Source organism: Pelodiscus sinensis, chromosome 28 (genome assembly GCF_052426305.1).
Source record: "Pelodiscus sinensis isolate ZL-2025 chromosome 28, ASM5242630v1, whole genome shotgun sequence".
NCBI classification, from domain to species: Eukaryota; Metazoa; Chordata; order Testudines; family Trionychidae; genus Pelodiscus; species Pelodiscus sinensis.
Window position 1 is genome coordinate 17,771,635 of NC_143079.1, and position 69,280 is coordinate 17,840,914.

The 69,280-nt window shown below is 57.2% G+C and overlaps 1 protein-coding gene and 2 long non-coding RNA genes across 3 annotated transcripts in view; 2 read left to right on the forward strand and 1 right to left on the reverse strand.

Annotated features, from left to right (window-relative positions):
* LOC142820454 (uncharacterized) overlaps window positions 1-10,828 on the forward strand; it is a 12,134-nt gene extending 1,306 nt beyond the window's left edge. The window contains exons 2-3 of the long non-coding RNA XR_016348018.1: window positions 869-965; window positions 10,705-10,828. This is a non-coding gene — a long non-coding RNA (uncharacterized LOC142820454). The remainder of the gene's footprint in view (window positions 1-868; window positions 966-10,704) is intronic.
* A 5,054-nt stretch (window positions 10,829-15,882) lies between these two features.
* Window positions 15,883-18,785, forward strand: LOC149521332 (uncharacterized). Its single transcript, XR_016348024.1, has 3 exons — window positions 15,883-16,141; window positions 18,085-18,171; window positions 18,566-18,785. It is a non-coding gene; the product is annotated as an uncharacterized LOC149521332 (long non-coding RNA).
* A 10,063-nt stretch (window positions 18,786-28,848) lies between these two features.
* On the reverse strand, window positions 28,849-38,521 carry LOC142824064 (E3 ubiquitin-protein ligase TRIM10-like). The gene is made up of 3 exons (XM_089773853.1): window positions 38,151-38,521; window positions 31,384-31,431; window positions 28,849-29,124 (listed from the first exon to the last, which is right to left on the reverse strand). The coding sequence occupies exons 1-3, from the start codon at window positions 38,281-38,283 to the stop codon at window positions 28,973-28,975; spliced, it is 333 nt and encodes a 110-aa protein (XP_089629979.1). The 5' UTR covers window positions 38,284-38,521; the 3' UTR covers window positions 28,849-28,972.
* Between the last annotated feature and the right edge of the window lie 30,759 nt (window positions 38,522-69,280).

A 69,280-nucleotide genomic window follows, 5' to 3' on the forward strand; every position in this document is an offset into this window, starting at 1 on the left:
ACCATACTGTTGCTGAGAAATCCGGCCCCTCCCATGCCTGTACAGGCATGTCAGCCGCTCTGTTTGCTGCCTCAAGATCTGCTCCTGGGTCTTGGTTTCACGTTCCATGCACGTTATCCTCTCCTCATGCTCCGTGCATCTTCTGCAGCATCGTTCTCCTCTGCCCATTTAACCTCACCCTGCCCATGCGGGTGGGTTGCATTTGCTCATGGAATGTCATTCCGTTATGTTTTCGCCTTCAGATCTGTTCTAGCTGAACAGTTGGATGAGCCAGGGGAGTGGGCCTCAAGCTCACTGTTGCATCCTCTCCAAGAAAACAAGGGAAGGGCAGACGCTAGAGAAGACACATTGCAGAATGCAGAAGCTAATCTCTGAGCATAAAAGAACATTTGTCCGACACAACAGGCGTGTGTTAGTTACAAGGCAAAAGGCGTCCTTTAAGCAGGCTCCATGCAGCAGATACAGCACAGAGGTCTTAAGGGAGCTGCTGGACTTGATTTGGTGGTAGGCATGGTAGGGAACAGTTTGGGGCTCGCTCTACTAACTCTGCTTTGAAAACACGGTGGTTGCAGCTCCCATAGCTAGGCAAGGGCCTATGTGTGCAAAGGGGCCCAGAGTGGCATGGAGACAGGGAGGGAGTCTCGTGGCCACCACATGTTCAGGCGCAGGAAAGAGTCTGTTCCCCAGAGCTGAGCCCTGTGAAAGCCCCAAAGCTCGGCTCTCTCACCAACAGGTGGAAGATATCACCTCCCCCACCGAGTCTGTCTAGGGAGACCGAGAATTGTCTTGCAGCTTGGGTGGGAAAACGCCCCCTACAAACATAGTCACCGCTCCAAAATAAACCCACTAACTCATTTCTGTTGTACAGGAAAAAACTCCAGGCCCATGTGGCGACTCTGAGGGAAAGGAGAGCGAAGCTGCTGGGGTTAAAGGAGACCAGTGAGCAGAGAAGCCAGCAGTACCTGGTAGGTGTCTGTTGTTTTTCCCTGGCTGGGAGACGTAGTTGAGACTTAGGATTGTTTATTGTTAGATTTCTCTGTGGCCTTGGTGAAGGTGGGTTTATGTGAGTTTCTCCGTTCTCACGGGATAGTGTGTGCGTGTTGCAAATATTCTCTCCCTTGAAAAAATGGAAGCTGCATTTGAATGAATGAATGAATTTCTATTCACTGTGACGTTCATAAACAACTTCTCCCAAAACACAAGGGTTGTTTCCCAGGAGACTAGGACACAGGCCCTTATGGGATATTGGGAGCAAAGGGTAAAAAAGTCCCCCCCTTGTGATGAAAACATACAGTCAAGTATCCGGCTGTGAAGGATTCAAGGTTTTGAACCCCAGTCAGGGGAGCTGACACCCTTGACAACCCCCTAAGCAAGGTGTTCATGTGTGTGTGTGTGGGGGGAGGGGAGGCAGCGCCACGTTCCTGGAAGGGGACAGTCCCATATTTAAAAGCTGTTCCCAGTGTTCTGACTTTGTCCCATATTCCCCCGGAGCGGCCAGCACTCAGCAGGGTTTTGGGGGTTGGAAACCTGCAGCTTGCGGGACACCAGCAGCACACGAGCCAATTTTCTGTGGCCCCTTCCCACCGCAGAGCAGGGAGCTTGTGCTGCAGCTTCCGGCTGGGAAGGGGAAGGGGTGGGAAAGGTGCATGCGAGTCCCTGGGGCTGCCCCTGCCCAGCCTGGGGATGCAATTCCTGGGAGCCAAGGGAAAGCCCCAGCGTGTGCCTCCTCTGTGCATGACTCCCCCCTCTCCCCCGAGGAGGGAAAGCCCTGGTACACGCCTCCTCTGGAGACCCCCCCCCACCACCACACCATGCCACTCCAGTTCTCCGCACACCACAGACCTGGGGGAGAGGAGCAGCCACTGCACTTCCAGAACCCCCAGAAGTGGCGCGTGGCTGGACTCCCATCCACCTCACGGGATGCCGCCACTATCTCCATTGTCACTGGAGGTGGGCAGTGGGACTCCTTGGGGTGGGGGAAATCAGAGGGGGGCCTCCCAAACAGCTCATGAACGACTGTTCGCACCCTCGCAATTTGACCAGTTGGTCACGATTGACGGGTTGGTGACCATCGCCATAGCGACTGGGGGTCAGGCTGGGCTGGGAGTTTGCACAGGAAGCTGGAGGCTGCAGCCCTGTGGGTGTTCAGATTGGGGTGGGGGTGTCAGAGCATCCAGCATCAGGGGCTCTCTCCTGCTAAACGGCTCTGCTCAGCCAGGACAGGGCTCCCAGCCAGCCATAGGCAAATCCCCTTCCATTGCCCTGATGCCAGGGTGAGGGGCACAGCCTGTCTGAAAGGGAAGTGTCGGGCCCTGTCACTTGTGGTCTGGGTCCCTCACCCACAATCCCCATGAGGCAGGGGAGGAGCCCAGGGTGCACAGTCCTGAAATGCAGAGTTTGTGTCCTCGTCTCCCTGTGGCACCCACGGGTGTTTGTTAGCTGGGCCTTAGCCCCGCCCCTTCACCATGAGGCCACGCCCCCTGCTCCTTCTCATCCCCCCTGGGGCCCAGTCCCTCCAACTGCCCTGACTGGCCTGCCCTGGGCTGGGGACACAGGCTAGGGACTGCTCTTGGGTGCTCCAATGCCTTTTGCGGCGGGGAAGGATCCCTCTTTGTTTTACTTTGGGGGAGACTTTCCAGTTTCCTGGAGTACGATTTCCCTCGTGGGTTTGTTTTTTTCTTCCCTTCCCATCCCACTTCTTTTTTTCCCCATTTCTGCTTCCTGGCCAATCAGTTTCAAAAAGAAAAGAATTTGCAAGGAGAACAGGGGGAGAAATTGTGATTTAAAAGAAAACAAGCCAGATGCTGTGTCTCCGAGGCAGCACTCAAGGCAGCAGGCGTGGGACAGAGCATCTCTAGGCCCAGAGACCGGGGCATGGGTCTGTTCCCAGGCACTTACCCACACGGCTCAGCACGATCACAGCCAAGGCCAGAGAGACGCACCCGGTGCCCAGCGCCACTAGGCAGTGTCGGTACCTGAGGGGAGCAGGCGGGGGAGCTGGAACAGAGGGCTTCAGAGCACAGGGTCAGGAGCTGCCGCAGCGGGATCAGAGCTATGTCACCACTAGTACTGGAGGCAGATCCACAGCTGGTGCCAACCCACCCCACAGAGCTCACAAGCAGCAGGTCAGTGGCACAGAGACTGGTTTTCTGCACTTAAAGGCTCCTCGCCCAATCGCAGGCGGTGTCAGTCAGCTGCAGCCCGACTGCCAACCCTGGGACCAGATCCAGCTGCTGGGAGTTACCTGAAGTGCTGCACTGATGTGAGAGAATTTATCCTGATTCACACCCCTTGGAAATCCATCCCTGTCAGAGTGCAGGGCACGAGCAAAGTCCGTTCTCATAACAGTGGTGGCCGCACACACCAGCTGGGATCAGGACCCTGTGGTGCCGGGCGCTGCACAGACGCAGCGAGAGACAGTCCCTGCCCCAGCTGGGACACAGAGCCCAAGGTTGGCAGGGGAGGGCCTTGCAGCCAGTACCTTGGTTCTCAGCTGCAGACGAGCTACCCCGCTGGGGGCAGGGGTCCAACCCCATGCCCCTGTCCTTGTGCTGCATCGTCCCCAAGCAGAGCGACAGTCGAGCTGTCTAGGACAGAGGGGGTGGGACAGGGCGGTGATCCTGCTACAGCGGAAGCATCTGCCCTCATACTGCAAAGCACTTGGCTGTCGCACAGAGACAATCAGATACCCAGGTAGGTGGGTGCACATGGGGATGGAGGGATAATTAGATCCTGTCACACACTGGAGCTGGCTAAAAGGAAGTGGGATTCCAACCTCCCTTCCTCCCTTTCACTTGGCTGGGACGGGAGGGGGGGGGGGGATGGGATGCAGGAGGGGATGCAGGGTGCTGGCTCCTGGAGGCAGTTCAGGGCTAGGACAGGTGCTTGGGGTACAGGAGGGGGTTCAGGATACAGGAGGGCAAACTGCTGGTTCAGAGAGGGGATTCAGGGCAGGGGTTCAGGGCGCTGACAAAGTTTTGATCAGAGTAACGAACATTTCAATGTTTGCCCAATTTGGGGCAAAACCAAATGTTGAAATATTGGAATTACCAGTTGATTTGTTTTCTATCAAAGACACACAGCAGTGAGAGAGAGAGGGAGGTGCACCAAGGGAGACCTAGTGAGAGACTCTGTGAAAGAGAGTTTTGTCCTTGAGGCTACGTCTTCACTGCATTCTTATTTTGGAATAAGCTATTCCGGAGGAGATATTCCAAAATATCTTATTTCAAAATAGCGTGTCTACACTACAGGGAAGCCTCACAATTAGTCCAAGGCAGGCTTCTCTAATGTGGATGCACTGTCTCGATTTAGACCCCCCCAGGAGGCACTGGGGAATAATTACTTTGAATGGCCCTGGGGAGGAGTTATTTTGAATTAGCAGCAGTGGAGCATCCACACTACCGCTATTCCGAAATAGCTATTTTGGAATCAACGTTATTCTTTATGGAATGAAGTTTACAGACATCAGAATAAGCTGTCTGTTATGTCAAATGTATTTTGATAACGGAATTGCTATGTAGATGCTATATAGGAAGCCTAATCCGAACTACCTAGTCCGTGCCGCATGTAGCCGCGGGCACGGAGTCCGAACTAGCTGGCATTTAAAAATAGCGGCGCCTGGCAAGATGCAAATGAAGCCCGGGAAATTCAAATCCCGGGCTTCATTTGCAACTTCGGTTGCCTACATTAACCACCCTAGTTCGAACTAGGGTGGTAGTGTAGACATACCCTCTGTACCTGGGAGCAAGTCACAGAATTACACTGAGCCTTAGTTTCCCAAATGTAAAATGGAGTTCATGCCTCCTTTCTCTGTACTGTTTGTAACTTTTTTGGGGCAGGGCTTGTCTCTCTATGGCTGTGTCTACATTGGCACCCTTTTCCAGAAAAGGGATGCTAATGAGACCAGTCGGAATTGCAAATGCCCCGGGGATTTAAATTTCCCCCCCGGCATTTGCATGAACATGGCTGCCGCTTTTTTCCGGCTCGGGGCTTTGCCGGAGAAAAGCGCCAGTCTAGACAGGTATTTTCGGAAAATAAACCCTTTTCCGGAAGATCCCTTATTCCTACTTAAAATCAGGAATAAGGGATCTTCCGGAAAAGGATTTATTTTCCGAAAGATACCTGTCTAGACAGCACTATGCAAATTCCATATCTGATTTTGATTGAATTTCAAAATAGGCTATTTCCAAATTTGGTGCATCGACACAGCACCAGATTTCAAAATAACACGCTATTTTGAGACATCTCTTAACCCTCATGGAATGAGTGTGACTGGGATGCCGAAATAGCACGCCTGTTGTCTGAAAAATATTTTGAAATAATGGGCAGCTTGTTATGATGTGTGGTAGCTATTTCAGGATACCTCCAGTGTCCCAAAATAGCTGTACAGTGTAGACCTACTCTTATTCCTCGTGAAATGACGGTCACAGGAGTCGGAGTTGTAAGCAGTCCTCTGGCTGCATGTTATTTCAGCATTATCATATATATAGTAGCCCAGTGTCTGAGAGTCTATAACACTGTAGCGTTACAAACTCGCCTCTGGAGGGTGTTCCAGACTGGTTATAGTAGCTGTAGCGTTACAAACTCGCCTCTGGGGGGTGTTCCAGACTGGTTATAGTAGCTGTAGCGTTACAGACTCACCTGTGGGGGGTGTTCCAGACTGGTTATAGTAGCTGTAGCGTTACAGACTCGCCTCTGGGGGGTGTTCCAGACTGGTTATAGTAGCTGTAGCGTTACAGACTCACCTCTAGGGGGTGTTCCAGACTGGTTATAGTAGCTGTAGCGTTACAGACTCGCCTCTGGGGGGTGTTCCAGACTGGTTATAGTAGCTGTAGCGTTACAAACTCGCCTCTGGGGGGTGTTCCAGACTGGTTATAGTAGCTGTAGCGTTACAGACTCACCTCTGGGGGGTGTTCCAGACTGGTTATAGTAGCTGTAGCATTACAGACTCACCTCTGGGGGGTGTTCCAGACTGGTTATAGTAGCTGTAGCGTTACAAACTCGCCTCTGGGGGGTGTTCCAGACTGGTTATAGTAGCTGTAGCGTTACAGACTCGCCTCTGGGGGGTGTTCCAGACTGGTTATAGTAGCTGTAGCGTTACAGACTCACCTCTGGGGGGTGTTCCAGACTGGTTATAGTAGCTGTAGCGTTACAAACTCGCCTCTGGGGGGTGTTCCAGACTGGTTATAGTAGCTGTAGCGTTACAGACTCGCCTCTGGGGGGTGTTCCAGACTGGTTATAGTAGCTGTAGCGTTACAGACTCACCTCTGGGGGGTGTTCCAGACTGGTTATAGTAGCTGTAGCATTACAGACTCACCTCTGGGGGGTGTTCCAGACTGGTTATAGGAGCTGTAGCGTTACAGACTCGCCTCTGGGGGGTGTTCCAGACTGGTTATAGTAGCTGTAGCGTTACAGACTCGCCTCTGGGGGGTGTTCCAGACTGGTTATAGTAGCTGTAGCATTACAGACTTGCCTCTGGGGGGTGTTCCAGACTGGTTATAGTAGCTGTAGCATTACAGACTTGCCTCTGGGGGGTGTTCCAGACTGGTTATAGTAGCTGTAGCGTTACAGACTTGCCTCTGGGGGGTGTTCCAGACTGGTTATAGTAGCTGTAGCGTTACAGACTTGCCTCTGGGGGGTGTTCCAGACTGGTTATAGTAGCTGTAGCGTTACAGACTCACCTCTGGGGGGTGTTCCAGACTGGTTATAGTAGCTGTAGCATTACAGACTCGCCTCTGGGGGGTGTTCCAGACTGGTTATAGTAGCTGTAGCATTACAGACTAACCTCTGGGGGGTGTTCCAGACTGGTTATAGTAGCTGTAGCATTACAGACTAACCTCTGGGGGGTGTTCCAGACTGGTTATAGTAGCTGTAGCATTACAGACTCACCTCTGGGGGGTGTTCCAGACTGGTTATAGTAGCTGTAGCGTTACAGACTCGCCTCTGGGGGGTGTTCCAGACTGGTTATAGTAGCTGTAGCATTACAGACTCACCTCTGGGGGGTGTTCCAGACTGGTTATAGTAGCTGTAGCATTACAGACTCGCCTCTGGGGGGTGTTCCAGACTGGTTATAGTAGCTGTAGTTACAGACTCGCCTCTGGGGGGTGTTCCAGACTGGTTATAGTAGCTGTAGCATTACAGACTCGCCTCTGGGGGGTGTTCCAGACTGGTTATAGTAGCTGTAGCATTACAGACTCGCCTCTGGGGGGTGTTCCAGACTGGTTATAGTAGATGTAGCATTACAGACTCGCCTCTGGGGGATGTTCCAGACTGGTTATAGTAGCTGTAGCATTACAGACTTGCCTCTGGGGGGTGTTCCAGACTGGTTATAGTAGCTGTAGCGTTACAGACTTGCCTCTGGGGGGTGTTCCAGACTGGTTATAGTAGCTGTAGCATTACAGACTTGCCTCTGGGGGGTGTTCCAGACTGGTTATAGTAGCTGTAGCATTACAGACTTGCCTCTGGGGGGTGTTCCAGACTGGTTATAGTAGCTGTAGCATTACAGACTTGCCTCTGGGGGGTGTTCCAGACTGGTTATAGTAGCTGTAGCGTTACAGACTTGCCTCTGGGGGGTGTTCCAGACTGGTTATAGTAGCTGTAGCATTACAGACTTGCCTCTGGGGGGTGTTCCAGACTGGTTATAGTAGCTGTAGCATTACAGACTTGCCTCTGGGTGGTGTTCCAGACTGGTTATAGTAGCTGTAGCATTACAGACTTGCCTCTGGGTGGTGTTCCAGACTGGTTATAGTAGCTGTAGCGTTACAGACTCGCCTCTGGGGGGTGTTCCAGACTGGTTATAGTAGCTGTAGCATTACAGACTTGCCTCTGGGTGGTGTTCCAGACTGGTTATAGTAGCTGTAGCATTACAGACTTGCCTCTGGGTGGTGTTCCAGACTGGTTATAGTAGCTGTAGCATTACAGACTTGCCTCTGGGTGGTGTTCCAGACTGGTTATAGTAGCTGTAGCGTTACAGACTCGCCTCTGGGGGGTGTTCCAGACTGGTTACAGTAGCTGTAGCATTACAGACTCGCCTCTGGGGGGTGTTCCAGACTGGTTACAGTAGCTGTAGCATTACAGACTCACCTCTGGGGGTGTTCCAGACTGGTTATAGTAGCTGTAGCGTTACAGACTCGCCTCTGGGGGGTGTTCTTGCCTCCCACCATGGTGCTCGGCTGAGTTCTGTGCCGCTCAGCTGGGCTGCGGTGGGGGAGCAAGCAGTGCAAACGCGGCGGCCCAGATGAGCGGTACAGAAGGCAGCCGAGCGCCACAGCGGGAGGGGAAGGAGGGCGGGGCGGTGATGTACACGGCCCCACCCCCTGGCTGTGTACGTCACTGGGGTAGGGTGTAAAAAAACCCAGACACCCTTGATCGGGGGCGGGAGGGGGGAGGGACTGGCTGGGAGAGGAGCGGGCTGGCTGGGGGGGAAGCAGATATTGGGGGGAGGGGCAGAGGCAGCAGTAGCTGGCCAGGGGAGAATGGAGCTTGGGTGGCTGGTGGGAAGCAAAGCTGGTGGGGGCTGGGGGGTGGGAGTCAGGGGCAGTGAGGCTGGCCATGGGAAATCAGGAGGAGGAACTGGCTGGTGGGAGAGGGAATTGGTTTGCGGGGAGCCGGACTCACCCAGGCGCATGCAGATCCCAGCGTGCTGTCCGCCACACTCATGCATCCCCTACAGAGACAGAGGAGAGCGGAGAGAGAGTGAGAGGCAGGAGGGGGAGAAGAGAAAGAGAGAGACAGAGAGAGGCAGAAGGCGGAGGAGAGCTGGGGGTGGGGGAGGCAGTAGGATGAGGAGAGAGAGAGAGACAGAGCGAGAGACCGGAGGCTCAGAAGAGAAGACCGACATGAAGGAGAGACCTGAAAATCCCGTCTTATGCCGGGCTAATTGGCTAGTCATATCTATAGTAGCCCCATGTCTGTGACTGTGTAACGCTGAAATGCTGACTGTTGCCTCTGGGTGGCGAGTTGCCTCCCTGGCTGTTCCCCAGGAGTGCTGCATGGGGAGTGCTGCATGGGGAGCGCTGGGCCCAAACAGCCACTTGCACTTATTCCCCCACGGCGGCCCGGCTGAGCAGCACAGAAGTCAGCCAAGCGCCAAGACAGGAGAGGAAGGGGGGAGGTGGCGTACACGGCCAGGGGGCGGGGCCTGGCTGTGTGCATCACTGCCCCGCCCCCCTTCGTGCCCCCCTTCACCTCCTGCCATGGGGCTCAGCTGACTTCTGCACCGCTCAGCCGGGCCGCTGAGTGGGAGCAAGTGGCGCAAGCGACCGTTTGGGCTCCGCACACCCCATGCAGCTCAGGGAGCGCGGTGCCCAAACGGCCGCTTGCGCCACTTGCTCCCGCATGGGGAGTGCGGAGCCCAAACGGCCATTTGGGCTCCATGGTCCCCCACGTGAGAGGGAGGAGGGGGAGGAGAAGAGAAAGACAGAGACAGAGAGAGAGGCAGGAGGCGGAGGAGAGCTGAGAGTGGGAGGAGGCAGTAGGAGGAGGAGAGAGAGAGAGGGATGAAGAGGAGAGACCCGAAAATCCCATCTTATGACATGCTATTGGCTAGTATTGAAATAAGGGTCTGAAGTGTAGAAATGACGCTGCTGTGTAAACATGCCCCTAGTGCAGAGTTTCTCAAACTGTGGGTCCCAACCCCCTCCCCCACCCCGGGGGGCTTGCGAGCAACTTAGAGGGTGGTTTCAGCAACTGAAAGGGGGGTTGAGAGCAACTTACAGGGAGGTCGTAGTATCACAAGTTTGAGAACCCCTGCCCTAGTGGGTTGTTTTAAGCCTATTGAAATAAATGGGAATTGGGCCCTTAAGGCCTAGGTTCCCAAATATATTGCGCTGCCCAGCACCCAAGGGAGTTAGGCACCTGGATACTGTTGAGGAGCTGGGCCGAGGTGCTTTTGAAAACCTCCCTCAGGCATTGCTGCAGTTTTAGGTGCCTAAAATCCTTGAATTATCCCATGATCCTCCCCTGCATCACAGGGAATGTGGGCAAGAGGCAGAGAGGGGAAGTGACAGATGCCAGATAAAGTCCTAAGCAGGCAGGCTGTGCCCCTCACAGGTGGGAGCACTCGAAGGGGAGGGGCACCCATCCCAGCCTGGGAGGAAGTCTGTGAGCAAAGCAATGACTGTAGCAGCAGAGAGACCCAGGCACTCTGACCACCAGCCTGACACCCTCAGGGCTGCAGCCCAGCCCCTCAGCTTCCTGTGCGATCTCACACCCCGCCCATGTCTCCTGGCCTTTCCTCTGAGACCCGACACAGGTGAGGAGAGCTGCACTGTATTGAACCTGCAGCCCCAGAGGCCCAGATCACATGGTCTGTCCCCAGCCTGGGATCCAGACTGGTCCTCCCTCTGTGCCTCAGTTTCTCCAGTGGTACAGTGGTGATAACAGCTCTGTGCTGTGTCTCACCTGGGGTGGGGAGGCTAAATCCGGTCAGACTCTGAGGTGCTCTGACACTGTGGAGGAGAGCGGTGAGTAACTGAGAGAGCTGCAAACACAGGCTGGGTTTGCAGAAAGGCCCAAGGGATTTAGGTATCTCTCAAGCTGATTTTTCAGTCCCAGCCACTTTTTCAGACCCAGTAGCCCAGGGGAGTCAGAAGTGATGAGGCTGAACAGACTTAGTTCTGTCTCCACAGGGCTCTGTCAGTTCTCCTGTCTAACACCCTCCTGTAACACTGACCAGTCACCATTCTCCCCAACGCTGCTTTGCAGTTTCCCACCTGGCGTCAGAGAAGGGACAGACCCCGGCAGCCCCTGGGAGTGGGGACCCCAGCACAGCAGCCTGCAGCGCCTGCCTGGAGCGTGTCCGATCCCAGCTGTGCCCCCCGGCCCAGCCCGGCCCAGCAGGTAACCCCAGCTCATGTGTGTCTGAGCCGCCCACCCCCAGGCACTGCCAGTGGGAACCCAGCTGCGGGGCCAGGCCATGGGGCTCCTGCAGGGCAGGGACACGCCACCCCCTGCTGGCTGCACTGATCTAGTGCCCATCCCCACTCAGAGCCAGGCTGGGAATGTACCTGCCTCAGCAGGGCCTGGCTGTGGGGCAGTGACACCTAGTGTCCGTTTTCTGGTATTACATGGGAAGATTTAAATAGCTGTAATACAAAGTGATCCAGGGTTTTTTTCGGTGGGAGGTGGGGTCAAAACTCATTATTAGAGACACTGTCTCATGGTTCCACACACACACACACACACACACACACACACACACACACACACACACACACCATTCCCTGGCATCTGGGCCCATGTCCCCCCCATTTCACATCACCCCTTGGTTCCAGCCTTCCCTGCTAGTCTGAGTTTATCCCACAGTTACTCCAAGACCTTCTAGGCCACTCTGGCTGTGAAAAGGGGTCTTAATGTGGGTACTTACCTGGTCCCAGATAGACCAGTCCTGCTGGCGTGGAGCTGCTGGAAGGGTCCCTCGCCAATGTTCCCTCTAATGTTTTCCAGCCGTGTGCAGAATGCCCTGTGCACTGAGGCATGTGTGGATGTGCACCACCAATAGACACACATGCTGCTGTCTGTGCGCGCTCTGCTAATCGGCTGGGCAGCATTTGAATGTCTCCTGGGTGCTCACCCAAAGGCTCAGCTTACAGGAACCCTGCGCAACAGCCTCTTCCCAACTCCCACAGTAGGGGCAGAGCAGGGTGTGTGGCTAGAGCACAGTGCACCATGGGAATTCTCTGCTCTCCAGGGCCCAGATGGGAGCAATGGGTTAGGCAGAGCAGCCCCAAGGCTCCTTTGACCATCCCCCTGGAGCCAGGCAGGGCCCAGCCCCCGATTGCAGGGAGCACAAAGGGGATTCAAGGGGAAAGTACAAACTGGAGATGGAAGAGTGCAGTCGATCAACCGACAGGCAAAAGCTTATAGGTGAATGCTCTACACGACACGCATTTCCCCCTTCCCTCTGCCAGTGCATCGTTTAGCAGGATGCCCAGCAGCCCGGCTCAGTTCTGGCTCATGCAGGGTCCAGGACCTACCCCCGTTGCGGCTCTGCTTTTAAAGAGTATTAGGAGCTGGGTGTGCAGGCAGCTTGCACCAGGTCCAGGAGCTCAGATTCCTGCCATGCCCCCAACCCCTGGACAGGGGCTGCTGCTGTCCCAAGAGGAGAGCTGGTTTTTAAACGGGTTCCCCTTGCAGACCTGCTCCCGCCTGGCACCTCTGCTGCTGCCTCTGATACAGAGGCAGCAGGGTGGGTGGGCAAGGGGCTCCTCGGGAGTGGGGCCGGAGCGCACTGGCGGCTGACTATAGAATAATCGAGTAAGGGATACGAATTCATGCAGTTACTCGACTGTTCAGTTAACCACTATGGAACATCTCTAATTCAAACCCATTTATCCCCATCCCTGCCCGTCACAGGAAGGGGGTAGCTGGGAATGAGCCTCAGAGCACTAATGGTGCCCGTGTCTTTGCAGGGGGCGCCGGGCGCAGTCCCAGGGCTGAAGGGGAGGCAGATAGCAGGGGCCCCAGTCTGCTCTGCTCGCCAGGCTCCTAGAAGCATGACTTGGGGAAAGGGCGGAGTCACCCCCTCACACACACACCCCCTGGTCGCTGGTACCAAGAAGCAGTTGGGAACTGGTGGAGCCATGTGGTCTGGGGAGGGGTCGCTTCGCTGCTGGTTACTAAGGGGGCAGGCTTGACTCCTGCTGCTGTTCTGGTGCTACTAAGCCCCCAGGCCATTTCAAAAAGTGGCCTGGAATGGGGGCAGGAAGGGTGGAGAAATGGGGCCAAGATGCTGGGGAGCTCAGCATCCCCCAGTAACGGCCCTGCTGGGTGCAGCTTGTAAGAGGTCAGCTGGAGCTGGGGCTACCATTTACGTGCCATGTGGCTGCCTAGAGCACCATGAAATCAGGGGCAATTTGGTGCCACAGGTTTCGTGGTGCCCCACATGGCTGTGTAGCTTGCGTATTGGTAGGGGTGGCCCAGGAGAGAGGGAGGGGGAAGAGAGATGCAGGTCAGGGCTACACGTCCTGTAGGCCACATGTGGCCCGCAGCCTGTTTGTTTGTGGCCCGCAGTGTAGTTTGTGTTTACGCAGAGCTCAACGTGTGGCCCACAGGAGGAAGCCAGAACAAAGAAGTAATCGATGTCATGCTGTTCTGCAGCTGCGCATTTTCGGAGTTAAATTCCTGGACTGTCATTGCTCAGTGAAAGTGCTGCCATAGGGTGGAAATCGGGGAATTGTTGCATTTTGTTCATATCAGCAGAACTGACTTAACTGGGGCCTGCGTGTTGTGTAGTCTTTGTGTTCATGCCTGTCGGTGTGAAAAAAGGGATTTGCATGTCTATGAACCACGCTTAAGTTGTGGCCCTCAGCATGTGCTCGGAGCATCACTGTGGCCCCCAGGGCTTCCAAAGTTGAGTAGCCCTGATGTAGGGGGACGGATGGAGGGAGGGTCTACATGGGGATTGCCAGGCTCACAGCCCCATAATTCTGGTGCTGGACTTGATGACGACTTGGACATGAGAGAACATTCTGGTCACCAGGTGCCTGTCACACTCCCTGCAGGAGGCCCTCCAGGACCTGACGCAAGGCCCCTCTCAGCTCTGGGTGGGACTGTCCCACCCCTCCCCGGAGAAGGCCTGGACCTGGCTGGGTGGATCCCGGCTGGATCAGACCTGGTGAGAGATTCCTTGAGTCACTTTCCCTGTGTGGGCAGAAGGGGGCAGGGACGGGGAGGGCAGAGGAGGAGCAGGGATGTTCAGGGTGAGGTGACGCTGAGGTTGTCCATTGACAGTCTGTGGAGGGAGCAGAGCAAAGGGGTGAGGCCGGAGCCTTGGGGATCCCCAGAGAGGGGGGCAGGAGAGGGGCAGACATGGACCAGCCAGAGGCAGGAGGGGACCAGGAGGGGCAGCGTCGGCACAGCCCGGCAAGGAGGAGCCGTGGGGCAGGAGAGAGATGGGCAGGGCCTAGCGCAGCAGGGAGGAGGGAGCTGGAGCTGGGCTTGGGCCAGGGAGAGGCCGTTAGAGCCCCTGGGCTGGCCCTGGCAGTGGTGGGGAGGGGCAGCCCCAGGGCAGAGCTGGACGGGAGAACAGGGCAGCTGCGGATCCTGTTAGCACAGGGAAGAGCCGCTGCCGAGTGAGTGTGATGGGCCCACAGGTGCTGACAGGGGCCTTTCCTGTGTGTCGCAGGCTCCCGGTGTCAGGCCCAGCTGAGGGGAACAGCTGTGGGATGATGAAGGGGAATCAGATTCATTCACAAGGCTGCAGCTCTGCACATCAGTGGATTTGCCAGCGAGACGCCGTCCCCCTCTGAGCAGGGTATGGAGGAGACCTCAGAGCACGACTCCATTATCCCACACTGCAATTGCGTTCTTGTGACAGGTAGAACAGAGGGTTTTTTCTGACAGTAGTAAACCTCATTCCAGAAGGAAGACGCCTTTTTCAGAAAAAGACGTGTGTGGACAAGGAAGAGGGAGTTTTTTTGAAAGAAGAGGTCTCCAGGAAAAAGCATAGGTGCCCTGGTGGCCACCCCGTCCACAGTAATCACAGCTGAAATGCGAGAGTGTCCAATCAGTGTGGATGCTCTCTGTTGAAAAATCAGATGGTTGTTTTGATGCACTTTGGCCATGTGGACCCGCTCTTTTGAAGAACACATTTGCGCCGTAGGTCTAAATCAGTGTTTCTGAAACTTTTTAAGACCGAGAAACATCAATCATTTTTTTTTATGAGGAACACCAAGATCTGCAGGAAAATATGCAAATGAGATTGTGGCTCATGCAAATGAGTCCCTTATTAGTATATTTTTTGCAGAGAAAACTCGTAGTGTAGACATGGCCACAGTGTATGTGTCTGGCTTTATAAAGCAGATGCTCACTGCTTCTCTAGTATATTCTCAATTAACACAGTGTGTTGCCTTCTCCCCTGAAAAAGATCCCGTGTGCTTCTTATAAGCATAACTAGCTTCATCCGCTGACACCCCTGCTCCCTCTGTGCTGTTGGTTTGTATTGTGGGAACAGGTCAATCCCACTTCTCTAGCCACGTGTTTCTGCACCTTTCGTTCTTTGCTAGACGCCCCTCAGATCCCTTGGTAGCTGCCTCGTCCCTAAGCTGGACAGCCTGATGCTCTTAGTTGCTCCTCCTATGGACCCATTGCCTGGGCTTTGTCATCCCTGGTCCCTGGCTCTGAATGTTTTCCTGTTCCTCCAGGGCCCTTTATTATAAGTCACCAGCCTCTAGATGCTGAAGAACCCATGCTCAGAGGGACACTAATATGGTACTTCCTGATCGAGGGGTACATGTCCAGCCCTGGATTGGGATTCAACAGACCTGGGTCTACCACTTTCCAGTGGGGTGACTTTGGGCAAGACACTGTCCCTTTCTGTGCCTCAGTTTCCCCCTCTGCAGAATGGGGATAATGAACCTTCTTTCCTTTGGAAAGTAGGTTGAGCGCTGCAGATGAGACAAGCTAGAGGCGCTTTGCCAATGTATCAACTGTCGTTAATGTGGGGGAAGGAAAAAACTACCAGGGAGTCGGTCCCACCTGCGTGAAAGAGTTTCTAGCAGGAGCTGATTCCAGCTCAGGACCAACATTAAAGTCTAGGAAGAGAAGGGTCCTTTATAGTGTCCATGCTAGTGCTTACACCAGTCCTGTTAACAATTCCCCCCTCCCCCAGTTACAGTGGCCTAATGTCTGAGGTGCTGAGGGAGGGGCAACCTTTACTGACCCACAAATGGGCTTGTCTGGCCTTACACTCTGCTAAGGACCGACAAGCTGGGTGGGGCCGAGGGAGCAGCCCCTGGGGCATTAGTGGCCAGCCCGCTCGGCCCCAGACCCAGCTGCCATTCAGTGGGGCTCCAGGGGAACCCCTCAAACACCCAGAGGGGCCGGCCAGGGCCAGGTCATCAGCCTTGCAGGGGAGGGGTAGGTGGAGCAAAGGCCTGTGGCAGGACCTCAGCCTATCGGGGACAGGGATGACCTCACAGAGAGACTCTGACAACAGCCACTCAGGACAGAGGCGCAAGGCCGGGGCAAGCTCAGAGATTCCCGCGGTTTGGCAGCAGCGCGGCCCCTTCCCAGGGTCTCTGCGGGGGCCAGATGGAGAATTGGGACCGAGGGGCGGGGGCAAGAGGAGCCTCATCGGCGTTTTCTACTTCCCTGCGGCCGGCAGTGCCGGACCCGGAGAGACAGTGGGAGCCTCAGAGAGGTTTGGAGCCTGCTCAGTTTGGTTCCCCTTTGCCCCCTCCCCTCCCTCTGTCTCGCCTTCTTCGGGCTTTTTCCCCCTTTCCCTGCCCCACCAAGCACGGTGGGTGGGTGTTGGGGCGGTCGGAGGCGTCACTCAGAGCTGAGCTGGCAGAGCGCTGGGAGCCAGAGGTGACCTGGCCCGTCCTTTTGAACATCTGTTGAGCCCTCTCCCCTCCCCCCGCTGCCTCGGAGCTCCAAGTCTTGCTGCGGATTGGTCGAGTGGGTGGTTACTGACAGGGGAGACTCGCGGCCTTTTATTCTCTTTAAAACTGTTCTCGGTGAGTCGTTATTAATAGTTCCCAGCCATGCTGGAAGGGCCTAACACGTGGGGCTCTGCAGGGGTCTGTTCTGGGATGGCTCTCTTCAATCTTCATCAGTGATTTAGATATTGGCATGGAGAGGGCGCTTATTAAGTTTGCAGATGATACGAAGCTGGGAGGGGTGGCAAGTGCTTTGGAGGAAGGGTCAGAATTCAAAGTGATCTGGACAAACTGGAAAAATGGTCTGAGGTAAATAGGATGAAGTTTAATAAAGACAAATGCAAAGTGCTCCACTTCGGAAGGGACAATCCACGTCACACACACAGAACAGGAAGTGACTCTCTAGGAAGGAGTCCTGCAGAAAGGGATCTAGGGCTCAGAGTGGACCACAAGCTAAATAGGAGTCAAAAGTGTGACACTTGCAAAAAAAAGCAACCATGATTCTGGGAGGCACTAACAGGAGTGTGGTGAGCAAGACAGGAGAAGTCAGAATTCCGCTCTGCTCTGCGCGGATTAGGCCTCACTTGGAGTCGTGTCTCCAGTTCTGGGCACCATGTTTCAGGAATGAATTGGAGAAATTGGGGAAGGCCTGGAGAAGAGCAACAAAAATGTGGAACAGTTTAGAAAACATGAGAGTGAAAGAACTGGGCTTGTTTAGTCTGGAAAGGAGAAGACTGAGAGGGGACATGAGAGCGGTTTTCACGTACCCAAAAGGGTGTCCCAAGGAGGAGGGAGACAAACTGTTCCCCTTGGCCTCTGAGGACAGGACAAGGAGCAATGGGCTGAAACTGCAGCAAGGGAGGTTTAGGTTGGACATTAGGAAAATGTTTCTGCCGGTCAGAAAAACTTCCTGTCAGTGTTGTGAAACACTGGAACAAATTGCCCTTGCAGGCTGTGGAATCTCCATCACTGGGGATATTTCAGAGCAGGTTGCACAGACACCTGTCAGGGATGATCTAGACGGTGCTGGGTCCTGCCGTGAGGGCAGGGAACTGGACTCGATGGCTTCCCGAGGTTTCTTCCTGTTCTACTGTTCTGTGATTCTGTGATTCCCAGACCAGACGGATCAGTTCCAGACCAGCAGGACTTGCGGGGGAGGTGTGTGTGTGTCGGCAGGAGGTGGTGGTCAAGCTGTTTCTCTACCTACCTGTCTCTGGGCAGTTCCCGAGTCTCTCTAAGGGGCAGGGCTGCTCACACACTTGCTGGCCGTGCCCATGAGCAGTGGTTGGGCTGTGGCTGGTTGTACAGCTCTGGGCTCTGATTGTCCAAATGTCCCAAGGTGCTGGCTGGGGGCAGGACACCAGCCGTGTGGGGGGAGGGGACGGTGATGCCACAAAGGCCTGGGGGGGAAGGAGCTGGGGGGGGCTGAGCTCATGGAGATTCCCTGACATCAGCTGCAAGGCAGGGCAGCCTCAGAAACACCCCCCTCCCCAGCCCTTTCTGGCTGTGTGGGAGCCCCCCAAAGAGGCGGGGCTGGAATCGCTCTGAGACGACCCCTCGGGGGTGACCTGGGCCAGCCCTTGGGACGTCCCCTGAGACCTCTCGCCCACCCCCTCTCCCAGTCTCACTGCTGATTGGCTGAGCAGGGGGCCATGGAGAGGGAGGAGGTTTCCCAGCGGTGACCCCGTCTCCTCTTCCTTTGCAGGCTCCGCACGGCGGGGTCTGGCCTCGGGCCGGCCCTGCGGGGGGACCTGCGGGCAGAGCCCCACACGGGCGCGCAGACAGCGGGGAGGTGAGCATGGGCGAGCAGGGGGAGGCTGTTTTCCTTTAGCCCTGGGGGGGTGGGGGGTGGGAAGGGGAGACTGGGGACCCTTGGGCAGGGCTGTGTTGGGCCCTTCCCCCTCCAGGGTCAGGGCTGGGAGTGGAAGTTGATCTCAGGGCCTGGCTGGTTCTGGGAACAAGAGCCTCAAATCCCATCCCCTCCCCCTCACAACTCCCCCCTCCCCCACTATGGGATCCATCCACATTGCCCTAGTCTGGAGAGACAAGGCCCTTCCCAAGAGCCAGGCCCCATGGATCCGACTCGCTCCCCTGAGCACCAGGGCCCAGCCCCGGGGATGGGGATGGGGGCTCGTTGGCACAGCCTGGGCTCGGGTCTATTGACCTGCCCCCCCCTCTCCTCCCAGCGTGTCAGCTCCTGCATCGCGCCCAGAGTGTCCCAAGGGAGCCAAGGCCCCAGGGAGCAGCAGAGCCCGGTTGTAATTGCCCCCCCGCACCCGGCATGGGAGGTGAGTGACCTCTGAGCCTCTCTGGCCCCGGGGTGAGCAGGCGGCTCCCACAGGCTGCAGGGCGGCAGCGGCAGGGCTGTGGGCTGGGAGTGACCCCTGGGGAGGGCAGAGTCAGAGCCGGGCCTGAGCCAGACTTGGGTCCAGCTCATCTTCTCCTGGCTCAGGGGAGACCCGGGGACGATAAGGACCCATGATCCGGCCTGGGCTCCAGCCAGGTTCCTTTCTGGCCCTGGGCCCCTCCTTGTCCCCTGGTAGGGTTACCAGATGGGTTTGAAAAACCTCCCAGACACACGTGATCTCAGAACGGGAAGGGGGGGACTGGCTGGGAGGGGAGTGAGGCTGGGATGGGGATGGGGGAATGGAGCTGGCGCGGGGAGATCGGGGGCGGGGAAGACCAGCCAGTGGGAAGCAGGGCTGGCTGGGAGGAGATTGGGAGGAGCAGGGCTGACGAGGGGAGAACTGGGAGCGGGGAGGGCAGGGAAGGGACCATTGGGGCTAACTGGGATGGAGTTGGGGGGAGCGGGTCTGGCCAAGGGGGGAACGGCCAGTGGGGAGCGGGGCTGGCCCAGGTGCACACAGATCCCGGGGCGCTGCCTGTCCCGTGCCCCTCTCCCAGGCACTCCCCCTACCCCGCCAGGCTTCCGTCGGGTGCCCAGCCGGAAAACCAGAAAACACTGACCTTGCTCATGTCCGGTGAGTTCTGACTGTTCTCACCGGGCAGGGGGCCCAAAAACTGGACTGTCTGGTCGAACACCGGACACCTGGGACCCTGAATGGGAGCCCTGGGGCAGCCGGATGCTGTGGGGGAACAGCTGGCATGGGGGGGGGGGAGGCGGTAGCAGCTCCTGCAGTGATAGGCCAGAGGGGTCTGGCCCTGGGGGCCCTAGAGAGGCGCCGCCCAGGGCCAAGTCCCCACTGCCCCCTGGGTCCCGGGCCCCGCATATGACAGGCCCTTGCTGTCTTGGGACAGGAGGACCCCGGCCACGGGGATGCACCAGCTCCCCCACCCCCAGCTTGGCTCCAGGGCCGGTGTTGCCTGCAGGGAAGGAGCTGCCAGCAGGAGCCGGAGCATCAGTCGGAGCTTTTCCTGCTCATGCCGGGACTGGAGCCACGGACACGATCTGGCCCTGGGCCGGGAGCCAGGAAAGAAGGAGGAGCTGCCCCTCCCCCCCGCGGGGGATAGAACCTCCTCTCCCCCACTCCTGTCCCTGGACAGAGGCCTGCACAGCCCAGTGAGTCAGGGCCAGCTTATGGACTGTAGCCATTGGGCTGCACAGCCCTGACTAAAGGGGCAAGGTACCGACACTGGCCATTGGGCCACACTGCCCTTAGAAAAGGGGTAAGGTACTGACACTGGCCATTGGGCCACACTGCCCTTAGAAAAGGGGCAAGGTACCGACACTGGCCATTGGGCCACACTGCCCTTAGAAAAGGGGTAAGGTACTGACACTGGCCATTGGGCCACATTGCCCTTAGAAAAGGGGCAAGGTACCGACACTGGCCATTTTGCCACACTGCCCTTAGAAAAGGGGCAAAGTACTGACACTGGCCATTGGGCCACACTGCCCTTAGAAAAGGGACAAAGTGCTGACTCTGGCCATTGGGCCATACTGCCCTTAGAAAAGGGGCGAAGTACTGACACTGGCCATTGGGCCACACTGCCCTTAGAAAAGGGGCAAAGTGCTGACACTGGCCATTGGGCCACACTGCCCTTGGAAAAGGGGCAAAGTGCTGACTCTGGCCATTGGGCCACACTGCCCTTGGAAAAGGTGCAAAGTGCTGACTCTGGCCATTGGGCTAAACTGCCTCAGTTTCCCTGGGCACTGCAACACTGCTTGGTTGAGGAAGGGGAAGGTTGGTCATGACTCACTGTGGAGGTGAATGTGTCTCTCCTGTCCCGAGTCTTGTGTCCTGAGGGCCAGGGGACCACAGACAACACTTTTGGCTAGGAAGGGGAACAAAGGGGCAGGCGGGGCTGACTCCAGAATGGTGACGAGGGCCTGGGGGGAAGGGTCAGTCTCAGTTGGTTTAGGATGAGGGAGGAAGGATTGAGCAGGAAGTGGGGAGCCAGGCCCAGAGCCTGCCTGCTCCTGGTCCCTGTGTTAACAACGATCCCGCGCTGCGCTGTGTCCTGTGAACCAATAAACCTTCAATTCGACTTGCTGGTGAGATTCACGTCCGGCTGTGGGTGGGGTGCAGGCCGGTGACTCCCCCACACCCTGTGACAGAAGAGCCAGGATGGGAGAGATGAGGCCTCCTGTCTCCTCCCCCGCCCTGAGTTAACAGGGCTTCCCCCTCCCCTTTGAGCTTGTGCGGAGGCGCGTGACCCGGCCGGTGTGTACGGTTTGCACTGGAGCTTGAGGCTTAAACCTGAGCTGTCTGCTCAGCGGCAGCCCCCGCAGGCCCTTCCATAGCCCGGCCGGCAGAGCGAGGGCTGTAGCGGGCGCTCAGCTAGTGACCCTCGGGGGCTGGCTGGACTCTGGCTCCAAGGGGAGCGTCTCTTCCCTCCCCTGGCTGGGCAGAGCGAGAGGAGAGAGGAAGGGCTCGGGGGCTCCCAGCCCGAACCCAGCTGCAGCCAATACACCTGGACCTGTGGGTGCCTGGACATGCCCCTTCCCTCACCCCTTGGTCCCAATCCTGCTGTAGCTGGGATCTTCCATGGCCCGGTCACCCCTTCCCAGCCCAAAACCCCAGGCCCAGACCTGCCCGGGCAGACCCCTCTACCTGGCTTGAACCCAGCCATGGACGGTCTTCTCACACCTGTGGTGACTCCCATCCCCTGGCCCAACCCAGTCCAGGACCGGCCCTGCCGTAGCTGGGGAGGGAGGCCTGTCCTGGGGCCCAGCAGCAGGGGAACCCCCAGACACTGGCCCAGCCCTCGTGGCTGCCGACTCTGCCTGGGAGCGGGGTCCAAAGGGGACACCGGCCGTCGTGCCCGGGGCCGTGCACCCGTCAGACAGTGGCCGGCTGGGACAGGGCTCTGGAGGCTGCTGCTCCCCAAACACGGGAAAGGCTCCCCTGCCAGTGCTGGGCCTGGGTGGCCCATTGCTCCCGTTCAGGTCCCCTCCCCCACAGGAGTCCGAATCCCCCCCCTCCTCCATTGCTCCCCTCACAGGCTGGTTCGTAGCCAGGTTGCTCCCGAGGGAGGTGCAGGAGAAGAGACCAAACCGAGGGGCTGCCGGGGCCTTTTCCATTCTGTGGCAGAGGCTGGTACTTCCTGTGTCCCAAACCAGCATCACTGCACAGGCCCCCTGGCTCGCTGGCCCAGTGGTGCCGTCCCTGGTCTGTCCCTGGGGCAGTGGCACAGCCCATGTCCCTGGCTGGAGCCCCGAGCGGGGAGGCCGGGCTGATGCCGCTCTGTGTGGGGTGTGACCCCGCTGCACAGCGCCAGGGCGACATTCAGAGACGCCCGCAGCCCCACAGCTCCCCGTGCAAAGGGGGCACAAACCTACAGACACGGCACTTGCAAACCAGCCCGTGTGCAGACACCTCGCACGGCCGCTCGGGTCTGGAAGGGGAGGGGGTGGGAGCCAAAAGTGACCAGGCCCAGCCTGTCCGACCCTCCCCCGGTTCCAGTGCCACTGGCCTCCCCGTGTCCCCTCTGCGAGCAGCCTGGGATGTACCCAGCCCGGCGGCTCCGCCCTGCAGCACGATGCCCCTTCCCCCGGGGCGGGCAAAGCCCCCTCACTCCAGTCCATGCTGCGGGGGGGTTTGGGGCCATCTCACCTCCAGCAGCCCCTGTGACACTGCTCTGTCCCCATGAGCAGGGCTGCCGAGAGAGGCTTTACTGGGGGGCTGGACTGTTTCCCACCCGCTCTCCAGGGTCTCCCTCCTCTCCGGCTCTGCAGAAACAGCTGCAGCCCCTCCCTCCGCAGCCTGGCCCAGAGGCAGAAACCAGACCTGCAGCCTTTGCCAGGAGAGCAGCTGCAGAGAGGAAGGTTTCGGGGGTTCGGGGGCCTGCGGACAGAGGAATGTGAACACTTGAGGTGGGCGTGGGGGTGGGGGGGGTCATTTACATGGGTTTGGTACCTGGGCGAGCCATGGGAGTGACTGAGCTGTACCTGAGAGACTGGACTCAACTCCGGGCTGGAGGACACCCCCCCCCCCGAATCTTTTGGCTCACCGGGTTCCTGTTCCCATGGCCCTGTGCTGGGATGGAGCAGTCAGAAGGAGAAGGCAAGGGGCTGCTTTACTCCATCCCTACCTGTCCTCTGCCTCTCCCTCCCGCCCACAGCCCCTAGCGGAGTGACTCACCCGCGCCCTTCCCAACGGCCAATGGGAGAGCCGTGCCGGCTACGCACTGCCCAGGCTGTTCCTGCATTGGCACCTCAGGTACAGAAGGTGGAGGCCTGCCAAGGACGTGAGAACACCCTGCCAGTAATGGCTTGTGTTAAAACCCCCCAGAGTCATTCAAACTAATTACTCCCCAGGGCTTCCCGGGGCTCTATGTCCAGGTAGCATGGCCTCAGTAATGGAGCCTGCCTCAGACTATTTTTGAGGCTTCCCCGCAGAGGGCATCCCCACTATACATCTCCCCAGTATATGTTGGTTCCACACTAACGTCATTAGGAACTGCTGCGTTATACATCTTCCTACATGTCAGAGGCAAAATGATTCCATGCCACAAATGGAGAGTTAAGTAGCAGGGACGACAGAGAAAGATGCTTCCCCTACTGCTGGATTTCCAGAAGTTTGTAACTTACTTCACAAAATAGAAATCCACTGTACATTTTAGAGAGTTTGCATGTCTGCCTGTCTGCCTGTCTGTGAGTCTATTTGTTCAAGAACTCCTCCTAACATTATTTGCTTTTTTCACTGCCGCTGCACACAGAGCGTTTGTTTTCAGAGAACTATCCACGATGATTCCAAGATCTCTCTTGAGTAGTTGTAGCTAAATAGTCCCCATCCTATTGTACAGTTGGGATTGTTTTTTCCAATGTGCATTACTTTGCATTTATCCACATTCCATTTCATTTGACATTTTGTGGCCCAGTCACTTAGTTTGGTGAGATATTTTTGAAGTGCTCTGCAGTCTGTTTTGGTCTTAACTATCTAGAGCACCTTCAGGGGACAGCTCAGTTAGTCTGTACAGCCGTGGTCACCAACTGGTCGCTCGCGAGCTACTGGTCGATCTCGAGGCCTCGACCAGTCGCTCGTGAGGCGTCCTGTCAGCCCCGCCCCCATTTCCCTCCCACCCCCCCAGAAGCCCTACTACTTACCTCCAGAGAAGACGGAGGTAGTGTCGGCTTCTGGCGGGGAGGGGGCGGTTGGCCCCGGAGCTTCCCGCCGCGGGGCGGGGTGGCGCTGGGACAAGCGCGTGCGGGGCTTCCCTGCGCGGGGGGGTCGGCTCCCTGGGCAGGCGCACGCACGAGACTTTCCTGCACGGGGGTTGGCCCCGGGGCAGGTGCGCACGCGGGGCTTCCCTGCGTGGGTGGGGGGGTCAGCCCCCTGGACAGGCACGCGCAAGGCTTTCCTGCACGGGGGGGTTGGTTCCGGGGCAGGCGCGCACGCGTGGGGCTTTCCTGCACCGGGGGGGGGGGGGGTTGGCCGGGGGCAGGTGCGCGCAAGACTTTCCTGCACGGGGGGGTTGGTCCTGGGGCAGGCGCGCACGTGTGGGGTTTTCCTGCACCGGGGGGGTTGGCCCGGGGCAGGTGCGCGCAAGACTTTCCTGCACGGGGGGGGGGGGGGGTTGGCCCCAGGGCAGGCGCGCGTGCAGGGCTTCCCTGCGGGGGTCGGCCCCGGGGTAGGCAAGCGCTGGTTTCCCGGCGGAGGGGGGGAATGCTGGGAGGAGGGAGATGCAGGGGACTCTCTGCCTCCACTGGCATCCCATGCCCCTGTCCCCACTCCCCTGTCCTCAACTACAGAATGCTGGGGTCCCCACTCTCCGAACTCTGTCCCCACTGCCCTGTCCCCAGCTACAGAACTCTGTCCCCATTCCCATCCTCACTCCCCAAACTCTGTCCCCACTGGCACTCTGTCCCCTGCTGCAGAATCCTGTCCTCTGCCCTCCCAGCACCCTGTCCCTCTCCCCTGCCCCCAGCCGCAATACTCTGTCCCCACAAAATGTATAATTATAAATGCTTCATTTTAGATTTAAATAGCATGAATAAAAAACAGACCATTTATTTCATAACTATAAACGTGATTTTAATTGTATGTATTGCATAATTTAAAAATAAACTGTTTATCAGTGTGTAAGTAAGGGCTGGGGATAGCAAGTGATGGGCAGGAGGAGAATAGAGAGGTCGGGGCTTCAAGGAAGGGGCGGGGCTTCAAGGAAGGGGAGGGGCTTCAAGGAAGGTGCGGGGCGGTAGATCTTCGCCTGTTCTGAGATTTAAAAAGTGATCTTGGGTGTAAAAAGGTTGGAGACCAGTGCTGTACAGGATACACTTAAAAAACAACAAATGATCTGGTAGCATTTTATAGACTCACAACACATGTAGATGGGATTGTGAGCTTTGGTGGGCACAGCCCGCTGCTTCAGGTGACTGGAGTTGGATGTCCAAGACCAAAATAAATAGGGGCGGGGGAGAAGGAAAAAAATGGGAGAGGGAAGGAACAAGAAGAGGCAATTCCCCTTGATGTTTTTACCCACTGCCGGTGTAAGGACAGAAACACTAAGGGTATGTCTACACTACAATGTTAGTTCGAACTAACGGACGTTAGTTCGAACTAACATTCATAGCCGCTACACTAGCGCTCCGCTAGTTCGAATTTGAATCGAACTAGCGGAGCGCTTAGTTCGAACTAGGAAAACCTCATTTTATGAGGATTAAGCCTAGTTCGAACTTACTAGTTCGAATTAAGGGGTGTGTAGCCCCATAATTCGAACTAGTGGGAGGCTAGCCCTCCCCAGGTTTCCCTGGTGGCCACTCTGGCCAACACCAGGGAAACTCTATTGCCCCCCTCCCGGCCCCGGACCCCTTAAAGGGGCACGGGCTGGCTACAGTGCCCGTGCCAGGTGCAAGCCTGCCAGCACCCAGCCAGCAGACCCTGCACCTGGCACTGCACAGAGCCACCCACCCGATGTCCCCCAGCCTTCCCCCTCTTCCCGGGACCAGGCTGGCGGCTCCCGGGAGCTTGCCCTGGACCGCAACAGGCGGGCACCTTCCTGGGCTAGTGCGGACATCGTGGACCTCGTCCACGATCTCCGCACTAGGCACAGGAAAGTGGCTGTCTAGGGCAGGAGAGCTGCCAGCCTGGCCACCCAGGAGCAGGTGTGCATGAAAATCAAGGGGGTCCACTGAGACCCCCGACCCTGAGCCCTGAGCTTACAATGGCCGTCCTGGGTCAGACCAAAGGTCCATCTAGCCCAGTAGCCTGTCTGCCGACAGCGGCCAACCCTAGGGACCCTGGAGGGGATGGACCGAAGACAGTGACCAAGCCATTTGTCTCGTGCCATCCCTCTCCAGCCTTCCACAAACTTTGGGCAGGGACACCACTCCTACCCCCTGGCTAAGACTGCTCCATGGACCCAACCTCCATGACTTGATCTCACTTCCCTTTAAACTCTGTTCTAGTTGTAGCCTTCACAGCCTCCTGCAGCAAGGAGTTCCACAGGTTGACTCTTTGCTTTGTGAAGAAGAACAACTGTCTCTTACTAGTTTGAAGCCTGCTACCCATTCCTTTCCTTTGGTGTCCTCTAGTCCTTCTTTATGGGAACTCATGAAGAACTTTTCTGAATGCACCCTCTCCACCCAACCCCTGCTTTTAGAGACCTCTATCCTGTCCCCGCTCCATCTCCTCTTTTCTAAGCTGAACAGTCCCAGTCTCTGTAGCCTCTCTTCATCTGGGACCTGTTCCCAACCCCTGATCATGTTAGTTGCCCTCCCCTCTCCCAGCCTTTCTCTTCCCCTCTCCCACCTCCTTTTCCCAGTCTCCCCCAATTTTGTTCAATAAAGACAGAGTCAATGTTGGAAGAAACGTTATCTTTATTTTGTACATCAATAAGAAGGGGGGCTAGGGAAGGGTAAGTGGAAGGAGGTGAGGGAGGAATGGGGTACGAGCCCCCGATGGGGAGGACTGGGCTGGCTCTGCGGGCTTCTGGGGGTGGAAGCTCTCCTGCAGCCCCCCAATTACCCCCTCTCCCCAGATGGCAGCCTGCGGCAAGTGCAGCCGGGCTGATGGCCGAGTGGTGTGATGTGCCCAGTGTGGGTACTCCGGGCACTCCAAGCCAGGACTGCTTCGCAAGCGGGGCACCCCTGAGAACTGTCTGTCTGGGGTGGGGGTCGGGACCCTTTAAGCGCAGCCCTCGGCTAGCCTGAGACAGCATCTCCACGCTCTAAGTCCTCCTCTGATGCCCTGCCGGCACTGCTTCCGGCCATCCTTAAGCCCTGTTCAGGGTCCACTCAATGTGGACTTGCTAGTTCGAATTAGCAAAACGCTAATTCGAACTAGTTTTTAGTTCTAGACGCATTAGTTCGAATTAACTAATTCGAACTAAGTTAGTTCGAATTAGCGCTGTAGTGTAGACGTACCCAGACTTACACCCCATCCCTCGGATTTTGCAACCCCTGACCCAGGTAGCAAGTCCTGAGCAGTAGCAACGAATTTCACGTATGCATGACAGAAACCGCAATGGTCGCAAAAGCTTCACTTTCTGTGGTCGCACTGGCTCTAGGCACCAGCAAATCGAGCACCAGCTTGGAGCGGCCCATGTCCAGGGGCGGATCCTGGCCAACCTCACCGCCCCGCAGGCCTGCCTGTGGCCCCAGGGCAAGGGATGGGGCGGAGCCGGGGCCTGCAGGGGGGCGGGCGCTCTTGCTGCCTCACCCGGCCCCTGGGAAGAATGATACGCGCCCCGGGGCGCTCCCACGTTCCTGCACCTGCTGCAGGGAGGGGACACGGGGCTTCGGCGGGGAGAGGGAAGGAGACAGAGTCAGTTGGGGGAGGGGGGGGATCGGGTTTGGCTGGGAGGGGAGAGAAGGTGGAAACTGGGTTCAGTGGGGGGGGGTCGGGGTGTGTGGAGGGGGGACAGGACTAGGCTGGGTTTGGCCGGAGGGGGGTGGGAGTCAAAGAGCCGCCAGGTGCAAGGGGGGTTTCCTCCTCAGGGCCTCTCCTGCAGCAGCGGGCCAAGGGCGGGGGAGGGGGGTGGCCAAAAATTTTTTGCTTGGGGTGGCAAAAAACCTAGAGCCGGCCCTGGCTGCGGCCCCTCCCTCCGCAGCCCTGGCCCAGAGGCAGAAACCAGACCTGCAGCCTTTGCCAGGGGAGCAGCTGCAGAGAAGAAGGTTTCGGGGCCTGTGGACAGAGGAATGTGAGAACTTGGGGGGGGGTTCCATTGACCTGGGTTTGGTACCTGGGCGAGCCATGGGAGTGACTGAGCTGGACCTGAGAGGCTGGACTCAGCTCAGGGCTGGAGGACACCCCCCCCCGAATCCTTTGGCTCACTGGGGTCCCCGTTCCCATGGCCCTGTGCTGGGACGGAGCAGTCAGAAGGAGGAGGCAGGGGACTGCTTTACTCCATCCCACCTGTCCTCTGCCTCTCCTTCCCGCCCACAGCCCCTAGCGGAGTGACTCACCCGCGCCCTTCCCCCAGGTCAATGGGAGAGCCGTGCTGGCTATGCACTGCCTGGAAAAGCGTCCATGGCCAATGTAGACGTACTTTTCCGGAAAAGAGCCCCGATCGCCATTTTCGTGATTGGGGCTTTTTTCCGGAAAAGACTACTGGGCTGTCTACACTGGCCCTTTTCCGGAACAGTGTTCCGCAATAAGGACTTATGCCCGAGCGGGAGCAGAATAGTTTTTCCGGAATAGCGGCTGATTTTGTACAGTAGAGAGTCGTTGCTTTTCCGGAAATTCAAGGGCCAGTGTAGACAGCTCGCAGCTTATTCCGGAAAAGCGGCTGATTTTCCGGAATAAGTGGCCCAGTGTAGACACAGCCCCTGTGTCTACACTGCAACTTTATTTTGAAATAAGTTAGTCCACCTCTACACATCATGTAGTTATTTCAAAATGGTTTCAAAATATTGCCAAGCTGTAGGACTTCTTACTCCGACTCCTGTATCCCTCAGGCTACGTCTACACTGGCAGCTTCTTGCGCAAGAACTGTTTTACGGAAGAGTTCTTGCCCAAAAAGTCTTCCACAAGAGCGCGTCCACACTGGCATGTGCTTTTGCACAAGAGATGTGCTTTTGTGCAAGAGCATCCACGGTAGTGTGGATGCCCTCTTGCGCAAGAAAGCTCTGATGGCCATTTTAGCCATAGCGGTTTCTTGCGCAAGAAATCCCCCTTTGCGGCAACAATCCATTTCCTAGAGGGGGGAACACACCAGAGAGCAACCAGACAGGAGCAGATGGAAACGTTTTATTAAAGCGAATGATTCACTCTCAGTTCCCGACACACAAATCTCTCCCGGATGTCGGGCAGTGGCTGCCGTGTGTTTCCCAGTCTCACACGTTTCCCATCCTCCGACAGGACGAGCTGGGGATGCGCCGTGTCTGGATCCAGAGTCACGTTGGCTGGGGGAGAATCAGAGCGTGAGGGGCAGAGCTCGGCCCTGGGGGGGGGGTCGGTGGTGTCAGGGACAGAATCTGCCCCAGCTGGGTAGTGACTCAGGGACTCTCCTGCCTCCAGGGGCGCCCGGCTCTGAGTGGGGAGCAGCCCTGAGGTCTCGGCCCAGCCCAAGGGGCAGCTCACTCCCCGGCAGGGAGGGGTCGTGGCAGAGAGAAGGGATCAGAGGGGCCCTGACACTGGGAATCTGCCCCCTCTCCCTGGGCCGGGGACAAGCAACTCTGGGCCGGGGACCCCAGAGGGACGGGATGGAAACTGCCTGGTCAGGGCTGGCTGGATCCAGGCCCTGCCCTCGGCTGGGCCCCTCCCCATTGAAATGTCCCTGGGTCCCAGCTGCCTCTGGGCAGGGTTTGTGATTCCCCCTGGGACACGTCTCCCCCGCACGGCCCATCTGGGCTCGGCTCCTTTCCCGCCGCCCTGGGGCTCTGGGCCGAGCTCCGACCTGCCCCCCAGCAGGCTGCTCAGCCTCCGGCCCAGCGCCCAGACCCCGCAGAGCCAGCAGGGAGGGGCAGGGACCGGCCCCAGCTGGGCTGGGCGGGAAGAGGCTGACTCAGGGGTGACAGAAGGAAGAGGGGCCCCAGGGAGCTGAGGGGGGTCCCAGCGGGGGCTGGGCGGAGGGAGAGAGAAGCTGAGCTCATGTGGGGAGAGACGAAAAGGGGAACAGGACCAGAGCTCTGCTCTCAGCAGCTCCCCAGCTGCCTGCCATGGGCCCAGGGCTGCCCCTGTCTGTGCTCCGGGCCCTGGTGCTCTGGGGTCTGATCCATCCCTTCCCCCCCGCAGAGCAGGGACCCTCCCATGGACTCTTGGGTCCTCTGCTGGGAGCAGGAGAAAGAGCAATGTCCCCGCGTGCCCCAGAGTCCATGCTGGGCACAGCCCCTCAGTCACTGGGGGGAAGAGAAACTCCCCTCTTGGACCTCCCCACTCCCTTCCCCAGAGAACAAGGGGAAGGAATGGGTAGCAGGCTTCAAACTAGTAACAGAAAGTTCTTCTTCACAAAGCAAAGAGTCAACCTGTGGAACTCCTTGCTGCAGGAGGCTGTGAAGGCTAGAACTAGAACAGAGTTTAAAAAGAAGTTAGATCAATTCATGGAGGTTGGGTCCATGGAGTGCTATTAGCCAGGGGGTAGAAATGGTGACCCTGGCCTCTGTTTGTGGAAGGCTGGAGATGGATGGCACGAGACAAATGGCTTGGTCATTGTCTTTGGTCCATTCCCTCCAGGGTCCCTAGTGTTGGCCGCTGTCGGCAGACAGGCTACTGGGCTAGATGGACCTTTGGTCTGACCCAGTACGGCCATTCTATGCTCAGGGCTCAGGGTCGGGGGTCTCACTGGACCACCCTGATTTTCATGCAAACCTGCTCCTGGGTGGCCAGGCTGGCAGCTCTCCTGCCCTAGACGGCCACTTTCCTGTGCCTAGTGCGGAGGTTGTGGATGAAGTCTTCACTAAACCAGGCGGGTGCCCGCCTCTTGCGGACCTGGGCAGGCTCCCATGAGCCGCCAGCCTAGTCCCGGGAAGAGGCGGAGGGCTGGGTGGCAGCGGGTGGCTGGCTAGTGCTGTGCCAGGTGCAGGGTCTGCTGGCTGGGTGCTGGCAGGCTTGCACCTGGCATGGGCACCGTAGCCAGCCCGTGCCCCTTTAAGGACTCCAGGGCTGGGAGGAGGGCAGAATAGTTTCCCTGGTGGTGCCCAGAGTGGCCACCAGGGAAACCTGGGGAGGGCTAGCCTCCCACTAGTTTGAATTAAGTGGCTACACAGCCCTTAATTCGAACTAGTGAATTCGAACTAGGCTTAGTCCTCGTAGAATGAGGTTTCCCTAGTTCGAATTAAGCGCTCCGCTAGTTTGAATTAAGTTCGAACTAGCGGTTTGTATGTGTAGCGCCTAGCAAAGTTAATTCGAACTAACGGCTGTTAGTTCGAATTAACTTTGTAGTGTAGACAGACCCTTGGGGATTCCTGGAGATAAAGGGCTCTGGGCTGGGGGGTTGGACTCTGGGCTGGGGCTCTGGGCTGGCTCAGGAGGAGGCGTTTGGGGGCAGGAGGAGGCCCCTGTGCCGGTGAAAGCTGGGGGAGGGGCAGTTTGTGGCTCTGTTCCCATGGCTGGGGCCTGGCCAGCGGTGCTAAACAGCCTGCCCGGTGCCTGTCCTTTGGCACCGCACTGCGCCTGACAGCAGGCCTGGCTCTGAGGGGGGCACGAGGCCTGAGGCAGCTCACCTGGCCTATACAGGCTGAGGGGTCCCCCCAGTGCATCCGGCAGAGTGTCTGGGGGAGGAGAGGGGGAGATTCAGGTTTGCACGGGGAGCCCAGAGCCGGGTTGTCACGTCACAGACACACTCAGGCCTTGTTCACTTCCCGCCTTTTGTCGGTGCTTAGGCCCAGGTCCTGCAGAGACTTTGGCATCAAAGCCGCTTTTGGCACTTTAGTCCCTTGATTAGGGTTACCAGGTAGTCTAAAAAAAATACTGGACACACTTGATGGGGGAGGGGGGAAGGGACCATCCGGGAGGGGAGCAGGGCTGGCTGGGAGGGGGGGGGGGGAAGCAAAGCTGGTGAGAGGGGGGCTTCGGGTGCAGCGGGGCTGGCTGGGAGAGATCGGGGGGGGCAGCCGGCGAGAAGCAGAGCTGGCGGAGGGGGCTCAGGGGCAGCGGGGTTGGCCGGGGGAGATTGGGGGATGGGCACCTGGAAGGAAGCAGAGCTGGAGGGGACGGGAAGGGTCGGGGACAGCGGGGCTGGCCGGGGGAGATCAGGGTGGAGGGGGGGTGGCCAGTAGGAGTGGGGTTGGCCGGGGGAGGTTGGGAGAAGGAGAACCGGCTGGCAGGAAGCAGGGCTTGGCAGAGGGAGCATATCGGCCAGTGGGGAGCAGGACTAACCCGGGCATGTGCAGATCCGGAGGTGCTGCCTGTCCCATGCACAGTCCCGGTGAAGCGAGTCCGGCTGCGGCTCCACAACGCACTTGTCCAGCGCTCAGGAGCACACACAGGGCTTCCCCTTCTCCCCAAGGCATCGCTCCCAGCGCAGGTCGCGCCCCCTCCCAGCCACTCCCCCGCCCCCTCCAGGCTTCTGGATGCCAGAAAACCAGAAAATACCGGACACTGCACATGTCCAGTATTTTTCAAATTTTTTTACTGGCTAGAGGGCACAACAATCAGGCTGTCTGATAGAACGCCGGACACCTGGCAACCCTACCCTTGATGCTAATGGGAGGTGAGGGGTTGTGTGGGAACTCCTGGCTCTCGCTGGCGCTGCAGGGCTGTTTGCTTAGTGTGTCTACACGGAGCAGCATGATGGGGCGCTGGCCTCCAGAGGCAGCAATCGGAATGAGGAGAAAACCACTTTATCCCAGGGGAAACTGAGGCAGGGTGGTGGGCTCCATGGTCCATATTCACCCTGTGCCGGCAGAGCAGGGTCGGGAGGCCACTTGTGACCCGCTGCTCAGTGGCTGCAGGGGCCGGAGTCGGGCTTGGCTTAGGCAGAGTCACATCCCGGTTACAATGGTCCCGTGTGCCTGGGCCAGGGACCAGAGAGCCAGAGGCCCAGTGTTACACAGCCCACGTCTCCCTGTCCCTCCCCACTGCCTTCCCCATCCCTCCCCTCCCCCACCTTCTCAGAGACAGGCCTTGGGCCTGCAGCTTCTGGGAGGCGGCACAAGAGGCAGGACCAGAGCTCAGGGAGGGGCTGGGCCCAGCTCCAGCAAACAGCTTGTAACTGAGAGGCCAGATTTCAAATGGCCCCTTTTGGTCCCCAAGAACTGCCCTGCAGCTCCTACCATCCCCACCTGCATCTGTGGGGGCTGCACCGCCCTGGGGTAGAGGCGGACTGGCAATCAAAATAGGCCCGGGAAATGGGTTGAGAACGGCCCACTTTTTCACATCAAAGAATGTTTTTTAATTTACTCTTTGGCCCCCATTAGCCACACACACCCCGACCCCTGTTAACCATGCTACTGACCCCCATGAGCGAGGCCTCTGGAGGTAACACTCTCGGGGCAAGATGGACACATGACCAGAAGTAAAAGGTATCATGTGACCCCTCCTAAGGACTTTTCCCACCATCCTCCTACCAATAGGGATTAGTTGGCCCCCAGCGAACCCCCCTCATGCAACTATCCTGCAATTGCATTAACCCAACATGTGTGACATTAACTCGGGGGCGGAGAGGCTGGGGGAAGTGTTCCCTCTAAGAGTTTCCTCCCATGAACAGAATGAATTTTGTGTTGGGCACCAGTACTGAGTTCAGGTGGCTTGTTTGGATGTGCCACTGTGGCACCCACGTTATTAATAAATATCTTATGAACCTCTCCCTTTTCCCTCTGCTACCATGTCTCTTCCCCTTGCTCCATCAGCTCCCCTGGTGCCTGCTGCCCCCCAGCCCCTCACTCTCCTCTGCTTGGGAGGTTGTGGAATCCCCATCTCTGGAGCTATTTAAGAGTGGGTTAGATAAATATCTATCAGGGATGGTCTAGACAGTATTTGGTCCTGCCATGAGGGCAGGGGACTGGACTCGATGACCTCTCGCAGTCCCTTCCAGTCCTAGTATTCTATTATTCTATGATTGGCATTTGTCTCTCCTCCAACCCATCCCTTGGTGCCTTCCCCTGACCTGCCCTCCTCCCCTCAGCACAAGCCCCTTCCTCTCCCAGTCCTTCCTCCTATTTTCCCCCTTCCCCTCTCCCACCTACCTTCTTCCTTCCAGTTTGCGGGGCTGGAGTCTGCGATCGGGCCCCAGAAGTTCCTGCAGCCTTGACCCCAGCTGCTTGCGGGGCTCCAGACCATATTCCAGGCCTGGAGCTGGGCCGCACAATGTTAATTTTACTGAAGTCCACGCATCCCATTAGCAGGAACACAGGGGTTGGGGGAAGTGACCCCCCCCGACCCACCATGCAGAGCACGCCTGTGTAAGCGGGCCCATACCAGAGACGTAGCGAGGTTGTTTTGCACCCAGGGGAAAAGGCCAATTTTGTTACTGTGGATCATATTACAGTAAACTTCCGATAATCCGGCACCTTTGGGACCCAGGGGGTGCCAGATTATCAGATATGCCGGACTATCAGAAGGGGGGGCTATGAGGGATCTGGGGTGGGGGAGCGTGCCACCCCAGACCCTTCATAGCCCCCCCTTCCGATAGTCTGGCTCTGCCCCAGGCGTCCCTGATTCAGCTGCTGCTGAAACTGACCAGCAGCGGCTGAATCGGAGACGTCTGGGGCAGAGCAGCTGCAGTGCTGCCGGGTTGGTCGGGGTAGCGCCGACCCTTGGCGCAGCGAGACCAACTGGGCAGCACCCCAGCTGCTCTTGGGGACGCCTGGGGCAGAGCAGCTGGGGTGCTGCTGGGTTGGTCCCGCAGCGCCTCTCCTCGGCGCTGCGGAACCATCAGCCACTGGTTAGTTTCAGCAGCGGCTGAATCAGGATGCCTGGGGAAGAGCAGCTGGGGGGCTGCCGGGTTGGTCCCTTAGCGCCGAGGAGCAGTGCTGCAGGACCAACCCAGCAGCACCCAGGCCTCCCCAAGTCAGCCTCTGCTGAAATTGACCAGCTGCTGATTCTAGGAAGCCCCGGGCAGAGCAGCTTTGCTTCAGCCTTCCTAGAGTCAGCCGCTGGTCAATTTCAGCAGCGGCTGAATCGAGGACACCTGGGGTGCTGCCTGGTTGGTCCCGCAGCCCCCAGGGGGCAGAGCTAGGGGACCTGCCCGGCAGTGCCCCAGCTGCTCTGCCTCTGGCTTTCCAGTTCAGCCTCTGGTCAGTTTTAGGCTGAATAGAGGAAGCCGGGAGCAGAGCAGCTCCAATGGTCCGGCTGCGGAGCACTTCCAGGTTCCTGATGGTGCCGGACCATCAGGAGTGCCGGACCGTCAGATGCCGGACCAATGGAGTTTTACTGTATGTCTTTTCATAGAAACTTTATATACTTTTACAGAACATAGAAACTTTGTATTTAGCCTTTTTACATAGAAAGCTTGTATTTTGTAGACTTTGAAACACCTCCCTTCCCCCTAAACTGATTTTCCTGTGGAGTGAACGAGGTGTGAATGGATAAGGCATGAAAGAAAGGCATCTGGAGAGGAATGGCAGGAGACAAATCTCTTGATCATTGTCTTTGGTCCACCCTCTCTGGGGCACCGGGTGCTGGCCACTGTCAGCAGACAGGATACTGGGCTAGATGGACCTTTGGTCTGACCCAGTACGGCCGTTCTTATGTTCTTATGTCTGGGCACGTGCAATGGTTGGAGAAAGGTGGGGGGCAGATTCCAGAACAATAAGAACAATGGGACCTGTGAAGCGGGCTCATTGGAAGAAGGCTGGATTTATAGAAAGCTTGGGAACAAGCAGCAAGCACCTGCTTTTGGAAGGTCCCTCTTTGAAGGTGAATGGGGGAGCATTACCCCCCCATGCACTCACCCCTCCTCCCCCAGAGCAAGACACCTCCCACCCCCTGCACAGCCTCGATTGAAAACTACTGCTCCTCCCACCCAGCTGGCTGCTTCAGCTGCAGTTTGAAGAGAACCGGCTCAGGCGCGGCAGCAGGTAGCCAGAGGGAGGCTCCTGGACTCACCCCAGCCCGGGGCCCACCCCTTAGCACGGCACTAGGGGGCAGAGGCAACTGTTCCCCCGCCCCTCCTTTGCTACACCTCTGGAGTGGGGAGGAGATGGGGGAGAAAGGGCTGGGCAGAGTCACAACTCCGGCAGCTGCTTCCAGGAGCCGCTTGCCGGGTTTCCCCCTCCTCCTTCAGCAGCCGCCATTCGGCCCTTCGGCTGACGGGGAAATTGCCGGTATCTCGCCAGGCCAGTCAGCCCCGGCCCTGGGACACCCGCCCTGCAGCCCTCTGGCTGGGAGAGACGCAGGGGCCGAAACGAAGGGATTTTGCTGAATTTGGGTCAGAAGGCTGTCACCATCCGTGAGTCTCCTTCTCCTCTCCCTCGGCTTGGCTAGTAGGGGAAGTGCTGAGAACTGGGACCAGGGTCGTTGCTCTCTACACGATTGGAGACTGAACGTGGGTATTTATGCTGGACAATATATGGCCCAGGGGCCAGATCTGGCCCACTAAGCCCCCAAATCCGGCCTGGGGACCCCAATCCCGGGACCCTCAGGCACACGCAGCTGCTGTGGTTTAAAGCTCAGTTCATACGGCTCTGGGCTCTGCAGCGAGGGGGGGGGGGGCTTCATGTGATCTCCCCGCCCCCAGCCCAATCCTCAGCTCCGATTGGCTGGAAACAACCAGGGATGGTGGAGGTGGAGCTTGGTCCTGCCTTGAGGGCGGGGGGCTGGACTCGATGACCTCTCGAGGTCCCTTCCAGTCCTATTATTCTATGATTCTATGATAACTGAGAGATTGGCCTGGGGGTGGGGGTAGCACAAGCCTTAGAGCAGTGGTCTCCAACCTTTTTACACCCAAGATCACTTTTTAAATGACAGACCAAGCCAAGATCTACCGCCCCGCCCCTTCCTTGAAGCCCCGCCCTCTCTATTCTCCTCCTCTCCATCACTTGCTATCCCCAATCCTTATACTGCTACTTTAAAAAAAAACATTCCCACCATTCCTCGCAGCTACTCACCTGTGCTGTTGCTCAGTGAGTAGCTGCTCCTCAAATGAGGAAATCTAATGTAAATGTACTGCGCAGGCGCACAGTTCAGAGAGGGCCCAAGAGCTACTCTTAGAGCCCCTGAGATCTACTGGTAGATCGCGATCTACTGGTTGGTGACCACGGCCTTAGAGCCACATGGAGGGAGCAGCCTGCAGTTTAAAGTGATCTGGGGCTGCAGCAGGCAGGGAGCTCAGCCTGCCTTGGGGGTGCTGCAGAGCTGCCTTTGGCACCCCAGCCTTTCCTGCACCCCCACTCTGTACCCTCTGTCCCAGGTGATAACTCCCTCCCAGACCCTGTAGCCCCTCCTACGCCCCTCCCCCAGGCCAGAATCCTCTCCTACATCCACACCTCCTCCCATTCCCCTGCTCCAGGTCACCACCCACACCCTCTGCAGTCTGCACCACCCTTTTCCCCTTCTCCCATGTCACAGCTCCCTCCCCGAACCTGTACCTCCCTCCTACACTTCTCCCCCAGGCCAGAATCCTCACCTGCATCCAGACCCCCTCCCTGACCCTACACCCCAATCTGCAACCCAGGTCATCACCCCAAACTCCCTCTCAGACCCCACACCATCTCCTGCACCCCAGTCCCTTACCCTGTGTGGCCTTCTGTATGCAACACCCACCCTAAACCCTGCACCCCCACCATAGCAAAGTGTGGGCCATGGCCACTTTCCAAAATCTTGTAGTGGCCCCCACCAAGAATTATTGCTCCCCAGCATTGATGCTGATTGGCTCCGCTTGGGCCTGGCGAGCTGTGTGCTTGCCATAAGGGAAAAGTTTTCTACAGTGACCTTGCTCTTAAAGTGCCGTGTTCCTGAGTTGCTCTGCAGGACCCAGATGCGTTGCTCACACAAGGTGTTTGCAGAGATACCCAGAGTGACCTACCCAGGCCAGGGAGCAACGTCCAGAACCCCCTGCAGAGAAGTGCCCCATGCACATCAGAAAAGAGAGTAACTTGAAAATTGCTTGAGCAGCAAAAACCCTCCAGCAATTCAAAGTTCCAGTGTGAGCTGTGCACAAATCACACAAGGTACTTACTGTCCCTAACACAAAGGGGATTGGAACAGAACTCATCCGGGTATAATCTGGATGGTTATAACAGCTCAGATACTGTCAGGGGTCATCCTACTCTCGCAGGAGAAATGCACCATGACTCGCCTATGCCCCAGGAGAAGGGAACTGGGCGTGTTTCTCTCTCTCTGGTGTTTCTGACTCTCACACTCACTGAAATTGCAAAAACTGCTTCTGAACAAACAAGGGTTTGAATTAATCAGCCTGAGTGTCTTGGAACCCAAGCCAGTGCCATGCACCCTGCAATTATATGGAAGCATCATCTAATTATGAACCAATTGACCTGCGCCATTCTCCTTCCAGGGTCCCACTTTCCTCTCCTCCATCCCCCCCAGGTACCTTTGAACTCCCTCAGCGTCTCCGACAGCGCAGTCACTTTCTGGGAGAAACCATGGACTCGCTCTTCCAGTTCAGGAGCCATCTCCTCCGGCTGCTGGGCCTGTCCCTTCTCACACCTGGGGAGAAGCAACATCCCATGGTGACAATGCAGTGATTCTCAGCCTTTTCGAGCATATGGACCTCTTTTCAATCCATGAAAATTTCACGGACCCCCTCCCCTCCCTGGGGGAGAAACAAAGAAAATGAAAAGAAAAAGAAAAAGAACATAAGAACGGCCGTACTGGGTCAGACCAAAGGTCCATCTAGCCCAGTATCCTGTCTGCTAACAGTGGCCAGCACCAGTTGCCCCAGAGAGGATGGACCGAAGACAATGATCAAGCAATTTGTCTCCTGCCATCCATCTCCAGCCTTTGACAAACAGAGGACAAGGACACCATTTTATCCCCTGGCTAATAGCCTTTTATAGACCTAACCTCCATGAAATTATCTAGCTTCTCTTTAAACTCTGTTATAGTCATAGCCTTCACAGCCTCCTGCAGCAAGGAGTTCCACAGGTTGACTACATGCTGTGTGAAGAAGAACTTTCTTCTATTCGTTTTCAACCTGCTACCCATTAACTTCATTTGGTGTCCTCTAGTTCTTCTATTATGGAACTAATAAATAACTTTTCTTTATTCACCCTCTCCACTCATGATTTTATAGACCTCTATCATATCTCCCCTTAGTCTCCTCTTTTCTAAACTAAAAAGTCCCAGTCATTTTAACCTCTCTTCATATGGAACCCGTTCCAAACCCCTACTCATTTTACTTGCCCTTTTCTGAACCCTTTCCAAGGCCAAAATATCTTTTTTGAGGTGAGGAGACCACATCTGTACACAGTATTCAAGATGTGGGCATACATAGTTTTATACAGGGGCAGTAAGATATTCCGTGTCTTATTTTCTATCCTTTCTTAATAATTCCTAGAATGCTATTTGCCTTTTTGACTGCTGCTGCACACTGTGTGGAAGTTTTCAGGGAACTATCCACGATAACTCCAAGACCTCTTCCCTGATTTGTCGTAGCCAAATTAGCCCCCTTTATACTGTACGTATAGTTGGGGTTATTTTTCCCGATGTGCATTACTTTACACTTATCCACATTAAATTTCATTTGCCATTTTGTTGCCCAATCATTCAGTTTGGTGAGGTCTTCTTGGAGTCCCTCACAGTCTGCTTCTGTCTTGACTATCCTAAACAGTTTGGTATCATCCGCAAACTTTACCACCTCACTGCTTACCCCTTTCTCCAGATCATTTATGAATAAGGGTGTGTCTAGACTACATGCCTCCTTCGACGGAGGCATGTAGATTAGCCAGATCGGAAGAGGGAAATGAAGCCGCGATTAAAATAATCGCGGCTTCATTCAAATTTAAATGGCTGCCCCGATCTGCCGATCAGCTGTTTGTCGGCAGATCGGGGCAGTCTGGACGTGACGCGCCGACAAAGAAGCCTTTCTTCATCGGCACAGGTAAGCCTCGTGAAACCAGGTTTACCTGTGTCGATGAAGAAAGGCTTCTTTGTCGGCACATCGCGTCCAGACTGCCCCGATCTGCCGACAAACAGCTGATCGGCAGATCGGGGCAGCCATTTAAATTTAAATGAAGCCGCGATTATTTTAATCGCGGCTTCATTTCCCTCTTCCGATCTGGCTAATCTACATGCCTCCGTCGAAGGAGGCATGTAGTCTAGACACACCCTAAGTTGAAAAGGATTGGTCCCAGGACTGACCCTTGGGAGACACCACTAGTTACCCCTCTCCAATCTGAAAATTTACCATTTATTCCTACCCTTTGTTTCCTGTCTTTTAACCAGTTCTCAGTCCAAGAAAGGACCTTCCCTCTTATCCCATGGCCATGTAATTTACACAAGAGCCTTTGGTGAGGAACCTTGTCAAAAGTTTTCTGAAAATCAAAGTATACTATATCTACTGGATCCCCCTGTCTGCATGTTTGTTAACCCCTTCTACGAACTCTATGGGTATATCTACACTAACCCCCTACTTCGAACTAGGGTGGCTAATGTAGGCATTCGAACTTGCAAATGGAGCCCGGGATTTAAATATCCCGGGCTTTATTTGTATGTTCCCGGGCGGGCGCCATTTTTAAATGTCCTTAGTTCGAACTGACTGCCCGTGGCTATATGCGGCAGTCAGAAGTTAATCCAAACTAAGTCCTTAGTTCGGATTAACTGTTACACCTCATTGCAGGAGGAGTAACAGTTAATACGAACTAAGGATTTAGTTCAGATTCACTTCTGACTGCCGCATATAGCCATGGGCAGTCAGTTCGAACTAAGGACATTTAAAAATGGCGCCCGCCCGGGAACATACAAATAAAGCCCGGGATATTTAAATCCCGGGCTTCATTTGCAAGTTCGAATGCCTACATTAGCCACCCTAGCTCAAACTAGGGGGCTAGTGTAGACATTCCCTAGAAGATTAGTAAGACAGGATTTCCATTTACAGAAACCATGTTGACTTTTGTCCAACAAATTATGTTCTTCTACATGCCTGACAATTTTGTTTCTTTACTATTGTTTTGACTAATTTGCCCAGTACTGAACTTAGACTTACCAGTCTGTAATTGCCAGGATCGCCTCTAGAGCCCTTTTTAAATATTGGTGTCACGTTAGCTACCTTCCAGTCATTAGGTGTGGAAGCCAATTTAAAGAATCCCTTGCATTAAGAAACTTTGTATGAGGTAAAGAAAAAATGTCTTTTGAACTCTCCCCTTTCCTTGATTGCCCTGTTGAAATGAATGAGGTGTGAATGGAGAATGAAAGGGGAGCACCTCCAGCAGCAGCTGCAAAGGTGGAGAAAGTCTGGGATCCAGACCCAAGACAATACCAGTGAAGTGAGCTCATTAGGAAGACTGGACATACAGAAGACTTGGGAGTCCAGCAGCAAGTGCCTGCCCTTGGAAGAACTTTCCTAGAAGCATTATAAAGGCGAGGTGATGACTAACTGGATCCATGAGGGGGATAAATAGGAGGCATCCTGCAGGGGGATCCCGGATTTTCGTCTTGTCAACATGGGAGCATTGATCCGGATAGGCAGAAGCCTGGCTCCACCCCTCCCCCATCTAACTCACCTGGCCAGTGCAGTTAGGGGGAGCAACTATTGCTAACAACAAGATGGAGTGTGGTTGTGTCTGTGTGTGTGAGTGCGTGAGTGTGATGTATCACATGCATATGATAAAGTGTTGATTGATCTATGTATGTTCAGTAAATGAGGCCTGTTGCCTTATCCCCCTGAAAAAGATCCCGGGTGCTTCTTTTAAGCACAATACTCACAGGTCTCCAAACAGCCCTCGGGCGGGACAGATCCTGGATCCCTGCTGCCCTGGGCTGAATGGTGCCCAGCGCCCAGCAGGGACAGGCCCACGTCCCACCCCTCAGTCCTGGGGCAGCCAGTCCCCAGGGCGGTGACATGGGTAGAATGTACCACAGGCCAGTCTGCGCCTTCCCCTGGGTAACTGCAGAGTCGCCTCTAAACGGGCGAGGGCCTCAGGGTTAAATGGGTCAGAGATTTGAATCCCAAATGTGACCTTCCCGCACGTTCTGCTGTGGAGCCCTGGGGAGAGGCAGCGACAACTTCACTGCCCAGTGTTTCCCCAGCGCTGTGAGGGGGTGGTCAAGGTGCCTCTGATCTCCTGTGAGAGACAGAGACAGAGACAGAGAGTTTCAGTCCCACCTGACACACACTGTGAATTCCAAGGGAGGGATTTGGCGAGTGAGGGGAAACTAGACTTTGCCTGGCCCCAGGGCCACGGATCCCCTGAGCGAATGGGGCTTTGCCATCGCTAGCCTCTCTGTGCCTGTGGGTCTGCACAAAACAACAATTCCCATGCCAGGGCGGCGCACACGGAGCTGCCCGGTGACCTCTGACTCCTGTGCCCATCTCTTAGGGCAGCGTTTCTCAAACTGTGGTTCTTGACCCTCCGGGGGATCGCAAACAACTGAGAGGGGGGTTGCGGTATCACAAGTTTTAGAACCCCTGTGTTAGGGGCTGTCCTGTCTCTGTGGTGGGAGCTGGAAAATTTCCCCCTCAGTCTCACCTGCAGGAATTCACTCGCCGGCTTCTGACACTTCCCCTCCAGCTCCCGGATCCGCTCGCTGAGCCGGGAAATCTGCTCCAAGAGTTTGGTGACAGTGTCAGTCCCTGCCTCCACTATCATCTCGTCCAGCTTCTGCAGCTGGGCCAGCAGGAGTCGCTCTTGTTCCTCCAGGAACTGCCGCAGCTGCTGAAACTTGGCCACAATCTTCTGCCGCTTGGCTTGTGTCCGTTTCTGGAAGAAGAACCAAAGGAAGAACATCACCATCACTAGGGGAACATGGATGGAGCCTGGGGTCCTTCACAGAGCGCTGAGTGTGCAGGGGGAATCTCTGCAAATTCTAACTTACCAGACAGTGAACAGTCTCCTGCAGTTACTAGAGAGAGAATTTTCTCACGTCATCCCATACGGCCCCAGAATCTCATAAAGGATGTTTCCGTGTCTGATGTGCTTTGGATCGTGTGTGGCTGATGGTCTCAGTGATGCCGAGCCAAAGCAGCAGGGAGCAGGACTCAGCACTAGCTCTTGGTGACATTTTCCGCATTACATTTTTTTCCTGGGAAAATGCAGATTTGTCACCAAAGGAACATTTAATGAATTACTGGTGATGTCACTGGTTGTCATGATGCAGAAATAAATACATGACAAATAAACATATTTGCTTAATTTTTTCTAGAGTTTAAAGTCTGACTTATTTTTGAAACTATCCTTGTGTTTTATAAAATTATTTTTTAAGGAAATGGTCAACTTGAAACAAAACATTCTGATTTTTGCTCCCTCCCCCCGCCCAAATTCATTTGACCAAGCAAAAAAATCAAATTTGTGATTTGCTAATAATTTTAAAAATAGATTTTTTTTGTTCAACTAATTTTGTTAATATCCTGCCAGCAAAGATCTAGCATTTGTTCAGGTCTACGCAGAGCCACGCTCGCAGAGACAGGTGGGAAGAAAAAAACAAATGAACCTGTGAGAGAAAAAGCAGGCACCCAAAGTGAACGACAGCAATGGAGAAACTGTCTGGGCAGAAAGGGTGCGTTTACACAGCAGCGTTATTACAGAATAGCAGCAGTTATTCCACAGCAATTCTGATATTTATAAATAAATTCAAAATAACAGGCTGCTCTATTCTGACTTCTGTAAACCTCGTTCCATGAGAAATAAGGTCTCTTCTCATCTGAAGAAGTGGGCTGTGCCCATAAAAGCTCATGAAACCACCTACACGTTGTAGCAAAATGCAGGACAATGTAGCACTTTAAAGACTAACAAGATGGTTTATTAGGTGATGAGCTTTCGTGGGCCAGACCCACTTCCTCAGATCAAATAGTGGAAGAAAATAGTCACAACCATATATACCAAAGGATACAATTAAAAAAAATGAACAAATATGAAAAGGACAAACCACATTGCAGAACAGGAGGGGGATGCAGGGGGGGGGGGAGGAAGGAAGGTAAGTGTCTGTGAATTGATGATATTAGGGGTAGGGAGAGTGGGATGTTTGTGAGTTAATGGTATTAGAGGTGATAATTGGGGAAACTATCTTGGTAATGGGTGGATAGTTCAAATGTTTGTTGAGTCCTTTTTGGAAAGTGTCAAATTTTAACATGAATGACAGTTCAGAGGATTCACTTTCAAGTGCAGATGTAAAAGGTCTTTGTAGCAGAATGCAGCTATCCCAGTTAACCACCTGCATTCTGCTACAAAGACCTTTTACATCTGCACTTGAAAGGGAATCCTCTGAACTGTCATTCATGTTAAAATTCGATACTTTCCAAAAAGGACTCAACAAACATTTGAACTATCTCACCCATTACCAAGATAGTTTCCCCAATTATCACCTCTAATACCATTAACTCACAAACATCCCACTCTCCCTACCCCTAATATCATCAATTCACAGACGCTTACCTTCCTTCCTCCTCCCCCCCCCGCATCCCCCTCCTGTTCTGCAATGTGATTTGTCCTTTTCATATTTGTTCATTTTTTTAATTGTATCCTTTGGTATATATGGTTGTGACTACTTTCTTCCACTATTTGATCTGAGGAAGTGGGTCTGGCCCACGAAAGCTCATCATCTAATAAACCATCTTGTTAGTCTTTAAAGTGCTACGTTGTCCTGCATTTTGCTTCAGCTACCCCAGACTAACACGGCTACATCTGTATCACTAACCTACACGTTGTGTTACTCTTTAAAGTTCTACCAGCCTATTTGTTGTTTTTTAAGTTTATCCTGTTACAGGCTGTGACGTAGTGGGGGTACCTGGCTGGTTTCTATGCTGATGGCTCTGGGGTAACCCCCACTGGCTGCCGTGGGTACCACGACCCAGCAAAACAGGATGAGTCACTATGCAAACCAGTATGGCCAGACACCCCCCATGGAGAGGAACAAAGGAAGGGGGAATGCTGCCCTGGCTGGGGGGCAGGGCTGGAAGAGAGTGAGTTAGTTGTGGGCTGGGAGCATGGAGGAGACAGCCTAGGGAGAGGGGCTGGAGTTTAGGGGCCCAGTCTCCCCCATCTCAAGGGGGCCTGAGGCATCCTAGCCCAGCTCTGTGACCAGATTCCATCTGTGCTGTGCTGTACCCTGGAGAGGCAATAAACTTCCTCTATTCCACCGGCTGGTGCAGTCTGTTTGTGCCATTTCGGGGTGCAGGAGACGGGGGACCCCCAACGCGCCGTCACACAGGCTAAGTTGACTATCCCCAGAGGCCTCAGTTTACAGTGGGTGTGACAGTGGTTTCCGACCTGTGGTCTTTGTGCCTTTGGGGCCATGGACCATATCAGTAAAAGACTTGGACTAAAAAGCACTGGATAGAATTCAGCTGTTCACACAGACAATCAATTTTCAAAGGGGTCACAGAACCTCCCTTTGACACTTCTAAAGAAGTCCACAAATTCACAGAGGCTGTGTCTAGACTGGCCAGTTTTTCCAGAAAATCAGCCGCTTTTCCGGAAAAACTTGCCAGCTGTCTACACTGGCTGCTTGAATTTCCGCAAAAGCACTGACTTCCTACTTTTTACAGAAGCACTGACTTCCTATCAGTGCTTTTTGCGGAAATACTATGCTGCTCCTATTCGGGCAAAAGTCCCTTTTGCGCAAAAGGGCCAGTGTAGACAGCTGAGATTTGTTTTGCTACCATCTGGCAACCCTAACAGACACATGCTGGGCACAAGGTTCCCCCACTGACTCTGCAGAGATAAATCCCAAAGAGAAACCTGCATGACTGGGATGCTCCCTGTGGCTCAAGAGAGGTAGGTGGGGACGAGGCTGGGCACAGGCTGGCTGGCCCTTTCAAGGCAGGCGCTCTCAGCAGGGTCCCTGTAGGCCGGGTGCTTGGGCAGCAGGCCAGGAGAGATTCCAGTACAGCCCAGCTGATTAGCAGAGCGCCCAGTCACCCACAGCTGGCAGCGGGTGTTTCTACGGGTGGTGCACAGACACACATGCATTGGCACACAGAACAAAATTTATTCCACATATGGATGGAAAATATTACAAGGAACATTGGTTGTCAGCCCTGCCTGTGACGTAGTCAATTCTCCTCCCCAGGAAGGGACAATGAAACGCAGGGTGAGGGGTCCTGGGATCCAACCCGGCGAGAGATATGTCAAACAGAGGCACAGGAAAAGCCAGAGGGAGGAGGTCCATGGAGAAGGCAGAGGAGACCTTGGACCTTGGAGACAGAGGAGACCTCAAAGTCCTGAGAGTCCTGGCTGGGAGAGCAGGACTGTTACTGGCCACAAAAAAATGCCATTGTGGGTCTTTTTTGGGAAACTGAGGCAGGACTACCCCATACCACAAGGGTCACTCAGGTGCCCTATCACCAGGCTGTCCCTGCTTCCTGCAGTCCCAGCCCTGACCCTATCGGCTATATTCCCAGGGCGGGAGCTGCTCCCCAGTGCTCCCCTCTGTCCCACGAGGGCAGGAATCGCAGTCGGCATTTCCCTACCTGGAATTCTTCCGCAGCTTCCTCGGCAGGAATCCCGGTGTGAGCGCGGTGCCCCTTGGATCTGTCGCACACCACACATGGGGATTCCATCCTCCCTGCAGAAGAGCTTGAGAGGCTCCTGGTGTTTCTCACACAGTCTCTCTGGGGCTGGTTCCCTCCCTGCCAGCAACCTGAGAGCTCTGGCTGCGTCCACAATACTCCTCAGCTGCCTGTTCGGCCTGAGGTTCCCCTGGGGAAAGGCCCGTCTGCACTGGGGGCAGGAGACGTCTGCAGCGAGCCCCCCCAGCACTGGGTGATGCAGGCTCGGCAGTAGCTGTGATCACAGTCGAGAGACACCGGATCATTGAAATACTCCAGGCAGAGAGGACAGGTCACTTCACCCTGGAGTGTCTTTGCTGGATTCGCAGCAGCCCTGGCTTCTTGCAGGGGAGACCAGAGAATTTAGTTTCAGTTTTGTCCGCTGGGAAATGGGCGGGTTGCAGTTTGCACCACTCAGTGCTGCCTTTCTGGGCATGTTCTGCTCTTTCCTTTTTCAGACGCTATGGAGCCTTTGCATGAAGTGTGATGAGTCCAGACTGACAGTGACTCCTCTGAAACATCTGCCAGGCCCCAAACTTAGGCCTGGGCGCTCAGGGTGCATCTACACTGCCCTGGATTTCAGGAGAAGCTGTTCTGGAAGATACATTCCAAAATACGAGCATCTACACTGCAGGGAAGCCTCAGAATGAGTCTGAGGCAGGCTCCCCTAATGGAGATGTGCTACCTCGATGGGGGAGCATTACTTATCAACCCAGGAAGCACTGGCGAGTAATGAATTTGCAGCTCACAGGCCATGTCCAGCTTGGCCCATCTGCAAGCGGCACCCAAGTGGGTGGCATCCCAGGGGCGGGGCAGAGGAGCTCACCAGCGTAGCGGTTTTCCCGGGTGCTTCTCACACAGAAAGGCCCCTGATGGGACCAGGCAGAAACGTGATGTCTCTTTCTTGGTGTCTCCTGTTCTGTCCCGGCAGACGCTGCCCCTTCTCCCGCTGGCCTGTGCCTGGCCTCCCTCCGCCTCCTGGCACCACAGAAAGCCCCTTGGCGTGAGCCCGTCCCCTCTCCCAGGCAGGTGCCTCGGTCTCCTCCTGTGGGCTGCTCGCCAGAGGGGGAGCAGTGAGCGGGGAAGGATCAAGTCCGGCCGAGGCTCACAGCTCGGGCTCAAGCCCCAGTGCAAACCCTGCGGCCGGGCCCTGTCGCTCGCCTCCACACACACTCAGAGGGGAGGGGAAGCCCTGTTGCCTCAGGCCCAGAGACGAGGCCTCATCCCACATCCCTGCACTTGGCTTCCCCTCCCCTGGGGCAGGCTGGGCCCTGGGCCCACGTCCTCCTCAGCCCACGGGGAAGGAGGGAGCTGAGAGGGGGCAGGGAAGCAGGAGGCCAGAGCCCCCTCCCCGCAGGCTGGCCCAGCGCAGTCTCTGCCTGCTGGAGCCTCCTCTCACTAGCACTGGGGCCTGTTCCCTGCCAGCGGATCAGCCTGTTTCCTTTCCCAGCCGCTCTGCCCCGAATTGCCGGCTAAAGACAGACAGTCCCGCCTACCCCCCCACCTTGCGCATTTACCACATAAAACAACATTGTATTAAAAAGCCACCTTCGTTATCTCACTTATTAAGCAACAAGGAAGAAAACAGATAGGTTTGGGGCTCCATTGGTCTTTCAATTCGGTTATTTCTGGATAGACCTCCGGCAGTGCAGACACAGCCATAGCTGGTCTGTTGAACACAGAAAATGAATGAATGAAATCCAATGTTCTGCTACTTCTTATAATGCATCACTTATCCACTTCAGAGTGCTGGTGTATCATTTAAGGTGGCATCAAGGACTGGATTTGTTCCACTGGGCACAGCCACGGAGCATAAGAACGTAAGAACATAAGAATGGCCGTACTGAGTCAGACCAAAGGTCCATCTAGCCCAGTATCCTGTCTGCCGACAGTGGCCACTGCCAGGTGCCCCAGAGAAGGAGAACAGAAGACAATGATCAAGTGATTTATCGGCTGCCATCCATCTCCAGCCCTTGTACTAAAGGCTAGGCACTTTAGCACTTTGCTTATCCGGATAAGCTGACTGGTTATCAACAGCGGTTATGTTCTTATGTTCAACCTTCCCAGGGTGCCCTGGTGGCCACTCCAGTCTCAAACAAGAACACTCCTCTCCTTCCCCGAGCTCTTAAAGGGGTAGACTCTGGCCACAGTGCCTGTGCCAGCTCCAAGCCTGCCAGCCCAGAGCCAGCAGTCACTGCCCCTGACTCAGTGGCCCCAAAACATGAGCCAGCAAGCCACTGGCAGCCAGCCCTCCACTGCTCCCCAGGAGCAGTCTGCCAGCTCCCAGGAACCTGCCAGGGCCTGGAGAAGGTGGGCACCTTCCTGGTCCAGGGTGGAGATCAGGGTGGACCTTACTCAGGTTTGCGGGGGATGCCCCCAACGTCCATGATCTCCGCACTAAATAGAGGAACGCAGCCATCTATATCAGGCTAGCTGCCATCCTGGCCACCAAAGGCCACATGCAAACCCAGGAGCAAGTTCGCATGAAAATAAAGTTGGTCTGGCAAGACCCTCAACTTCCCCTCCCCCTTCTTCCTCTTGCTTTCCCCTTCCACCTCCCAGGTTTCCCCCGCCCCCTCCCACCTCCTTTCTCCAGTCTCATCCCCCCTCCCCCCGTTTTGTTAAATAAAGAGTTTGTGTTCATGAAAATACGTCTATCTTATTTGACATCAGGAAGGGGGGCTGGGAGGGTAAGTGGAACAATGTGGGGGAGGAATGAGGCACAAGCCCCCAGTGAGGCAGACCAGGGAGGATCTTAGTGCTCCTCAGGGTGGAAGCTCTCCCACAGGGCCTCCTGGATACTGACAGCTTCCCGATGGGCCTCCTGGATGGCAGCCTGCAGAAAGTGCAACCAGATTGGCAGCAATGCATTCACGAGAAGCACCAGAATGCCCAGGGGCAGCTCCAGCTCCATGCTGCAGAGTGCTGTGGTGTCCTGAGTGAGGGCAACCAGAGTACACAGAGACAAAATGCTTTGCTGTCCCTCATCCACGTAGGCAAGCAAGCAGGGAAAGCTGAGAACCGGCTGCCTGGGGTGGGGGTCGCTTTAAGCACAAGCCTCAGATAGCCTCAGGCAGCAGCCACACAAATAAACTCCTGACCTGATTCCCTGCTGGACCTGGTTCCGGCTGGCCTTCAATGCAATTCAGTGTCCACTCAGTGTGGACGCGCTATTTCGAAAGAGCAAAATGTTATTTTGAAATGCATTTTGTGTGTAGATGTGTTATTTCAAAACAAGCTATTTTGAATTAACTATTTCGAAATAAGATATTTCGAAATAACACTGTAGTGTAGACATACCCTGAGTGATCTATCTATATGATAACACTTTAGAACCACAAGGAGACCCTGTGCTAATGACACCCAGTATCAGTAGATAAAGAAACAGAACTCAAGATGAGTAAAGAAAACTTAGTGAAACTGCACTTTGGCTGGCAACAAACCGCTTATCAAGAGTTAGGGTTGTGAAATCCTCATTTCTTTATTGTTCTGTCATTATGGTCCCCTCTCCCCTAGTGTTTGTACGATCTCGTTTCTCTAATTGTTTCTGTCTGTTGCATGGTTAATTTTCCTAGGTCTAAATCAATGAAAGTGGTGGGGTGCGATTGGTTAGTAAAATTGCAGTAAAATAACTAGCTCACATATCATAGAATCATAGAATACTAGGACTGGAAGGGACCTCGAGAGGTCATCGAGTCCAGTCCCCGGCCCTCATGGCAGGACCAACTACTGTCTAGCAGTGGTCCCCAACGTTTTGGGGCTGCCGGGCGCCTGGGGCCGGGGCCGCTCACACGCTGGGCGCATGGGGGCGGGGCCACTCACAGGCCACATGACTGGGGGCGGGGCCAAGCACATGAGCGGCCCCGCCCCCCGTGGCCAAGGCTGGGCCCAGCAAGGGCACGCGCGGGGCCGGGGCCGGCAAAGGCACGCACGGGGCCGGGGCCGGCAAGGACACCCGCGGGGCCCCCCGGGGCCGGAGCCAAGGCTGGGACCGGCAAGGACACGCGCGGCGCCCCCCGGGGCTGGGGCCGGCAAGGACACGCGCGGCGCCCCCGGGGCTGGGGCCGGCAAGGACACGCGTGGCGCCCCCGGGGCTGGGGCCGGCAAGGACACGCGTGGCGCCCCCGGGGCTGGGGCCGGCAAGGACACGCGTGGCGCCCCCGGGGCCGGGGCCGGCAAGGACACGCGTGGCGCCCCCGGGGCTGGGGCCGGGAAGGACACGCGCAGCGCCCCCGGGGCCGGGGCCGGCAAGGACACGCGCGGCGCCCCCGGGGCCGGGGCTGGCAAGGACACGCGCGGCGCCCCCGGGGCCGGGGCCGGAAAGGACACGCGTGGCGCCCCCGGGGCTGGGGCTGGCAAGGACACGCGCGGCGCCCCCGGGGCTGGGGCCGGAAAGGACACGCGTGGCGCCCCCGGGGCCGGGGCTGGCAAGGACACGCGCGGCGCCCCCGGGGCCGGGGCCGGCAAGGACATGCGCGGCACCCCCGGGGCCGGGGCCGGCAAGGACACGCGCGGCGCCCCCCGGGGCTGGGGCCGGCAAGGACACGCGTGGCGCCCCCTGGGGCCAGGGCCGGGGCTGGCAAGGACACGCGCGGCGCCCCCGGGGCCGGGGCCGGCAAGGACGCGCGCGGCGCCCCCGGGGCCGAGACCGGCCATGCGCCCGGGGCTGGCACCTGCCGCATGCCCGGGGGCGGGGCCAGCCCAGATTGCTCCGCGGACTCACGTAAAGGGCCCGGCGGGCGCCATGGTGCCCGCGGGCACTGGGTTGGGGACCACGGGTCTAGAACATCCCTGATAGACATTTATCTAACCTGCTCTTAACTATCTCCAGAGATGAGGATTCCACAACCTCCCTGGGCAATTTATTCCAGCGTTTAACTATCCTGACAGTTAGGAACTTTTTCCTCATGTCCAGCCTAAACCTCCCTCGCTGCAGTTAAGCCCATTGCTTCTTGTTCTATCCCCAGAGGCCAAGATGAACAAGTTTTCTCCCGCCTCCTTATGACACCCTTTTAGATACCTGAAAACTGCTATCCTGGGTTTATATAGCTAAGCAGGGCTCAAATTTCACTGTATAAACTGGGCTCCAAAAGAAAGCTCTTTGGGAAGCAGCCCCAAGACACAGTTCCAAGCCCACAGCAGCTGAACCTTGACTCTGTGCTTTGATAAAATGCAGGCTCAGCGGTGCCCCAAATGGACCTGATCCAGACTGGCCATTCAGAAATGCTCCTCTGCTTTATTGGGAGGGCTGAGCATTGTATGCTTAGTGCGTGCCGTCTGTTCTGGGGGACGGTTCATAAACAGCGATTAAGGAGGATATTACTGTGTAAGGTGCTTTCACTGACAAAAGACCCTAAAACCCATAGGGTATGTCTACACTACAAAGTTAGTTCGAACTAACGGACGTTAGTTCGAACTAACTTTAATAGGTGCTACACTAGCGCTCCGCTAGTTCGAATTTGAATCGAACTAGCGGAGCGCTTAGTTCGAACTAGGTAAACCTCATTTTACGAGGACTAACGCCTAGTTCGAACTAGCTAGTTCGAACTAAGGGCTGTGTAGCCCTTTAGTTCGAACTAGTGGGAGGCTAGCCCTCCCCAGGTTTCCCTGGTGGCCACTCTGGCCAACACCAGGGAAACTCTATGCCCCCCTCCCAGCCCCGGACCCCTTAAAGGGGCACGGGCTGGCTACGGTGCCCGTGCCAGGTGCAAGCCTGCCAGCACCCAGCTAGCAGACCCTGCACCTGGCACGGCACAGAGCCACCCACCCGATGCCCCCCAGCCCACCCCCTCTTGCCGGGACCAGGCTGGCGGCTCCCGGGAGCTTGCCCTGGACCGCAAGAGGCGGGCACCTTCCTGGGCTAGTGCGGACATCGTGGACCTCGTCCACGATCTCCGCACTAGGCACAGGAAAGTGGCCGTCTAGGGCAGGAGAGCTGCCAGCCTGGCCACCCAGGACCAGGTGTGCATGAAAATCAAGGGGGTCCACTGAGACCCCCGACACTGAGCCCTGAGCTTACAATGGCCGTACTGGGTCAGACCAAAGGTCCATCTAGCCCAGTAGCCTGTCTGCCGACAGCGGCCAACCCTAGGGACCCTGGAGGGGATGGACCGAAGACAATGACCAAGCCATTTGTCTCGTGCCATCCCTCTCCAGCCTTCCACAAACTTTGGGCAGGGACACCACTCCTACCCTCTGGCTAATAGGACTCCATTGACCCAACCTCCATCACTTGATCTCACTTCCCTTTCAACTCTGTTCTAGTTGTAGCCTTCACAGCCTCCTGCAGCAAGGAGTTCCACAGGTTAACTATTTGCTTTGTCAACAACAACTTTCTCTTACTAGTTTGAAGCCTGCTACCCATTCCTTTCCTTTGGTGTCCTCTAGTCCTTCTTGATGGGAACTCAGGAAGAACTTTTCTGAATGCACCCTCTCCACCCAACCCCTGCTTTTAGAGACCTCTATCCTGTCCCCCCTCCGTCTCCTCTTTTCTAAGCTGAACAGTCCCAGTCTCTGTAGCCTTTCTTCATCTGGGACCTGTTCCCAACCCCTGATCATGTTAGTTGCCCTCCCCTCTCCCAGCCTTTCTCTTCCCCTCTCCCACCTCCTTTTCCCAGTCTCCCCCAGTTTTTTTCAATAAAGACAGAGTCAATGTTGGAAGAAACGTTATCTTTATTTTGTACATCAATAAGAAGGGGGGCTAGGGAAGGGTAAGTGGAAGGAGGTGAGGGAGGAATGGGGTACGAGCCCCCGATGGGGAGGACTGGGCTGGCTCTGCGGGCTTCTGGGGGTGGAAGCTCTCCTGTAGCCCCCCAATTACTCCCTCTCCCCAGATGGCAGCCTGCGGCAAGTGCAGCCGGGCTGATGGCCGAGTGGTGTGATGTGCCCAGTGTGGGCACTCAGGGCACTCCAAGCCAGAACTTCTTTGCAAGCGGGGCACCCCTTAGAACTGTCTGTCCGGGGTGGGGGTCGGGACCCTTTAAGCGCAGCCCTCGGCTAGCCTGAGACAGCATCTCCATGCTCTAAGTCCTCCTTTTATGCCCTGCCGGCACTGCTTCCAGCCATCCTTAAGCCCTGTTCAGAGTCCACTCAATGTGGACTTACTAGTTCGAACTAGCAAAACGCTAGTTCGAACTAGTTTTTAGTTCTAGATGCGTTAGTTCGAACTAGCTTAGTTCGAATTAACTAATTCGAACTAAGTTAGTTCGAACTAACTTTGTAGTGTAGACATACCCATAGAGTGTAAGGTTATGCCTGAGCCCAAAGATGGGTAACAGTGGGTGCCCCCAGAGTGTCTGAATGACAGAATTGTGTCCGCATAACAGTTCTAGGAGCTTAGTCAGTAATTTCTAGCAGTTCAGTGGCTTGTGTAAAACTTCTGCGGCACCCATGTACTATTTGCACATTAATTTATGTATATTTAATTTAAATGATTTTACAAGAGTATAGATCTTTATCATTTACCTTGGATTGTTAGGATTTAAAAATTTTGAAATTACTTATTTTTTTAAAAAAAACTTGCTTTAAAAGCCCAAGTTTAAATTCAAGTGTTTATTTAAGTTATTAAAAAATCAAATCCTATTTTCATCCACCCTGAGTGTTGGATGTTTTCATTAGCCCCTCATTGCCAAAGGAAAACAGCCCTTTGAGGGGTGAAATTCCTCAATGTCATTTCCTGTGTCTCTCTCCCTCACTCTTGTTGCACCCTTCCCCCCCAGCAATTTCCTCTTTTTGGGAGACTAAGATATGGCAAGCCTGCTCCAGGGGCCTGCTGAATCTCCCCCACTTCAGGAAGGCAACCTCTCGACAGCCGCACTATGTTGGGTTACCTCCGGGATCCCTGAAGAGCTATTCCATGTCTTCTTAACCCCTTATTTCAAAATAACAGGCGCACTATTCCAAGGTCCTTGTAACCCTTATTCCACAAAGGCTAAGGGACATTCCAGAATAACGCTTTACTTAGAAATCAGATTGAAATAAGCTATGTGATTTGCTTAGCTCAAATTGCTTAGCTTGTTCCCAGTTAAGGGTGCTATGTAGACACACCCTTGAGAGCAAGATGCCAGTTTCTGATTTGATTCACCCAGGAAATAATTTTCCCTTCCCCCTTGTAAGTATGAGGCACAACAGAATTCATCTCCCTTCCCCTCCCCATTGCTTTCTGTTTTCCAAACACCAGAAGTCATTTTGTGACGATTTCCCTCTGACATCTCTGAGAACAGTGAGAGCCCACTTGTGGAATGATACACAATTGCACAAGAAGCAAGTCCTGTTTTTGTTTCGAATGTATTTGGGGCTTTAATGGGGTAAGAAAAGCTCCATCTGCCCCGGGACAAACAGGACACAGGGCGGGAGGGGCTGTCAGCGAGGAGCCATTTTTGAAGGGAAACTAACCCACCTCTTTGGTCCCGCTGAGCGGTTTGATGATCTTCGGGGGGCTTGTACCGCCCAGGGATGCTGTAGGGGGCTCAGTTCCCTGCCACAGCGTGTCCCCCGGTTTCTCCTGGTCCTGGCTCAAAGGCACCGCGGCGCGTTCCCCTCTTGGAGAAAGGAGGGTTTCATTTTCTGCGGTACCCGGCTCCCCCTGATCTCGCATTGCTGGAGTAGCATCAGCCCCGGGGCAGCGCGTTCGACCCCGCTCGCCCGCACCAGGCTCGGATCGGCGCCCACCCCGCCGCGGGGGAGGCAGCGGAGGCCGAGCCCCCGGGCGCTCTGTGCCTCACCCCCTCCCTTCTCCCTCTGCCTGTGGGGCTGCCCCCCTGGCCACGCCCTCCCAAGTGGAGCTCCGCTCCCGGCAGCTTGGGCCCAGCCCCTGGGAGAGCAACCCCCCCCCATTATCCTGGGGTCCGCGTGAGCCCCGCCCCCAAAACGCGCCCCCCTGCCCTTCCCCAGCCCCCCGCGCGTCTTCCAGCCCCAGTTCCTCCCCTGCCCCCCGTAGCGCCCCGCAGCCCGGACCTGGGTCCCGCTCCCACCCCCCAGCCTGGATTCTCACCAGCCCCTCGCAGCGCGGAGCGAACCCCCGGACCCAGCCCGAGGGCGGCTGACGCAGAGGCGAGTCCCACCCCCGTGTCCTGCCAGCCTGGGATTGGTGCGATCCTGCGCTGCGGGGCGGGGCTCCAGGCTGTGCCCCCGGGGCGGTACAGGCGGGGGGGGGGAACACGGTTTAAGAGAACTAGACACATTCTTGGGGGTTCAGTCCATCCACAGGCGCGCGCAGCATTCAGCAGGGGGTGCGCCCAGAGAATCTTTTAAAGTGCACTTTGACCCCCATTAGCCGGGCCTCGAGGTAACACTCTGGGGGAAGAGGGATACAGGACCAGCATTCAAAGGTCTCATGTGACTCCCCTCTAAAGACTTTTCCCACCATCCTCCTACCAATAGGGTTGCCAGGTGTCCAGGATTGGACCAGACAGTCCGGTATTTGCTCTGTCTGGTAAAAAAAAAATCGGAAAATACCAAACACTTGCAAGGTCTGCTATTTTCTGATTTTTCCAGCTGCGCACCACGGGGAGCGGCTGGGGTCCCAGCTGGGAGACGGGCCGCGATTGCTTCCAGGAGCCCTGGGTTGGTTGAGTGTGAGGAGGCGGGGAAGTGGGGGTGAGGAGTGTGAGGAGGAGGGCGGCACCTCCTCCTTGCTCGTGCATCCCAACCAGCCTCACGGCTCCTGACCCTCCCCCAGCTCTGCTTCCCGCTGGCCCGTTCCTCTTCCTGATCTCCCGTGGCCAGCACCGTGGCCCCGGACCCCACCAGCTCTGCTTCCCGCTCCCCCTTCCTCCCAGCCAGCCCTGCAGCCCCCAATCCCCCACCTCCAGCTCTGCTTCCCACTGGCCAGTTCCTCTTCCCGATCTCCCCCAGCCAGCACCGCTGCACACACCCTGCCAGCTCTGCTTTCTGCCCCCCAATTTCATCCCGGGCAGCCCCGCCCCCCTCCTGGCCAGTCCCCCTCCCCTGATATCCCACAGCCAGCCCCTTTCCGCCCAACCCCTCCCCCACAACTAGCCCTGCTTCCCGTTGCCCCCCCACATCCCCCAGACAGCCCCGTTGCCCCCCCCCCGTTAGCTGTTTCCAGCCCCTCCCCTTCCCAGCCAGCACCACTCCCCTTTGTTTCCCTTCCTGGCCAAAGGTGCAGTCCCCTGGTCCTTAGGACACAAGACTCAAGACAGGACAGATGCATTTACCTCCACAGTGAGTCATGTCCAACCTTTCCCTTCCTCAGCCAAGCCGTGTAGCAGAGCCCAGGGAAACTGAGGCACATACACACAGAGAGTTATTACAGAACAGCACAGGACAGTAGAATCACATACAGCACCACAAGGCAACAGAGTGAACACAGACCCCACAACGTCACAACTTCCCTTCAGACATCACAGGCGGACATGGCAAGAATCCGCACTGAGCCCCCAAGGCTGGGAACCACATTCCCTGGAGGGAGGGGGGATCTAGAAAGCTCTCAGGGGTGCAGGTGGGTAAACAGGCTGACACCGTGACATATTACAATGGGCTAAATCATCCTGCATTGGGCGGGGCAGGGACAGGGGCATCCAGAGGCCCCAAACTGTGGCTGGATGCAGGAAAACCCACAAAAAGTCTCTGCCTCACAGGATATTTTGCAAAGACAAGAAGAGGCAGCGAACAGCCTGGCAGAGGAGGGGAGACAGGAACTCAGGCTGGGGGGGAGAAGGGACTGAACAGAGGGGAGGCAGAGATGACTCTGGGGTCCCCACTGTGTGTGGGGGGGGGAGGGGAGGACAGGGCTGAGGTTTCCATGCCCATGAGCAGGACAGCAGAGATTTCTCCCTGCCCGCTCCTCTTGGGAATGTCGGGGGAGATTTCGCTGGGGGTCGAGGTACCGGGAATTCCCCAGCTCCCCTGAGAGCGGCAGCTCCCCACAACCATGGCCCCCAACCCCACTTACTGTCCATGTTCTCCTGGGCGCTGGGGGCTGCAGGGAACGTCTGACCCCCTGGCTCAGCTCTGGCTCAGGGCAGCAGGAATCGAGCCAGGTGCGGCTCCCCCTCGGCCTGCGGCTGGACAGGACACAGCAGGGAGCGGTGATCCCGTCGCCCATCACAGCCTGGCCCTGTGAGCTGGGCCCGATGCGGGAGGGTGCAGGGGGAGCCCCTCAGCAGCCATGGAGAGAAGCCAGGGGGGAGGGCAAATTGCCCATGAGCCTCGTACACCCTGTACCAACGGGTCTGGTGGGGGGGGAGGGGGGCTCTGTGTGTGGGGCACAGACTGGCAGTCAGCAGCATGGGATAGGTGCTGGAACGATGGGCTCTCTAAGCCACAGACTGGCAGTTAGTCAGGGATGTGGGGCAGTGGCTGGCAGAGGGGGCTGTGTGTGTGGGGCACAGACTGGCAGTTAGTCAGGGATGTGGGGCAGGGGCTGGCAGAGGGGGCTCTGTGTGTGGGGCACAGACTGGCAGTTTTTCAGGTACATGGGGAGGCTGATGACTGATAATAGGAGACTAGCTGGTCTCATGGGGGTGTCTGGGTGGGGAAGTTTCTAGGCTGCGGGAGACGGGGGTGGGGTTTGGACGGGGGGCACAGGCAGTGCCGGGCTGTGTGTGCACTGGTGACACAGGATGCAGAGTTAACGGGTAGAAAATCTTCACCCCTGGCCTGTGTTTCGGGGGCAGCTGGACCAGCCGACGTGGTTTCTGGTGCTTCCTTTGAGCATCCCCCCGGGAGCAGGTCGGGGCTGTTGTGTTCACTAGTCTGATGATGATGATGGAGGAAATGTTGCCATTCAGCTGAGTGTGAGCAAAAGCAACACACACGCCCAGGAGAAACCACGTCCTAGTTCCAGTGCCCAGTGCACCCCCCACATCCCTCTTCTAGCCTCTAGGCCTGGTGCTGCTGGGAACCTCTCCTGGGACCCCCCTCTCTGCCCCTGTGCAGAGTCCTAGAATCACTGGGCTGGAAGGGCCTGTGACGGCGCGTTGGGGGTTCCCCGTCTCCTGCACCCCGAAATGGCACAAACAGACTGCACCAGCCAGTGGAATTGAGGGTGGTTTATTGCTCCTCCAGCACAGCGCAGCACAGATGTAATCTGGTTACAGGAACTGGGCTAGGATGCCTCAGGCCCCCTTGAGATGGGGGAGACTGGGCCCCTAAACTCCAGCCCCTTCCCCTAGGCTCTCCTCCATGCCCTCCGACAGCCAGCAACCAACTCACTAACTTCCAGCCCTGCCCCCCAGCCAAGGCAGCATTCCACCTTCCTTTGTTCCTCTCCATGGGGGGTGTCTGGCCACTGGTTTGCATAGTGACTCATCCTGTTTTGCTGGGTCGTGGTACCCACGGCAGCCAGTGGGGGTTCCCCCAGAGCCAGCAGCATAGAAACCAGCCAGGTACCCCCACTACGTCACAGTTCTCCCCCCTCCGAGAGCGAACTGAGCAGGGTCACTCCGCTCGTGACCTAGGGAAGTTCGGGTCCTCTGCGTGGGAACCCGCCCTGGGGACATGGGTGCTCCCCTTGACTCGGGCCGGCCGTGGCGAGGCCCCACATGAATTGGCTTCCCTCTGTCCACTCGCCGCCCCGCTCCAGGGCGACTGGCACAGGCCTGTCCTCGGGGGTCAAACCCACCCTTCCGCTGGCCTTGATCTCTGGCCAGGGTGTCTCGGGCTGGGGCCATGAGCCCAGCGAGCCTTCTCTGGACAGCCAGGGCGGCTTCCACCCCCGATGCTCCATCCAGGGAGGTCTTCCCCTCCCATAACTCTCTCAGCAAGCCCAGAGGGTCTATCTGGGGTAGAGACCCCCAAGCCGCTTTCCTCCTGTCTTGGGCCTTCCCGCCCCTCTGGCAGGAGTCACAGGACCGGCAGTACTGCTGCACGGCTGTAAAGATTCCCGGCCAATAGAAGTGCTGGAGCAGCTTCAGCCGGGTGCTCCGGATCCCCCGGTGGCCCCCAACGGGGACATCGTGGGCCAAATACAGCAGCTTGAGGCGATACTTTCGGGGGACGACCAGCTGCCGCTGGACCCCCAATGCCCTCACCTTCCTGGGGGGGAGCCACTCACGGAACAGGAGCCCACGCTCCCGCAGGAATCTCTCCTGGCCACCTCTCCCCCGGGGATGAGCTGCATGGAGGCCAGCCTGGTCCCTCAGCCTCTGCAAGGAGGGGTCTGCCTGCACCTCAGCCTGGAATTCAGCTGCTGAGGCAGGGATCGGGACCTGTCCCCCACCTCTGCCTAGGTCCGGAGTCCCAGCCTGGCTGGACCCCGTGTCCACTGGGATGGGACCCTGAGGACGCTGCCAGGAGTCCTTCCCTGGACCCAGGTTGTCAGCCCCCCGCTGGCTCTGGCTCCCGGTAGTGACTAGAGCCCGCTGGGATTCATGGGGCCACTCCTCTAGGTCATTCCCCATCAGCACCTCGGTGGGCAAGTGCGGGTGCACCCCCACTTCCTTGAGGCCTTCCTTCGCCCCCCATTTCAGATGCACCCTGGCTACAGGCACCTTAAACGGGGACCCGTCTATGCCCTTCAGGGTCAGCTGCGCGTGGGGTAGTATCCGCTCTGGGGCCACTATGTCGGATCGGGCCAGAGTCACCTCCGCCCCCGTGTCCCAGAAGCCCGTCACCTTCCTACCATCCACCTCCAGGGGTATGAGGCACTCGCTCCGCAGGGGCCGTCCTGCCCCCACCCGGTACACGGAGAAATCCGCCTCCTGAGAATCAGACCTCCCAGGGGAGGTGCACTGAGCATCCTTCCCCTCTCTCTGAGCTGAGGTTTGCCTGCCAGCCCCTGCCTCTGGGGCAGCCTGCCCTTCCTCCCGCCCCAGCCAGTTAACCCTGGAAAGTCCCCGGTCCTGGGACCTGGTGCACTGAGCCCTCTTGTGGCCTTTTTGCCCACAGCGATGGCAAGTTAGGCTTTGGGCTGTCTCTGTCCAGGCCCTGGCTGGTTCTCTGGGGCACAGACGACCTGTTCCTTGGTCTCGCCCCGTAGTTGACTCCCTCCGTCGCTCAGCCGAGATCCGGTCTCTGCGCGGTTCCCTCTCTCTCCGGGACTCCCGTTCACACCCGGACCGGCTCTCCGTGAACTCATCCGCCAGTCTCCCGGCCTCCTGGGGGTTCTCTGGTCTCCGGTCCTTGAGCCACAGCCTCAGTTTGGGTGGGCACGCTGCATAGAACTGCTCCATCATGACCAGCTTGAGCAGCTCCTCTGCGGTCTGGGCTCCGGCTCCAGACACCCACTTGCGGCAGTATTGCGCCAGGCGGGAGGCCAGGTCCACATAGGTCTCCCGTGGCCCTTTCTGTACCCCCCGGAACTTCTTCCTGTACATCTCGGGGGTCAGCCCGAACTTGTGCAGCAGGGCCTCCTTGACTCGGTTGTAATCCCCTGGCTGTAGGTCCTCCAGCTGACTGAGCACTCCGGCCGCCTCCTGGCTCAGTGCGGGGATGAGCTCCTGCAGCCAGTCAGCTGGGGGAACCCGTTGCAGTCCACAGGCCCTCTCAAAGGCACTGAGGAACCCGTCTATGTCACCCATGTCCTTCAGTTGGGCCACCATGAGCCTCTCCAAGCGTCTGGCAGTCCTGGGACCCTGGGGCCCATCCGCACTTGGCGCAGCCGGTGCCCCGCCGGTTCTCCGCTCTGCCATGGCCAGCTCATGCTGCCGCTGCCTCTCTCGGTCCTGGCGCTCCTTCTCTCGATCTTGGCGCTCCCTCTCTCGGTCCTCTACTTCCAATTCCCTGATCCGCAGCTGGATCTCCAGCCGCCGCAGCTCCGCTGGGCTGGCCCCTGCCCTAGATGGGCTACGGCTTGCAGGCCTCCCGGGAGACGCTGTCTCATCTCTCCGTTGGGTTCCAGCGCTCCTCCCCCTCTCTGAGCCTGACACACTCTCAGGGGGGGTCTGGCTGCTTCCCCTGGGGACAAGATCCTGGCCCTGTGGCTGGTCATTATCTTCCAGCTGGGCAATCAGCTGGGCCTTGGTTGCTTTCTGCACAGGCAAGCCCCTCTCTCTGCACAGCCCCACCAGCTCTGCCTTCAAGAGTCGGGCGTAGGCCATCTGCCCGCTGGGCCCCTCGGTGCAGACTCACCAGTCTAGTGCTGCAGCGCCCCACGATTCCCAGGAACCGCTTCGCTCTGTCTCCAGCACGCCTGGCTCCAGGGCTCTTGCTTCTACAGCGCCTTGTCGCTCACCGCTGGAAGCTCCATCCACGGGGTGCAGTGCATCCCACTTCTGACACCAGTGTGACGGCGCGTTGGGGGTTCCCCGTCTCCTGCACCCCGAAATGGCACAAACAGACTGCACCAGCCAGTGGAATTGAGGGTGGTTTATTGCTCCTCCAGCACAGCGCAGCACAGATGTAATCTGGTTACAGGAACTGGGCTAGGATGCCTCAGGCCCCCTTGAGATGGGGGAGACTGGGCCCCTAAACTCCAGCCCCTTCCCCTAGGCTCTCCTCCATGCCCTCCGACAGCCAGCAACCAACTCACTAACTTCCAGCCCTGCCCCCCAGCCAAGGCAGCATTCCACCTTCCTTTGTTCCTCTCCATGGGGGGTGTCTGGCCACTGGTTTGCATAGTGACTCATCCTGTTTTGCTGGGTCGTGGTACCCACGGCAGCCAGTGGGGGTTCCCCCAGAGCCAGCAGCATAGAAACCAGCCAGGTACCCCCACTACGTCACAGGGCCCTGAGGAGTCAGCTCGTCCTGTTCCTGCTCAGAGCAGGGCCCAGCCCAACTCACTCACCCCAGCCAGGCCTTTGTCCGGTCTGGCCTTAAAATCCTCTCAGGACAGAGATTCCCCCCTTCCCCAGGCCTCCCGCTCCAGCGTTTCACCAGCCTCAGTGAAATTGTTTCCCCTAATACCCACCCCAGAGCTCCCCAGCTGCAACTCGAGACAGTCGATCCTTGGGATCCCCTCTGGCCATGGAGAGACCCTCTTAGGCCTCTGCCTGGCCTGCATCCTCTGCCTTACCCACCCCCAGCACAACCGGCTGTGAGCCCCAGGCCGGACCTTCCTCCTCAGCCCTCGCTCTGGTCACACAACAAATGGCCTGGGAGCACTTTACAGACCAATAAAACATGCAGGTGGGATCATGAGCTTTGGCGGGCTCAGCCCCCTGCTTCAGATGACCGGGAGCTGGGGGGGCATCAACCCTGCCCGGAGAATCAGCCCCCCAGTCCTGCTGGGCCTGCCCCCCGAGGGAGCGGAGTAGAAAAGCCTCTGGAGCCGCTCAGGCCAGGCCGACTGCAGGAGGAGGAGGATGCGCAGGGAGCTCCGGGCCCAGGGGCACCGAGGGGGCAGGAGCCTCCAGCAGCAGCCGTGGCCAGGGAGGCCCTGGGACGGGCCGTGCCCACAGGCCGCGTGAGGGGAGAGACGCCAGGGCTGCTAGGAAGGGGCCCAGGGCGGGGATTGTTCCTGGGGGCTCAGCGTGTGGCGGTCGGAGTCCCTGCTCCTCGGCCAGCAGGGCCCAGGGCTTGGGCCCAGGGACACGGGGGCTCAGGCGACGGGGCGGGAATGGGAGTGTTTGTGCTGCCAGCTCCCATCGGCGGCCCTTGGACTGACATGGGTGGGAGGAATTGGACCGGCTGCCCCGTGCTCCGCAGAGGGAAACGTGGGCTCCCCGTGCTGAGCTGCTCCAGACAATTCTTTCCCCGCCGTGTGGCTGGGGGCTCCGGCCAGAACACGCCTGCTCCGACTGACCCCGTGTTGGGGGGGAAGGGCTTGTCAAGGGGTCAGACGGGCAGAGCCCGTAGGGGTTGGGTGGATGCGGCTGCCTCCCTCTGCAGAGACCAAGTCGTGCAATGGGGGATTCTCCATCCCTTGCCATTGCTGAGCCGTGACGTGAGGGCGTCAGTAACAGCCGGGGCGAGTGGGGCTGGGACCGGAGGGGTGGGGAAGGTTTTGAGGCCTCCAAGGTGCAGGGGGTCAGACCAGATGCTCATGATGGTTCCTTTGCCCGTTCAAGTCTGAGCCCATGAGACCGGCCTCTGGGCTGCTCTGGGACTCCTGACCCCAGCTATGACCCACAGCCCCTGCTCTGACTCCTAGGCATGACTGCTCCAGCCAGGAGTCTGGGAGAGCTTTGCCTGGGGAGGGGGCTGTGCCTGTGGGCTGCATCCCTGTGAGGGGCTCTGCTGGCACCGCTCTGCCCCACAGGCCCTGGGGTGTAGCCGCCCCCTCGGCTGTCATGGGAAAAGTGTTTCAAGTCCTTCGGTTTGCAGGGAATGGCTGAGACCCACCCGCGCGTGCGCTTAAGGCCCAGAAATCAAAGCTCATACAATCCATTATTGGTTGATTTCTCTTCAATCTTTTTATTTTAAACCAATCTCACAATTTTTTTACTTGGCTCCTGCTGTTGCTACCCCTGAGGTGGGTGGAGATTTTGGCGTTGAAGGAGCATCTCTCGGACACCACGAATCACTTCTCCTCTTCCCGGCAATGCAGGAGAAGGCAGCAGGGACTCCAGAGTCAGCGGGAGGCTGGATACATCTGGGCTGGCCCCAGTGGCCGGCAGACACAGAGTTTTGGGCCTGGCTGAGCAGCAGGTTTCTTTTCACACCTGTCTGTTGCCAGGAGTCTCTGACCACTCCCTGCCGTGGGTGCTGCCGTGTGAGCCCTGCCCTGGCCCTGGGCGATCCTGGCCAGGCCCTCCCTTTGCTCCTCCACTCTCCATCCAGGCAGATCTCTGAGTCGGGGAAACCTCCCCTGAGAACCTGCCGCCTCCTCCGTGGAAGTGGTGGGAAAGGGGCTGCCGGGAACTCCTGGCCGTGGGGGCCCTCGGGGTCGTAGAGGAATCCCCTAGTGCAGCGTTTCTCCCCCTGGGGGTCCCTGCCCAGAAGGGGGCGGCAAGGCGAGGGCAGGAGGGTCGCCCCCAAACCGGATGGCCAGACAGTAGCCGCTGCTCTCCAGCCACTCAGCTGGGAAAGCCGGGAGAAATCCGACAGTTTTTAATATTTCCAAACATCTACCCAGAGGAAGATTTGGGGCCTGAAGACGAGGTCATGGCTGGGAAAACCCAGGCGGCCAGTGACCCTGCTCACGAGCCCCCTCCCCTGGCCCTGGGACCCCCTTTTGGGTGGGGAGCCCCAGCTGGAGAAAGGCTGCACTAGGGGATTCCCCAATGACCCTGGAGACCAACAGGGCCAGGAGTTTCTGGCAGACCCTTTCCCACAACTTCCAGGGAATACGCCGGAACTAGGGCCCCATCGCGTCCCCCTGCAACCTCGCCCATTTCACAGCCAGACCGTGTCCACGCTGCTCCCTGGCACACTCCCGGGGGCTTCCCTGGGAAATTTCCCGGCTCTCTGACCGGCCGGGTTCTGGCCCAAACTAGGATAGTGTGCAGTGGGGGTGGGGGCACCCCAAGAGTGCCAATTTCACTTCCCAGCAGCCTGTGGGGCAGGGCTAGAGCCGTTCCACCCTCACTTCTCCCTGCCCCTCAGGGTGGCTCTGATCTGCCCCCTCCGCGAGTGCCCGTGTCGGGGCAGGACAACTCCTGTCCCATCCCATCCCAGCCAGGTCAGGGAGCAGCTGACGCCCCAGGCCCCTCGTCACATGGGGAACTCAGACTCCCCTCGCCATTCCCCCATCCCCTCCTCTCCCCCCGTTGCATGTCTCCTGGCTGTGAAATGGGTGGGGCCCTAGTCAGGTTCCCAGGGACCTTTACCCCCCACAGAGCAGGGGTGGGGAACCTTTGCTGGGTCGGGGCTACTGACCCACAGAGAAATCTATGGGGGGCTTCCCACAAGTGAGAAACAGCCCCCCTCCTCTCCCCAGCATGGGCCCCCAATGCAGGGGGGAGCCCCGACCTTCAGGGGCCGGATCCCCGCCAGCCGGGGCTGCATCCGGCCCCCATGCCTGAGGCTCCCCACCCCCTCCATAGGGATCTGCACTGGATGGGAGTCTCCCTGGGAAAGGCCTGGCCAGACCACGAGCGCCCAGGGTAGGGCTGCGAAGTGCCGGGTTCGCGGTGGCTTCTCTGCCTGAGCTTGTCTTCCGGGGGGAAGCGGCGCGACGGGGAGGCCCCTCCGTCTAGTCCAGATTCAGCCGGTCCCCGAAGTGCAGCCTCCATCTGTCCTCTCTGCTCTGGCCAGCCGGTTTCCTCCTCCGCTGCCCTGGTCCCCCTGGTAGGGGGAGCTGGGCCCTGGGATGGGCGTAGCACCTCTCTAGTGCCCCCCAGGGCCAGACCCCTCCGGGGCTATCAGTGCAGGAGCTGGTGATGCCCCTCTCCCCCGAGCTGTTCCCCTGCAGCGTCCAGCTGCCCTAGGGCCCTGGCTGGGGCTGGGTTCCCAGCGGGCTGCATCCCTGGCCCCACAAAGAGCAGGTGCCTTGGGGCCTGGGGAGGGGCTGGTCCTACATGGAGTGTGGGGGCGGGGAGAGAGACAGACTCACCCTCCCGTGGGGCTGGTCCCAGAGGGTCTGGTGTGTAGCAACCAGGCTCCCATTCCCGGGGGGGGGCAGGATCAGGGGGCTACACTTCAGCAGGGCCCCCGGCCTGGCGTCTGTCGGTGTCAGTGCTTGGGGGCCCGTTGCCCAGCGGGGTCCCTCACCTCTGGTGCAGCAGCAGTGGGCACAGGGGTCAGGCCCCTCCCTGGCCGGCCGGCCGGTGTCCTCGGCTGGGCCCCTGAGGGACAGTCCCAGCTGGGCCCCAAGCTCCCTAGTGGGGGCTGTGCTGAGCTGGGATGGAAGGGAGGAGACGGGCCCCATCAGTGTCCTGCTGCCAGCTAGGGATGGCAGGGTCCAGTTTTCTACTGGAGAGTCTGGTTTCTGGCAGTCCTGCTGCCAGCTCCCAACCCCCCTGGGCCAGGCGCCTCCCTCCCCACATCCCTCCGCTGAAGCCACTGGGGAGAGGAGCTAACGAGACCCCCAGCTCCTGGGGCAAAGAGCGGTGGGCAAGGCCCTCCAGGGGGATTTGCACCCCCAGATGCTCCAGGGGGACAAGGAGGGACCCAGGTCGGGGCAGGAGTCTGGCTGGAACATGGGCCCCTAACGTCCCAGGGTCTCCCCTGAACTGGGCCTAAGTCTGGCTCAGGCCTGGGGTTGCCAGATGGTCTCAACAAAACTACTGGACACACTTGACATGACATCACAATCGACATTCCGTCTCCCCAGGGAAATCCCGCCCATTCCCATTGTCTCATTTCTATTGTCTCCATTTCTTTCCCACACAGAAACCTCAGATTCTGGCCTGTCCGGTTCCAAACCGGACACTGGCCACCTTGCTCAGGCCCGGCTCGGATTTGGCCCTCCCCAGGGGTTGCTGCCAGCCCGCAGCCCTACCGCTGCCGGCCCTGCGGGAGCCGCCTGCCCACCCCAGGGTCCGGGGCCGGCTCAGAGGTCACTCGCCTCCCATGCAGAAATGCAGGGGGGGAGGTTACAACCGGCTCTGTTGTTCCCTGGGCCTTGGCTCTCCCCTAGGACACCGTGGGCGTGATGCAGGAGCTGACGTGCTGCGGGGGAGAGAGGTAGAGCCGGGTCAATAGACCAGTGCCCAGGCTGTGCCAACAAGCCCCCCCCCCCGCCAGGTGTATGGGATTTGAGGGTCCCTATCCCAAAGCCAGCCAGGCCCTGACTTCAACTTCCACCCCCTTCACCTGTCCCGGATGGAGAAAAGGCCCAACACAGCCCTGTCTTGCCGGCCCTGCCCCAGGGTCCCCATGCCCCCCTACCCCAGTGCTAAGGGAAGACTGCCCCCACACCCCTGCTCATGCTCACCTACCAGCTCTCCTGGCACCTGTGTGGGGCTGTGCCTGCCGGTCCCCCTGCAGGGCCAGCTGGAGGCCTGGACCCCGGCCGTGCAGAGCCTGCAAAGGAAGGGCTGGGGGGTCACACCCGGGAAACCTCCTCCCTGTCCGTGGCCCCCGGCTCAGCCAATCAGCAGTGAGATTGGGAGAGGGGGGGTGGGCGAGAGGTCTCCGGGGACGTCCCAAGGGCTGGCCCAGGTCACCCCCAGCAGGGTCGGTCTCAGAGCGATTCCAGCCCCGCCTCTTTGGGGGGCTCCCACACAGCCAGAAAGGGCTGGGGGGTGTCTCTGAGGCTGCCCTGCCGTGCAGCTGTCAGGGGATCTCCATGAGCTCAGCCCTTCCCTAGCCCCTCCCCTCCCCTCCATAGGCCTTTGTGGTGTCATTGCCCCCCCAACCCCAGTCAGGCTGATGTCCTGCCCCCAAGCACCCCCTTAGGACACACAGAGGCCTTCCAACCGGCCACAGCCCAGCCACCACTAATGGGCACCAGCCATCAGGGATCATTGGGTCCAGCCCCCTACCCTTCCGGCAGGACCAAGCACCGTTAGAGCATCCCTGACAGGTGTCTGCTCTGAAATATCTCCCGAGTGTAACCCCCCTCACAGGAAGTTTTTCCTCATGTCCAGCCTAAACCTCCCTTGCTGCAGTTAAGCCCATTGCTTCTTGTCCTCTCCTCGGAGGCCAAGGAGAGCAATTTATCTCCTCCTCCCTATAACCCCATTTTAGGCACTTGAAAACTGCTCTCGTGTCCCCTCTCAGGCCTGGTATATACTGCTGTATCCCAGAAACACGCCCCCCCCCCACACACACACCTGCCCATCCCCGCCCCCGCTACATCCAGGGAACACGTTTGCTCAGCTGGAAGTGGAAACCTACTCTTTTGGAAGCCCAGTCTTCCTCCTCCCATCAGGAAGAAGGGAGCTTCTGAAAGAGGGCTTTTTGTGACATTTGGCCCCAGAAATGCCTCTTCAAAAAACAAAACAAAAACAAAACCCCGCCCCGGAAGAAAGGTATTCAAATTACGGTTCACAGTTTCCTTTTTTTGCCCTGGAAGTAGAACACGCTCTCTTGAAATGCAGTGCCCAGAACTGCACACAAAACTCCAACAGAGGCCTAATCAGCAGCGAGACTCCAACTGAGGATTAATCAGTGCACAGTAGAGCAGAAGAATGACTTCTCCAATCCTGCTCACGACATGCCTGTTAACGCCTCCCAGAATCATGTTTGCTTTTCTTGCAACAGTGTCACACTGTTGACTCCTGTTTCGCTTGTGGTCCACTCTGACGCCCTAGATCCCTTCCTGCAGGACTCCTTCCTAGCCATTCAGCATGTGTGAAATGGGTGGTTCCTTTCTAAGTGGAGCGCTTTGCATTTCTCCTCATTAAACTTCATCCTGTTTACTTCAGCCCATGTCTCCAGTTTGTCCAAAGCAGTTTGAAGTATGACCCTATCCTCCAAAGCACTTGCCACCCTTCCCAGCTTGGGGTCATCTGCAAACTTAATAAGCAGCCCCCTGTGGAACCCCAGGTGTTAGGCACTTCCCGCATGGCTGGGAACTGTTAATAATGACTCCCCGAAATCGGTTTGAAAGAGAACAAAAGGCTGCAAGTGTCCTCCGTCAGTAACCACCCGCTTGGCCATTCGGGAGCAAGACTCTGGGAGCTAGGAGGTGGGGGGTGGGTCTCAGCACACGTCCAAATGGAGGGCCAGGTCACCTGCTCCGAGAACTCTGCCAGTCTGAGTTCTGTGTGAGGCTTCCCACTGTCCCAACTCCCCAACACTTCCTCCTGCTTGGTGGGGCAGGGAAAGGGAAAAAGACGCAGGAGAAGGCGAGACAGAGAGAGGGAATGGAGCAAAGGGGAACCAGACTGAGCAGGCTCCAAACCTTTCCGAGGCTCCTACCTTGTCACCTGGGACGACAGGACCAGCTGCAGGGAAGGAGAAAATGTCGACGAGGCTCCTGCCCCCGCCCCAGTCCCACTTCTCCATCCGGCCCCTGCAGAGACCCTGAGAAGGGGCCATGCTGCTGCCAAGCAGCAGGAAACTCGGCGTTTGCCCCGGCCGTGCACCTCTGTCCTGAGTGCTTGTTGCCAGAGACTCTTTGTGAGGTCATCACTGTCCCCCAATAGGCTGTGGTCATACAATAGGCCCTTTGTGATGTCACTGCCACCTCCCACCCATCCTCTGCTAGGCTGGTGTCCTGGCCCTGGCACCCCAGAGGCTGCTCCCCATCCAGCTTTATTTCCCGAAAGATCCCGTCTAGACTGGCGCTTTTTTCTGGCAAAGCCCCGAGCAGGAAAAAAGCGGCAGCCATGTTCATGCAAATGCCA

Excerpts from the sequence above, each read along its gene's own strand:
- LOC142824064 (XM_089773853.1), bottom strand. The coding sequence starts at position 38,283 with ATGTTGCTTCTCCCCAGGTGTGAGAAGGGACAGGCCCAGCAGCCGGAG. Across the intron at positions 31,432-38,150 it reads GACGCTGAGGGAGTTCAAAG|ACACTCTGCCGGATGCACTG; the intron begins GTACCTGGGGGG and ends CTCCTCCCCCAG. Across the intron at positions 29,125-31,383 it reads CCTCAGCCTGTATAGGCCAG|CCAACGTGACTCTGGATCCA; the intron begins GTGAGCTGCCTC and ends ATTCTCCCCCAG.